General features: G+C 43.9%; 1 long non-coding RNA gene across 1 annotated transcript; it reads left to right on the plus strand.

Annotated features, from left to right (window-relative positions):
- Positions 1-19,632: 19,632 nt before the first annotated feature.
- Positions 19,633-22,070, plus strand: LOC122495605. Its single transcript, XR_006300510.1, has 3 exons — positions 19,633-19,917; positions 21,160-21,253; positions 21,525-22,070. It is a non-coding gene; the product is annotated as an uncharacterized LOC122495605 (long non-coding RNA).
- The last annotated feature ends 50,019 nt before the right edge of the window (positions 22,071-72,089 follow it).

A 72,089-nucleotide genomic window follows, 5' to 3' on the forward strand; every position in this document is an offset into this window, starting at 1 on the left:
CTCTGACGCAGCCCCAGGACCAAGCCAGCCCTTTCTGTACCTCTAGTCCTTGAGCATCTGGGTCACGGAGAACCAGAGGCGGGACCTCGAGAGGTAGTGGCTTTGGAACCCACAGGAAATTTCTTCCTTCTATTTTATTTATTTACTTATATGCCTCTTATTTATAAATGATCTCATCCGTCCAGAATCGGCACTTTCTCTAACAAAGAAAATGTTTTTTGTCCATAAATGGAAATAAAAATCGGCTAGGAATAGCCACCATTGCTGTGCCTGACATAACTGGAGTGAACGAGGGCCTTGGAGGACCGCCTAAAATTGGCGGTAGGGCTATAGCTCCTGGGGAGGGGAACCGCCACTCTTCCCTTATGAGGAGGCAGGGCTGAAGCTCCAAGAAAATGAGAACCAGCTCTGCCTGGTCTGACTCATCATTTTGTCCACTCCATTCCGGGCACAGTGCCCGGCGCGCAGTAGGTGCTGAATACTTTACCGTTCATTGGATGAACGAACAAATGAATGACTTAAAGCCATTGTGGCCTTGGAAGCAGGATAAGAAGACCTTGAGCCTCACGGATCTATATTTAAATTCTGGCTCCTAAATCCTGTCAGTGACAATGTACTGGGCAAGTTATTTGACCTCCTCTGGCCACTAGTTCTTCAACAATAGTGTGCCATATTCGTTGCTATATTCTCAGTGCCTGGAAAGTAATAGATGCTCAATAAATACTCTGTGTAAATGGGACATTTTGCATCAGCTTTCTTGTTTGTGAAAGAGGTACCAAGACATCTACCCAGGAGAATTAACTGTTAAGAAGATCAAATGTGATAATATATTTAAAGTTCCTGGCTCACAAAAAGCGTTGAACAAATATATGGTGACTATTATTTTTGTTGGCCAACATCCCCACTGCCCTCTGTTCCAGTAATCCAGGTAATTCTCAGATGTGAAGTTGGGACCCAACGCTATGGACTTCTCCCAGGAAGTAGCTGTCTGTGTTCTGCCTTCTCTCTCCTACTCACCTTCTAAGCATCTGAGCTTGCACTCAGAGTTATTCAAGCGATGTCCTGACTGGGGAGGTTGTGATCAGAGAACATTATCCACTTTAGCTCAGGCTGAAATTCCAGCTGACAACAGAAACAAAGGCAGTCTCAGTGCTCAGTCAGTAAGAAGGCAACTTGCTTCCTGGGAGTCAGGCCTGTTTCCAACCATAGCCCATACGAGGCCCACAAAAAGAACACGGCAGTCTAAGCTCATCCCTCTGAAAGATGCAACAGACCAAACTCCAGGTTTCAGAGGGCTTCCTGGTTTGAAAGATTCTCCCCGAAGCTAATCCTGGCATTGGCTTCCTTGAATTTTCCTTTGGGAAAGATACCAATGGGAATTTCCACCTCAGGATTGGACAATCGTGACTTCAGATCTACAGGGGAAGTTTCAAGGGAAATCAAAACTTCAGGACTATCTGGAAGCTTCCAAGAAGCAGACATCTGTAACTCTAGAGCTTTGTAAGATGAGCCAGGACAATTTTCTTTCCAGAGTGCTTAAAGGCAGCCTTGCCCGGAGAATTTCTAAAGAGTCATTCGATTTCATGTTTCAGTAAGATGATGACACAGAGAAAACCCAACAGCAACGCAATTACTTGAAGATCGTTCTTCTGTTTAGGGGGGATGGATTGCAAACATCTTTTAAGGAAGAGGTAGTGATGATAACACTGCATTTGTGTAGCGTTTTGACATTTCTTATCAATTTTGAATTTATATTGCCTGCTTTGATCTTTAAAACAATTCTGTAAATTAGGTAGACCAGGTACTTCTAGTCCCACAATACAGATGGGAAAACTGACATTTAGAAAGTCTAGTGGATTATCCAGACTTGCATTTAATTAGAGGCAGACCTGAAATATGCTTCTGCCTACAATGCTTTTCAATGGACCACCCAGCCTCCCAGCTGGGTTTGGACTAAGTGGAAGAAGAAAAAACCAGGATGATAGCAACTTCCCATAACAGGAACAAATAGATTATTGTAGTTCAAATCATCCTTATTAGGAAATGCTCCTTCCTAATGTTTTCCAAAAAACTCACAAATTATATCCCAGAGAGGTTAAACCTGAATCACTTTCCTTTCAACTTCCAATAATTAGTTTCAAATATGTGACCACTATTTCCCATGAATTTGTCTTCTGAAATACATAGGAAGGAATGCCACTTTAGGAGAACAGTTTTCTCTAAAAAACATATGAAAAGTTGTCTTCTATAATTTGAAACAGTTGGGCCCATGATTGACTCTTGGAGTGGTTGAGGGGCCCTTCCTTTCCAAAATATGTTTCCTAAATTCCATACATGTATACTTGGCTGTAAGCTTTCACACGTGTGGGATGAATTGAGCTTTAATTGACTTGATTACTTGAATGAATTATCAGCTGGGTAATTTGCAAAGTCAAGTTATAATCACATACTTTTACTCAGAAATAATAACTCTCACAAGGTCACCTTCCTCACTTTTGTTTCGCAAGAGACTTTTTAAAGAAGTTGACAATAGGAGAACTCCTGTTGGATTAATCGTGTTTGTATATATGGAAGGCTTATGGGCTTTGATGCTAAATGTCACTAGTTAGACCTAATTTTGATGGTAAATGTCACTAGTTCATTCATTCATTCATTCATCTAAAAAATCATTCTACCTATGCCAACTATTGCTATCGGGGCACACATGATGGTAAGTTAAACTTGCGGTTCCCGCCCTTGTGGAACTTACAGTCTCGTGGCTTTATTTGCTGTGTGTCCTTAGGCAAGTTACAGTACTTCTCTGAGCTCCACTTCAAACTGTAAATTACATGACAATGGATACTAAAATACTGAAATGAGTGAAGATATCTTCTTCACAAGACGGTGGTGAAAAATAATTTAAATAGCATAAAGCACCTGATTCTTGGCCAGTGGTCAAGGAAATACTGGTGTTTGCCCAATTTAATTAAATCAAGGCCAGCAGCAGAGGCAGTAGAATCCCTGATGACCTCTGTCTGGATAAAATGCCTGGAATGTGGGTTTTACCCTCAAAATTCTACTCACTGAAACAGCTCTCTCGGGGACCTCCCATAACTGGTGATCTCAGCTGGCCTTTTTCACGCAAAATCCTCTCCCAGCTCTTGGCAGGGCACTTATGTCAGTGGTCTTGACCTCCTGCAAGAGCCCCTCTGTCCTGGCTTTCCTGGTTCCGCCTGCTCTCTCTGAGTGTTCTTCCTGCATTCGAGCTTGGTGCCCACCTCGCCCTTCTCCTCTTCCTGCTCATGAGGACCATTTCAGTGCACATGTCACCCACATCCTCTTCACCGGCCGTGACCTTTCTTCTTGCTCCGGTCCCATGGGTCCGACATCCAGCTGGCCTGCAGCTGAACAATTTCCAGAATTGATTCTGTCATCTTCTCAGAGGGGACTCCTCACCTCACCTTTCTATTTCTCTTCATGATGCCTCTTACATTCCCAGCCATGCCAACTGGAAAACTGGGAATCCTTGTGGGCCTTCCCTGTCCCTCAGTTTTCACATTCAAGCAACGATCAAATGCTGTCGATTTGACCAAGTCTCCTGAATCTGTCGTCCTTGTCTTTCCCGTCACCCTTGTGCAGGCTCATACCTCTTACGCAGACTATAGCAACAGCCTCTACGTGGGCCCCTGCTCTGTCTCTCTCCACCCCTTCTCACTTCTTGCTACCAGGCCCACCTCGGTTCCTAAAACGCACCGCTGATCACTTTGCCTCCTTGCTCAAAACCCATCAGTCTCTCCCCAAAGCATACAAAGTAATGTCCTAATGCCTCAGTCTGGCACCTTGGCAACTCTTCAGAATCTGATTTCAGCTGACATTTGTCTTATTTCTTTGGGGACCTCTAACCTCCTCCCCACACTCCTGTAATTTACAGTCCAGTGAAGGAGGTCAACAGTACTCGATCGTCACAGGAGGGCACCTGTGAATCATGATGGGGGTTCTGAATGGCAAAAGAGGGTACCATCAGATCCTAAAACTGAGAGCCCGGTTTGGCACATTCAAGGAGCTGGTAAAAGGTTGGAGAGACTTGAACAGAGCAGGGAGTGCGCGGTACCTGACTGGGAGGAGGCAAAGCTGTCCCCTCGGGGCTTTAGGGAGGCCCTCGGGTCAGTTTTGTTCTTTATCCTAAGAGCAATGGAAAGCCATTGGATGGTTTTAAATGTGGGGAGGATCAAGCTTGTATTTTTAAAAGCCGATCTTGTGGCCTGTAAGCTCCTTGAGAAGGAGGACCTGGCCTTTAGCTCCTGGTAGCCCCTGGAGGGCCGGGAGCAGGGTCTTCTAAGACAAGCGCACCACAGGGAGCTGCTAACCGACTCCCTGGGAAGAGGAGGAAGGAAGGAGGGGACATGAAAGAAGAAGATATTGGGAGAGCCAGCTAAATTGACTGGAAAGAGGTGAAAGCCATTTGGTATTCAAGGTGCAGGTGTAAAATAGCGAGCTACTTTTGCGCAAACATTGTTAGTGTGGGCCGTCATTTCACTGCTGCACCACAACTTGGCAGAAACCTTGCTGGCATCTGGCCTTGGAATTGCCTTCAGAGGGGTTTATCCATTACATGTCACAAATCTCATTGCTTTATTGGTCAAACTTGGTACACACTCTATGTTTTCATGCCCCTCTCTCTTGCCTCTATGTTCTTTTTATCCTCCTCTTTATATAGTTTTCTTGGATTATAAATTATATGCCTCTTCATATTGTTTAACTTGGATTATAAACTTCTAGAAGACAGAGACCAGATCTTTGAAATAAACTCTAATAAGGAAGGCAGCTGTTCGGGAGCTGGATGCCCTACAGGGCTTCTCCCGTTAACTGCGAAGGTGAAGGGTGTGAGTGGGGAGGGCATGAGGGGTTGATGAGTTGAACGGGGGACCAGGCACAGGGCAGGGGAGCTTCCTTCAAAATATATACTAATGTGGGAGGGAGACACCTGGGTGGCTCAGTCGGTTAAGCATCTGACTTTGGCTCAGGTCATGATCTCACGGTTCGTGACTTCAAGCCCCACATCAGGCTCTCTGCTGTCTCGTGGAGCCCCCTTCAGATCATCTGTCTCCCTTTCTCTGCCCCTCCCCGCCTTGAGTGCCCATGCTCTCTCTCTCTACCTCAAAAATAAATAAACATTGGAGCGCCTGGGTGGCTCAGTCAGTTGAACGTCCGACTTCAGCTCGGTCATGATCTCGTGGTCCGTGAGTTTGAGCCCTATATCAGGCTCTGTGCTGACAGCTCAGAGCCTGGAGCTTGCTTCACATTCTGGGTCCCTCTCTCTCTCTCTCTCCCTGCCCCTCCCCCTCTCATGCTCTGTCTGTCTCCCTCTCTCAAAAATAAGTAAACATTAAAAAAATAATAAATAAATGAACATTTAGAAATATATATATATTAATGTGGAAAAATAGCTTTCATAAGTAGAATGTTGAGTAGTGGTTCTCGTGTGGACTCTGGAATCAGAATACCTGCATTTATTTATTTATTTATTTAAAAAATTTTTTCTTCAATGTTTTTTATTTATTTTGGGGACAGAGAGAGACAGAGCATGAACGAGGGAGGGGCAGAGAGAGAGGGAGACACAGAATCGGAACAGGCTCCAGGCTCCGAGCCATCAGCCCAGAGCCTGACACGGGGCTTGAACTCACGGACCGCGAGATTGTGACCTGGCTGAAGTCGGACGCTTAACTGACTGCGCCACCCAGGCACCCCCAGAATGCCTGCATTTAAATGCAGACGCTATTACTTACTAGCTGAGGGGCCTTGGGCAAGTGATTTAAACTCTGTGCCTTGGTTTTTTCATCTGTAAAATGGGCTGATAATACTACCTATCTCATAGGCACTTAAATATTAGATAATACTTAAAGATGAAGTATGGAAGGTGCCCAGAACAGGCCTGGCCCAAGGGGAACATTCAGCTGGTTTTTCTATTACTGTTGATAAGCAAGAAGGTGCCCGTGTTTGTGCTTCATGCAATTTTAAGATCCTTTTCTGAAAGATGTGAAATTGCAGTTATGAAGTTTGATGCACATTTTTCATTTATTCTTCTACAGACTTTATTTTGATGGTCCACAGAAACGTAATTAGCATTGTGCAAATATTTTGGTTAGGACTAAAAGCTGCCTGCAACATTTAGCACAAAGAACAAAACCTGAGTCATCACATTTTGAGAGCTGAATGTGAGAGCTCTGTGGTAACTCCTCTAACAAATGAGAGATTTTGAATAAACAGTAATTATGCAGCAAAAAATTAAGTAACAGCTGTGGGGAGTATGGAAGCAGACAGAGGCTGGAGGTTTGTGTAAGTGAAGGATGTAACCTGGTGAAATAATTTACTATCTGGAACAACTGGAATACCAACTCTACACGTATCACTTGAGTGGGAAATTTAAGGGACGAAAATACTTCCATTTCATCTTGGAACATTTATTGCCACAATGTTTACTTTTCAAAAGTAGGTGTGATGTTAGCCAGCTGTGGTTTACTGGTATAATGCACAGTGATGGTAAAACACATGTATATTTATTTGATATGGTCAGAATTTCCAGTCATTTCCTAGCCTGAGTATGGCAGCAAGTTTCCATTTCTTCATTGTTTTTATTTAACAGCAATTTTTGAAAGGATTTCAGCACTTCAAGTAAATGAGGAAAGAACAAAGAGCTCAAGAGAGGGGGAGAGAGAAGAGAGACAAAGAGAGTAGGCAAATGGTAAGAGATGAGAAAACAGAGTTGAGGCCAAGAAGTGTAAAAATTAAGCAAAAATCTTGCGTCTATCTCTCTACAGTGAGTTTTGGCTGAAATCTCTCTGTATTAAAAACTTGCCCAGCAAGGCATCAAGATGGCCTCTGGCCGGAGACTGAATCATCTTTGCATGACATCTACATGCCCTACTTGTGCGAGTCCTCAGGGAACAGAGCAGAACCTCCATTCCAGATCCAAGAGGATGGTGTGGCAACCTTTCCCATCCATGTGCCCAAGGATCCTGACGTGGAAAGAGATGATACCACCTTCCCCCGCACAGCTCATTCTAGTTATTCATACTCCTAGAACTGGGAAGCTCATAATCTACTCCTGTCTAACTGCTGTTTGTAGAAACACATTTGTCAGAGCCTACCAGAGCCATAGACAGTGTGAAGAACAAAGAGGGTGTCCAGTGGGGGAGAGTCATAGAAATATCCCCCAAATGAGGAAATTGTAAGTAGGTTTGTTTCATGACTCTTTTTCTACAGGAACCTGCCCCAGGTATGCACCCCTAGTATTTGACAACGCCAAAGAAAATGTCCCCTCACCCCTCACTCATCTACCAAGAATTCAAACAGGAAATGATGGAAGATCCTTCCACACTGTCCCAGTTCGTACTCAACGATTGTCTTTTTATTATCTGGCTTGACAAATTAAAAAAAAAAATGTTTACAGATAAATAAATGAATGAATAAGTAGTTTTCATTTCCCCTCCAGCTTAAGTTGCAGTAGAATCGAATGGCGAGATGTATGTCTGTGGAGTGTAGGGCTGTGACACTGCATTTCTTCTGAGATAAGCAGTATGATAGTGTTTTGGTTTTTTGCACCATTTTGGAGATGGATAAAAACAGTGCTAAAATTTCCAGAAGAGTTAGAAACAGAATGTCCATGCTCAGCCCTTTGCTCTCTTTTATAAATCAACCCCAGGGTTGAAATTTTGACTGAAATTGCCTTATTCACAGAGAAGACTCTCCATGCCTATTTGGCATAAGAGATAAAGAAGAAGAAAAAAGAACTACATTATTCTCTATCTTGGTTCAATTTTCCCAGTTCAAAGCCAGAGACTGGTAGCTCAGGTAGAAGGGGTGTGTGGGGCCAAACTTGTACCCCCTGAACACTCAACACATTAACTGAAGGGTGTTTGTACTGAGCTGTCATTAGGTCAAGCAGGAACCGTTACCACAGACCAGGCTGGGAGGAAGGGTGGGTTTGATTTATTTGCTGTTTACAGAGCAAAAACAAGCTGAGCAAAACTAAGGCAGACTTATGGGTTCTTGGCCAGCCAGGATCATGTGCCTGTCATATTTACTCAGCTCATATTCCTGGGATTGCACTAAAGTTTACACAGTACAGAGTGTTTTAAATGTTTTCCCTGAAGTAATAAGCTGTAGACATTCTTAGCTACCAGTGTATTTAGATAGCAGACTTCAAATGTAAGTACAAGAGAAACATCAGGCAATTGGTTTTTCAATGAGAAGAAAACTGTGGTTAGCAACAGATAAAATCGTGCCTGTTGTTCTTTAAAAAATTTCTTTCTTTGGTATTCTGCAGTTTCACTACAATGTGCGAGGGTGGGTTTAATGTTATTTATAGTGTTTGCAAATGGTTGTGTTTCTTGAATCTACAGATTTGTATCTTTCATCAATTTTGTAAAATTCTCTACCATTATCTATTCAAATATTCCCTTTCCTCCATTTTCTCAATGTTTTCTTTCTGTGACTCCGATTAGATTTGTGTGGGACATCTCCTTTTGTCCTTCATGTCTTTTAATGTTTTTGTATTTGTCATCCCTTCATCTTTCTGGACTGACTTAGGATGATTTCCTCAGATCAGTCTCCTAGTTCACTAATTCTCTTTTTGTCAGCGACTTATCTATTTTTCACATGCCCATTCGGTTTTTAAAAATATATGTATTCCACAGTTTTTAATTTTTGAAAAAAGTTTTGTTTTTAAATATAGAATCATAATAAATTGCAAAAATAGTACAGAGAGTTCATGTATACCCACTTTTGCCTTGCCCCAATGGTGACCTAATTACAGTGCATTATTGAAGCCAAAAAATTGATTTGTACAATATTTTCAACTACACTGCGATTATAGAAGTCTTTGTCTTTATTCTATGACTTTTATCACCAGTGTAGATTCATACAACCAGTGCCGCAATTAACGTGCCGAACTCTTCCATCAACACAGTAGAACACTCTCCCGCTGCCTTTTTACCGTCACGCTGCTTACACCTCGTCTTAACTCTGGATAACCACTGATCTGTTCTCCCTCTCTATACTTTTGTCATTTTGAGAGTTTTCTCCAATTTGTAACCCTTTGAGATTGGCTTTTTTTCATTCAGTGTAATGCCTTTAAGATCCATCCAAATTGTGTGTCTCAATTGCTTATTTAGAGAGTTCTTCGTGTATTACAGATATAAGTCCCTTATTAGATATGTGATATGCACATATTTTCACCCCCAATAAGTTTTAGCTTTTATTGCCATATTTTTCATTTCTAAAAGTTCTATTTGGCTTCAGTTTTCAAGGTCTGCCTGATCTTCTTTCAGTGACACTTGTACTTTTTCCATGTAAGACCTTCTTTTATAACTTTAATCCTTTAAATTCCTTTTAAAAATCATTTCTGTTCAAGAATTATAGTATGTAAAGTTCTAATTCTACCTTTTGTACTATACACATAACTTTTGGTGACTCTTTTTCATAGTATTGTTTCCTCATATGTTTTACAGTTTTAGATTATGAACTTGCCTTCACTGGAATTTAATCTCTGGGAATCCCTACAGAGACCTTGCTAACGGGATGTTCTTCAAGAAAGGTTTTGCATTTGCTTTTGTAAGTTACTCCAAAAGCACCACAGCTAAGCACTACTTTTTATGCTATTATCTGAACTTAGAGCTTCCTACATCTTGCCCATGACATGAATTTGAACATCAGATAGTGACGTGGCTATAAGTCCTCAGAGATATCTATCTATCTTTCCATTTTAAAAATCCCTATTTTTAAATCCTTCATCTTGGCATCCTGTTGTGGCTTCGGCTCCAACTTCCTGTCTCTAGGGCTTACGGCTTTATCTCCTGTTCCTACACAGGGATTCGGATCCAAACCCCTTCCCGGCAGCCGCTAAACTTTCAGGTCTCCTGTTGACCTCACTGAGTTTCATTTCCCTCATTACTTTTGATTTCTCAAAATCTGGTGATTTCTCTTACTTTATTGTGAGCTCACTTCTTCACTAGAAATGGATTTCACTTAAAAATAGCATATTTAAAAATATTTATTATATTTTATCCAGGGTTTCTCATGTGTAACAGTGGAAGAGTTTTCCAACTATCTAGAGGAGTATTTTCCCCATTAGCTGCTCATAACAAATTTTACAAAACCATCTACTGGCTCTTTTAGTAAAACAATGCTAGTATTTACGATGGAGACATGCCTCTGCGTGACCTTGGAAATAAACATTGCTTGAGAGTGCAATTATGAGGTTCTAGCTCTCAACATAAATGTCACATCTGCAGAGAAGACTTCCTTAATCAACTCCCAGCCCAAATCACATCTACTTCTTGCTGTCGTTCAGCTTCTTCAAAGCACTCACATTATCTAATTTTTTTTCGGTTCTTAAGATATATTTATTATAAATCTATTCCGGCTGGAATATAAGTTCATGAGGTTGACCATCAGGTCAGTACACAGGGATAGAAAATAAGTTCACGCGTGTAAGCAGTCACCAAGATATTGGTGATGTGGACACACGGAGTGTGGCATAGGTGGCCAGAGACACACAAATGGAATGTAATTTCAAGGAAGAAAATGGAAATTTAGTAAAATAGTATCCCGTTTGAAAGGAGAATAAACATAAAAAAAACAAAACAAGAGAATGATTGCCTTCATAGGCTCTAGAAAAAATGTGTGAGAGCGAGAATTTGGCAGTGTTTCTCCAGCTCTGGTCAAGGTTGAGGAGATCTAGTCTGGAGCATAGAAGAGTTATTTCCCGCACTTCCTGTGGCCTGCATGAAAATGCAATTGGGAGCATCTCTTTGATCTGATTTCACAGACCAATAGCAAGCGAACATCTGATTAAAAGTGTCCAGGTGTCATGCAGGTGTTCTGCATGGCAGACGTGGGCATTTTGACCTCCAAGAAGGATTACCCTCCTTGTAACTAATGAGCAGGCATTTTAGTTTATCCATAAGTTTCCTGTGAGGTTTGTAAGCAGATCAGTCCCAATCAGCCCAGTGCAACATCAAGTTCAATGTCATTCAAGCTGAAGATCAGGGCAACAAACCAGCCTCCAAGACCTGTTCTTCCCCAGAGCTCATACCTGGGCTGGCAACATCAGATGGCCCAAGGAGCTTTTAAAAATATTGATTCCTGGTCACCACCCCAGACTTTCTTGATTCAGAATGGGTATGAGGTAGGGAGAAGGAGAAAAGAATCTGTGTTTTCAACAAGCTCTTATGATTCTTACGCAGCAGACTTGGGAAACACTGCCCTAGATCATTTTCTTTTTCATCCCTTTTTAACTAGAATATACATCTTTTTTTTTTTCATCCCTGCCCCAGAATAATGACTCTGATTGCAGAGGACTTAATTGAGTTTAACGCAATCTCCAGTACTGTAGTCTTAATCATCCCACAGGTAATTGCAATTCGAAATAAGATCTTCTCGGTGCAAACAAATCTCTGGAGCATTAGGGTCTCCTCGTTCTTTGGAGCAAGGAGGAAGATCAAGTTCAGCTCTAATGCTCTTTCACCCACCCTTCTGCAACCCTCTCCTATGTCTGGTGTTTCCTGCTCACCCAAGCCACAAAAATGTATGTTCCAAGGTGCTGTCTACAGCTGTGGGTCACCAGCTGTCTCCGTGCATCTGTGCATGATTTCGGTGGCCCTTGAGGATTCCCTAGGAGACAGATACAGTGTTTCACTCAGGATCCTGTGCCTCTTTTGGTTGCTCTTTCTGCAGGAAGCACCCACTTCTCCCCGTGGGCCTTAGAGTGCTATGATTCAGGATTCCTGTTATTTGAGTGGGGGTCGGGGGAGAAGGGATTTTGATATCTTAACTTTTGCTATTATTCAAGTAGGAAAAGAGAAAGGAACTAACGGGATGGAGGGACTGAACAAGAAATCAAATACGGCTTTCATGCAAGAAACAGTTAATACGTTTCTTAGAATGGCTGCTTTGGAGAACACTTTTCTCCAAATTAACTTCCTTCCTGGAATTCACCTACTGATAGGCTTTAATTCTATCTTGAAATAAGCGAAGTGGAAAGACAATGAGAAGCATAGGTTATGGACAACCCAGAGGACCCGAGTGTTTGCCATAAAATCTCTTACCCCAAGATCAGGGTTAGGATTAGAAAGTATAATTCTCAGCATTAAATTTCATTATCATTTAAACATGAGGTTTGTAGCAACTGCTTCCTGGGCTACAAAGAATCAATTCCATTCTTCAGTTTTATTCAACAGGTATTCGTTGGCTGTCTAATTTGTGCAAAGTAGTTTTGATGATAAAGCCTGCAGATTTCACAAGAGCTAGGACTACCTTGAGAGTGTTATCTATACACTGTGACAGTGAAGTCTAGGAACTTACATGACAGCTCATATCAGCTCAAGTCACATGTACTTGATGACCAAGTTGATGTGTCTGGCATTCTGCAGGGCTTCACAATGGCATTCTCTGGGCTTGTGATGGGTCACCACTAAATACTTTCTCTTAGTGCCTCTGATAAAAGTTATAGAAGGCCACGGTGCAGTAAATTGTGAAAGGACTGTATGATTCCTTCACAGAGAAGCTTGCACTGCCATTTAAAGAGGAGTCATGTTCATTCGACAGGCTTTCACCTGCCAGGTATTTGCAACTGAGCACTTTCATATATAGAAGGGCCATCTTGCATAAAGTTAGCAACAGATTTTTCAAATATTCTCTGTTGAACTGGCACCTTTCTTTTTTTTATTTTTTAAATGTTTATTCTTATTTTTGAGAGAGAGACAGAGAGACAGACAGACAGACAGACAGCACGAGTGGGGCAGGGACAGAAAGAGAGGGAGACACAGAATCCGAAACAGGCTCCAGGCTCTGAGCTGTCAGCACAGAGCCCCATGTGGGGCTCGAACTCACAAACCGCAAGATCATGACCTGATCGAAGTCAGACACTCAACCGACTGAGCCATCTATAAGCCCCATGAACTGGCACCTTTCAAGGTATACCGAATATCTTCCCTTAAATGTATTCTTTTTTTTTTTAAGTTTATTTATTTATTTTGAGAGAGAGGAAGAAAGAGAGAGAGAGAGAGAAAATCCCAAGCAGGCTCTGCACCAGCAGCACAGAGCCCCACACGGACCTGGAACTCACGTACCATGAGATCATGACCTGAGCTGAAACCAAGAGTCAGAAGTTTAATCAACTGAGCCACTCAGGCAGTGGCACCACTGGCATCAAGTGTTTTCTATTTTCAGAAAAAAATTCAGCGTTTAAACATCCCATTAGAGAGAGTGTGGGGGGTAGTTGGAAATGAAGAGTCGAAGCTACTATTTCTCTTTTCCTCTTAGTTCCAAAAGCATCATGAGCAAACGCATAATGATCCATCACTCGGCACTGCATTGGACATATTACAAATATGCATATCTATGTATCTGTTGACACAAATTGAACACAATTTCAGAATCTCTAAAGGCAAGAAAGAGATTTTATTCAAGCCCAAGTTAGGACAGCCACCCGGGATATACAGTCTTCACGAAGAAGAGAGCGCTCCTGTAAACGAACATCTGGTCATCTACAGCTTTTACATAATTTATATAAAAGTTACCAAGAGCATAGAACATTTGACAAAGACATTTCAGAAAGTTGCAGACCTTATCTTAAATTCGGAGTATATGCAAGGCTGTATGACTTTAATCTCATGGGAACCAGGGAAGTTTCTTACTTTTTCTTACCTTTTGTGTTCAGACTGCTCCTTTTGGTAATTCCTTTTGGTAATTTTCTTCAACGAAGCAGATGTACAATGTGTGCTCAGGGCAGAAACAGAGCCCACACTTTGAGATTTTGCCAAGGCATTTTGACCTTGGTAAATGTTAAAGTATAGCTTCCCCGGGAGCTCAGGAGCAGGGGCCAGGAACATAAAAAGTTGAAAATGTCCTTTATCAGTTCTATATCTATTCAGAAAAAGCCTCTGAACTCTAACATATCTCAACCTGGCTGATATATGAAAGAAGAGGACCTACAAAGATTTTACAAATGAAAAGGACTACGTGGCAATATATGTAAAGGCGATATTCAAAAGTGTTGCACCCATGTGACCAGGAGACCTGTCAGACCAATCACATACTGGTGGATGCAGGCTTAGCTGTAATCCTGGATTATATGGGCACCAGATGGAGAAATGTGTGGAGATCAAGTTGGGAAGGTGAAATGTTCTGGGTGCATCAAAGTAGACTCTTGGAAAGAACAGGCCTTGAATTGGGTGGTGCATAATGAGAATATGTCTTGGCAAAGTGTTGAACAGAGGCTGTTTCATGAAGAAGTGAGTGCAAGGGAAGATGAGGGGGTGGGTGACCAGGGTGTTAAACAAGGTATTATTGGAATATAAAGAACTGGAGAAAACTGTATTCATTGGATCTCCTCTCAGGGAAAGAACTATGTATGTTTGGAAGAAATATTATGATAAGCTTCTTGGGGTAGGGAGGAGAGATTGTATGCATGTTTATGTTCAAGTAACGATGTAATGATTATCTTCATGTTCTGTTAAACTTCCTATTTAGCTGCAGGGCCTTTATTTTGCTAATTGGGCATGGCCCTCTTTGTTCTTCATACCCATCCAACCCCATTCCGGAGCTCAGCCACCCTAAATAAATGTTGAACAAACATCTAGAGGATATTGGTGTGAATATGAGAACCTGTCCGGAATGCCACGGCCAAGGTCAGGGAGCTCTGCCCAAGGTCAGGGAGCTCAGATGGTATGTGGGCAAGCAGGAGGGTTGTCTGTGAAAAAGAGAACTAAACACAATGAAGAGAGAGAGACGTGGGCATCATGGCTTGCTAGAGAGAGCACAATACTTGCAATCAAAATACCTGGGCTCCAGTAGAACTTTGTCACTAACTACCCATATAATCGTAAGCAATTGGTTGACTTTTTATTCATCTTAATGTCATTGGGGATTAGAATAGTGCTACAGGGCCTGGAGACACAGAAATATTTATTGACTATATGAGCAAATGAATGAGCAAATGAATGACAGCTTCAACTTCCAGTTTCTTCAACTGCAAGATAGAAATAAATAAATAAAACTTCTTACATTAGGGTCCCTTCTTTCTTCCTTAGACTGAAGGAGAGAATGCATATATAAATGCTTTGGAAACCATAAAGGACCCTCTAAACTCCAATGATTTTATAGTCAGACTAGTTATAATGGTAGGTCAAGAGGTATAAAATCTGCCTATTATTAATGTTGAATGCGTATCTAAGTTGATAGATAGGGATTCTAGAGTTCTGGATCCTCTGCTTTGAAATAAGAGGACACATGCCCTGCATCCCCAAAGTTGGGGACCACTGAATCGGTGTCCTGGAGAGTTCTACAGTTCAGGCTACCTCCTGTCTTTCTCCTTTACTCCTTACTTCCTACACTTCATTTCTGACACTTCTGATCACCAAATGGGTGGGATTTTTTTCCCACACCAAGCAATTCTCCAGGACAGTAACCGGATGTCCTACAATTTAACTCAATTGTGACGCTACATACCTGGAGATACTGTCCGATCCTGCAGCTTAAGGGCTCAGTCCCCCAAGATTGCCTTCACCCCAGTTCAGATGCCAACCTCAAGTCCAGATAGTCACCTGTGCTTCTGACTGATTGGCTATAAATTAGAGGTTCCCATGACCCCCCCTCCTTGGGTTCAATCAATTCGCTGGAGCAGCTCACAGAACTCAGAGAAACACTTATGTTTACTAGTTGATTAAGGGATATGATAAAGGATACAGATGAACAGCCAGATGGAGAGATACATACAGCAATGTCTGGGGGAGTCCTGAGCACAAAAACTTCTGTCCCTGTAGAGTTGGGGTGTGCCACTCTTCCAGTATGTGGTTCACCAACCTGGAAGCTCTCCAAACTCGAGATTATTTGAATGTTTATGGAGGTTTCATGGCATAGGCATGATCAATCATTATCTCCATTTTCAGCCCCTCTTCCCTCTCAAGACAATGCGGAGCCGAACATTCCAGACTTCTAATCATGGCTTGGTCTTTCTGGTGACCAGCCTCCATTCAGGAGGCCAGCCAGAGTCACCTCAGAACAAAAGAAGCCCTATGTCAGGAACCAAAGGCAGAGACCAAATATTAGAACAAGAGATGCTCCTAGTGTTTTTATCACTGAGGATATTACAAGGGCTCAGGAGCTCTGTGCCAGTAACTGGGGACAGAGACCAATATATATTATCTCACACTCTGAAACCATGACCAATATTTTGCTAATTTGTGGCAAAATGAGGGAAAATAAGGATGCTGTAATCTATTTTTAATAAAGCTACTTACATGAAAACGTGAGGAACATCCTCTTTTTTTTCTGAAATTATGTTCTTCCTTATTTTGGTATCAAATAGTCTTTTAAAAATGAGATTAAGGCAGTAGTAGATATTTATGTGGACTGTCCTTATCTAGCAAATCATAAGACGGCAATTCTATGTCACTGCCTCAATATCTCATTCATTTTACTCCCTGAAATTTTGTTCATGCATAAGAACCTTAAGTTCAGCGACTACTCCCCCAAGAGAGTTCTGGAAGGACACACAGGAATTTGGGGTTCTTGCATCAGTGCCATTTTCTGGTCCTTCAACCCACTAAAATTTAGCAGTTATAGATTTAAAAATTCTATAGGTAAAAATAAACCAGGAGAAGCTTTTTTGGAATGTTGTTCTAATGAAACAGTGAGATACAAAAAAAAACCCTTGTTTTTGGAGTCTTTGTTGAGGCTTATTAACAAAATAAATGACTAAAAATTTACACTTAAGCCAAATGGAAGCAGTAGCTGAAATATGAATAGATAAAATTATTTATGACCATTTCAGCATTGGCTTAATTGCCAGGGAAATGAGATGCCTGTTTTAACTTGACTGTTTTGGCATTTTCCACCTCTCTGCTTTTTTCCAAGATAACCTTTTAAAGACTGGTGTTGACCAGATTGGTGTAGGTTTTGACCAGATTGGGATCAAATTACATTTTGACTTTGATATCTGAGTCAATCCACAAATCAAGATTGAAGCATAAAAGAGGCCATTAAGAATTTGCAGATGGAGTTACCTTTTATTGTTCGTAACAGTTTTCAATTAAATTTAGTACATGGAGAGAAGTTCTAGAAGTGTTTGCATCGTCCTCAAACACTTGTCCTCAAATTGTCCTCAAATCATTTTTAGAGCATTCTGTTATTTCCAACTCTTACGCCTCCTAATTCTCCTTTATGGTAGTTTGTCTTTTCATGTGGTTTGCAATCCTTGATTATGAACTCATCCCTAGAAAGGTTGTGTGTTTTGTTTTCCTCTCCTGAGAGACCCTCTGACCTGGGGGTTGTGAATCGTCTCTGTAGAGCAATTTGACATTTGCATCTTCTAAAGCCCTAGGGTTTTCAGTGTTCTATACCACTTCTTCATTTAATTTCTCAGTTTGGGATTCTGGTGCCACACACGTAGTATAGATGGGTTATGATGTGCGTGTGCATGCTGACCTCAATTTTCAATTTTCCTTAATTGACTTTTGCCAATTTGAAACTCCAGATAACAAGCTCAAAGCTTTCTTAGGATGCCTTGTGAATTTCCACCCGTTATTATTTTTTTAATGTTTATTTATTATTGAGAGAGAGAGAGAGAGAGAGAGAGCGAGCAGGGGAGGGGCAGAGAGAGAGGGAGACACAGAATCCGAAGCGGGCTCCAGGCTCTGAGCTGTCAGCACAGAGTCTCACATGGGGCTTGAACAACCCATGAACCATGAGATCATGACCTGAGCCAAAGTCAGACGCTTAGCCCCTTCACTTGTTATTTTTATATAATCTTTTGTCACCATTGAGCTAGCATTTATTGAGTGCTTACTCTGTGCTAGAGCTTCTGCAGACACTATTCTATAAGGACCTCTCTACTCTCTCCACTGGGCAAATATCAGTAAGTTCCATCCATTTCTTGTGTTTCTCCTTATCAGTACCTGAAGGGCGTATTTACTTTAGGCAATTATAAGCATAACAAAAAGGATTTCCTGAGAATGGCTGAACCTGCATTTTGGAATTATATATGCACCCTAACAGTCTTCTTGTATGGTATATAATATCACTCTGACGCTAATATCCACTTATTTCCCACCAGGATTTAGGGGAAACCAGGAGTCACTGGAACCAGGTGTCATACTATTTGAGTTCAGGTCGTCCTTTTTGTTGTAGTTGTTCCTAGTCTATCTGGGACCCTATTTCCATGACCCGTGCTGTTTCATCTAGATTCGCTTCGGACCGATCATTTTAGCATTGGAGTGTATGTATGTAATTTGCAGAGCGTTTTTAGTTTTTCTCACTGCAATTGCTCAAAATTCAGTACTAAAGTACATCATATGACTTGCCATTTCCCCAAACTTACCGTTCCTCTCCTCAAGGAATTCCTCTGACCAGAATTCCTCTGCCTGGAACCCCACTTTAACCCTTCTGTCTGAGAAACTCCTATGTGCCTTTCTCCAGACCCAGTTCAAACGCCTCCTCAATTGTGATGCCCACCCTTAGCCTCCCAGCTAATCCATTCTTCTTCTGTGCCCCCAAATCACCTTCTGCATAATCATGAATAATTATTTGTACATATGTTTATTTCTCCCATCAAATATGAGCCCCCTTGAAACGAGGGGGAGCGTTTATTATTATTATTATTATCATTATTATTATTATTATTTTGTCTTTAGCAAACAAGAGTTCCTGGCACATAACAGGTGATGAAGAAATGATTGGGAAGTAAATGAATAAAGGTTAAAGGCTTTTTATTTATTTATTTAATATAATTTATTGGCAAATTGGTTAACATACAGTGTGTAAAGTGTGCTCTTGGTTTTTGGGGTAGATTCCCATGGTTCATCGCTTACATACAACACCCAGTGCTCATCCCAACAGGTGCCCTCCTCACTGCCCATCACCCATTTCCCCTCTTCCCACCTCCCCCCATCCACCCTCCGTTTGTTCTCTGTATTTAAAAGTCTCTTATGGTTTGAAAGGCTTTTTATTTAATCAACTGTATTTTTATTCTTGGGTAATTTACATCTTTTTTTTTTTTTTTGAGAGAGAGAAAGAGAGAGCACATGTGCAAGTGAAGGAGAGGGGCAGAGGAGAGAGAAAGAGAATCTTAAGCAGGATCCACACTCAGCTCAGAGCCCGACTCCGGGCTCAATCCCATGACCCTGGGATCATGACCTAAGCCTCAGTTGCTCAACTAACTGAGCCACCCAAGTGCCCCTCCGTCCTTTTTTTGCTGTTATGCAAATACGTGTAATGTAGGAAATACCAAGGACGCGTCTGTTCTACCACGTCACTGCTAATGACTTTTGCAAAATGTCTATGAATGCCTTCTACAAAACTACCTTCTGAAACTGTGGTGGAGAAAGTTTTATACAATTTATCCATCTGGATGAAGGTCCCAGTGTGGCTGTTTTATAGTCTCATGTTCATGACCTGTGGGTAAACTCCTAAGAACTTACGTGATCCCAGCCAAAGCCAGGAGCAGCCACATTAGAACCTCTGGGTTATACGCATCTTCCCTGGAAACACTGGACTCTGGCTGCACTTCCAGTTGTAAATACCTAATCACGTCAAAAATGTGTAAAGTTCCAAGTCCAAGGCACTGCACACAGCTCTTTCCAGTACATGGGTCACAGCTGCAAAGCTGTCAAAATAGCAGAACAGTGGCCTGGAACTCTGCCCTCCAGAGGTCCAGGGCATGTGGGCAGACTCACAGAAACAGATGGCTAGACATGGAAGAAAAGCTAGATTTTGATTTTTTGCTTTATAAATTCAGCAAATTGGGCACAGCAGCAATAGTCAGATTCTATCTGGTTCACTCCCAGCAAACCAGACTCTTGTGGATCTGCACGGCTTCATGTGGCTCCATTTCTTTTCCAAGATGATCTCATCTTGCAAATGGGCTTTCATCCTGATCAGGTAGAGAGAAAAGCTGGTGACTTGGCAGGATAATTCTTGCCTGTAAGAATCAGGCCCTGATTCTGAATGAATCAGGGCTCCACATTTTCCGGGCATTTATCTTTGTTTTGGATCATTTGAGGCTGAATCCACACCTTGGCCACTCATCCCTCCACTGTTCTATCTTTCCTTGATAAGAAGAGAGTAAGAAGTAGACGGGCTATGAGTTATGTTGTTAGCACGAAGGGCCTTTCTACATTGTTTTTTCTCTTTTTACAGTTTATCTTACATTCCCAGTCATCCAGCAGAATTGTAAACTGGTAGTTTGAAGGGGCTGGTACAGCTCTTCTCTCAGATAGTCCTTATGCCTCTGACAGAATGCTTCCTGGCCATGGGACTGACCGTCGAGAAAGACAATACAGCCTGTGGGATGTGGCTGGTTTGGGAGGTTTTTGAGTCTTGACGCTGTGATTTGGTGTTATGTGTTCTTATCCTCTCTCAACCTAAGTTATTGAATTTGCGAAATGGGGCTAATAAAGCATTCGATTCAGGTTGACAGTAGGCTAGGAGAGCACTGCCACCGTGTCAGCAAGGACAAGGTGTAGCTGCCACACTGCCAAGACCCAGCACCCCCTAAAGTGACTCAGCTAAGAAGGCAGTCCCAGAAGGGCAGCCTAAATTGTGCCCAAAAGGCTAATGTTCCATCAAGCTGTTGGAGCAGCGGGTAGGGGGACCCCTCCCTCAGTGGCTACTTGGGAAGGAGGAGGAAGTAATGCGCAGGTGCTGAGATGATGGCTCCCATTTCGGACCTGACATTCAGGATTTCTGTGACTATCAGCAAGTTATTTCATGTTTTTAAGCTTCATTTTCTTCACCTGCAAATTGAAACAATATATCTATTTGGAGAGTTCCTGAGAAGCTTAAAGTAATGGAGTGAAAGCATGACAAGGGTTTAGCAATGGGCTTAATATGTAGCAAGTGCCTAAAAATGGTAGCTTAAGGCAAACAAGTAGCTGGAAGACAGCAGAGTTCGGGGAGATGGATCCATTCCTGTAGAATCCCTGCCCATAAGAGGACAGATGAGAGGGACAGGCTCTCTCTTTTCGATGGGTAGTAGTGAGAGCCAACAAGCCCAGCCTAGCCATTGGGGCACGGGCTCAGGCTCTGTTCTTAAGGTGGCCATGCTGTTGGACGGAATTAGGATGTGGATATCAGGCTTCATCTGGAAATTCTCAGAGACCTGTATCTTGTACTATGTGACAGGATGCCTGAGGCTTTGCAAGGGAGAGTATTACGCTGGTTGGCCTGTCGGAGTCTTCATGATGCATCCCCACCACCCACCCCTCCAGTCCTCAGGGTGAGTTTCCTGTTCAAGTGTTTAGGGGGGGACTGAATGCAACTTTCGAGAATTGACTTAGAGCTTGGGGGAACCAGGAGGCAGCTGACACTTCCCCTAGTCGCTCACAACTTGTGTTGACTGAAAAATACTGCCATATAAGGTTCCCCATGACCTGACTTCTCCCCATGGTTTTAGCCAGGCTCTTCTTCACAATTTAAGCTTTGATGATATCCCCACTTATACCATGCTGATTTATGCCTCCATATCGTTGTTCTTCCCAAACCTTCAGCCTGCAATGCTTTTCCTGCATTTCTTCATCTGGACAGCCTTCAACATCCCTCAAGGCTCAGCTGAGTAATCCCTTCCTCCAGGAGGCCCTCCCTGAGTCCATGGGATAAAAATAGCAACCAATCAATTAGCACTTAACTGAGTACCAGACAAGTGGAATAAGCATTCTATACTTTGCATCATGTAAAGTATAACTTCAACAACTCTGAGGAAACAGAACCCTCAGAAAGTTGAGTGGCCTGCTCATGGTCCACTTTAGCAGCTAAGATACGTTGGAGCCTGGATTTTAAGTCATATGTGCTAAACCCAAGACTGATGGTTTCTAATCACTATGATAGGTTGCCTCCCTGCACGTACCTCCTTCAAAATTCCCACAAACCCCTTTGCAATTTCTCTCTAATCATGTGAAATGGAAGTCATTCACCTCTGTTAACTCCTCCGAACAGAAGGAAATTCCCCCAGGACAAAAATTCTCCGGATCTAGCTCTTCATCTCATACCTGACATGGAGTGGTCATTCAGTAAAGGCTAAAGGCCATGTGAAATAAATCAAAGGGTACAAAACTTATTTTTTAAATGGTGGTGGAGAGAGAGACATGGGTTCGGGGGAGCTCCTCGTCTAGCAGGGGATAGGAAATGATCAACATGCAAGGTAATTCAATAGGAAAAAAGAAAATTGCTAAGACAGATTGGTGCTCAAAAGCTAGATAAGTGTATGGAAAAAAGCAAACCTTAACCCTTACCTCAAACTATATGCCAAAATTAATCCAACAGCGATCACAGATATCTCTGAACATAAAAGCTGAAAATATAAGGCTTCTAGAAGGAAACCTAAAAGAATATAGTTGCACTATGTGTTAGGCAAAGATTTCTCAAGACAAAAAAAAAAAAGCACTAAATTATAAAAGAAATTATATTGGACTTAAGAAAAAATAATCATGGGGTGTCTGGGTGGCTCAGTTGGTTAAGCATCTGACTCTTGGCTTCAGCTCAGGTCATGATCTCACAGTTTCGTGAGTTGGAGCCCCACATAGGGCTGACAGCGGGGAACTGCTTGGGATTCTCTTTCTCCCTCTCTCTCTCTCTGCCCCTCCCTCACTCACACACTCTCTCCCTCTCACTCTCTCCCTCAAAATAAATAAATAAACTTTAAAAAATTAAAAAATAAAAATAAATAAATAATTCCTATAATTAGGTAAGGAAAATATAAAGATAAACAACCCAATAAAAAAATGGACAACAAACTTGACCAGGCACTTCACAGAGGAAGATTTGGAAAAGACTAATAAGTACAGGAAATACGATCAAGTTCATTAAATTAATTCAAACTAAAATCACAATGATTTCACATCCATGAGAATGGCTAAAATGAAAAAACAAAACTGCTAATACTAAATGTTGACAAGAATGTGGAGCAAAGAACTAGACTCATACATTGCAGGCACAGCCATTTTGGAAAATTATTTGTCAGTTTCTTATAAATTTAGATACTTGCATTACGATCCAGAAATTCCACTCTTGGGTATTTACCCCAGACAAATGAAAACAAAACTCTATAAAACTACTTGTTTCTGGAAGCTTATTCATTATAGGCCCAAATTGAAAACAATTCAAATGTCCATCAGTAAGAGAATAGATAAACAAATTGTGGTGCATCCATTCAATGGAATACTACTCAGCAATAGAAAAGAAAGGACTGCTGTCACATATAACATGGATGAGTCTCAAAAACATTATTTTGACTGAAAGCAGCCAATCACAAGAGTACATTCTACATGATGCTATGTGTATGAAATTCTGATATAAGCAACACGAATCTATGATAATAAAAATCAGAGTAAGGGTTGCTATTGGTGGCAAGTTTGGGCTAAGAAAGGGTATGAGAAAACTTTCTGGAGTGATGGAAATGTTCTAGATCTCGATCAGGCTGACTACACAGGTATATTGATTTGTCAAAACTCAGAACTGCAGTCTTAAAAATCTATTTTTACAAACAGTTTTAGTTCAAAGGAAGAAATAGAACCACTGTGCTTTGTTCAGATCACACTTGAAATACTATGTTCAGTTTTGAACACATCTTAAAAACAATAAATCAAACTATGGGTTGCCAGGATGCAATGAGAAAGGTAAGGAATGGGGGAGGTGCAGGCCGAGAGAAGACAAAGAGGGAGTGTTGTCCTATTTAATCATCGGGAGGAGAGTTGTGTGGTCGAATGCCTACATTTATTCACCGGGTCTCTAAAGGGCATAACCAGAACCAGGGGGTAAAAATTACAAAGAGGAAACATTTTCTAGACACCAGGAAATGAGGCTGCAAAGCAAAGCAAAGCTTGGACAGTCATCAGAAGGTCACTGACAGAACCCGGACAAAAGGTGGAGCAGCCTGGACCGCACGTGCTGTAGGGGTGGAGAAGACTGGAAGGGAGAGTGGATGTGAGAAAAAGCAGGAAGTAGACTGGGACATATGACACATGTGTTATGTGTGTGTATGTGTGTGTATGTGTGTGTGTGTGTGTGTGTGTGTGATATACAAGGGAGAGCAGTGAATAGAAAATGACTCTGCCGTGTTTCCGAAGAAGACACCATTGATATTGGTATGCGTCATAGAATCTTATGAATCAGGAAATTGTGTTTAAAACATTAGACCTTAAAATTGTGCTATTGTGTCTGACTAAGCAATCAAAATGGATTTTAAAGAAAATGCGACCGAGTCACAGAGCTATTGGAGACAGGAACCAGAAGCCAAACCACCCACCTGCCTAACCTTTAAAGGCACCACGATAAGCTGTTGTCCTTCAACCCCATCCTATCACCCCATTTCAATTTCCTGTGCTTACCCCATCTGAAAGTTTTCTTATTTATTTATTCTAAACTTTATATTGTATGTCTCAGTCCACTGGAATATAAACCTCTGAAGAGCAAGGATGTTGTGGTCTTAGTCACGGCTAGTGGCCCAGCTTCTAGAGTCCTGTGGGTCACAAGAAGGTGCTCCATCACGAACTGAAGGTTGAGTGAAGTTCAAGCCAGAGCTGGTTTGGGGATGGCTTACTCGGCGATTATGAATGGGAACCGCAGAAACCCATGCCAGAATACTTCAGCCATTCGCAGAAGCTGTAGTGAGCATTTCAGATGTGTGTTTCTTTCAGTCCGACACTCATAATACCCCGAGGGCACGTATGCTTTGTGCCAAGGCGAGTCCTCTTAGGCTCACATCTGCTCCAGCTGCTGTTTGCCCAGACAGGTTCCAGACACGGTTCCCTGCAGACGGCTGCTGCAAGCGCACTTCTCTTTCCTGCCTGGGGCTTCGCTGATTCCAGCATGTGACACGCCCTCAGGAACCTTCTGGGCATCTCATGCATGGGCAGCTCAATAATGCGAGCACTACAGGAACACCCTTGATCAAAACGGGGTGGGGGAGTCAATGGACAAGCGCTTCCCCCTTTTGTAATCAGGACCAGTAGTTCTGAGACGATGCTTTGCACGAGGGTCCTCAGAAAGTGCAGCAGGTGAGATCAAGCAGCAGTCACCTGTAGCGGGAGCCAGCTTGATAATGCACCCTTATATTGGCACTCCTTCTGTCCTTGTTCCTCGGTCCACATTGCCCTTCTTCACTCCTCCCTAGGACCAAATAAACTAACTGCACCCATGCATTTGTCTCAGGCTCTGCTCTCTGGAACACCCAGGCAAAGACAACAACCTAATTTTCATTACCTTGACTCTGAAAGTGCTTTCTTGTTTTAGGAAAACCACCTGGATATGTAGGTCAGAAACTTCTGGCAACAAGAAGGACGCATTAAAATCCCCATATGCCCTTTAACTCTCGGGGTCCCTCGGCAGGTGCTGAGGCAAACCAGATAGCATGTGGCCCTGGTGTAAAGGCAGCATCCCCAGGGGCTTCGGCACCTGCCATCTGATGGGCAACGGCAAATCCTCCCTGAGAAGAGCAGCTGAGGGCAGAAGCCATCCTCAACCATGAAGGATGAGTGCCTGGCTGGGGGGGAGGGGGCAGGGCAGCTGCTGGAAGGCAGCAGATGGGCTGGATGAGCCTATGGGGTGGAGATTTCTCACACCCCCTGCCACTCAGGGACATCTTCGGTGAGGGGAGGCCCTTAGCAGAGAGACCCAGGGGCTGGAGAAAGGACAGTGAGTAAGTAGCAAAGGGTCTTCTTCTGTGATGGGGTCTGTATCTTGTTCCCTGGCCATTTTTTTCTTCTTAATGAAAGAGGTAAAATTTTCATAACATAAAGTTAATACTGTACAGTTCAGTGGCTTTTAGTAATTCACATGTTGTGCAACCATCAACCTTTATCTGGTTCCCAAACATTTTCATCTCCTCTCAAGGAAATCCTGCCCCCATTAAACAGTTACACCCTCTTCCCAGCCCCCGGCTACCGCGAATCTGCTTTCTGTCTCTATGGAGCTACCCATTCTGGATATTTCCTATAAAGAGAATCAAACATCCTGCGACCTTTTGTCTCTGGCTTCTTTCACTAAGCATAACGTCTTTGACGTTCATCCATGATGTAGCGTGTGTCAAACTTCACCCCTCTTTAAGGCTGTGTAGTGTACCATTATACGGATATATATGTACATAATCACATTGTGTTTATCCGTTCACTGATTGATGGGCATCGGGGTGTTTCCGCCTTTCATCTGTTGGGTGAGTGCTGCTGTGATCGTTCGCGTACAAGCACGTGTCTGAGCCCCTGTATTCAATTCTTTCGCAAGTATGTCTGGAAATGGAATTACTGCTCATCCATCGCCACGTGTGATTCTTTTTCCGATGCTCCCGTTTGAGCCCCCCTGACTCTCTCTGCCAATTGGTTGGCTGAAGGAGAAAACCAATCACCAGTTTTAACTAAAGATCTACGGAAGGATTTAGGACACCCACCTGCACACATGGGGCTTGGTCAAAGCTAAAGAAGCTGGCGTCCAGGGAGATGGGAGGGGGCTGGCCTGAGTGTTCCCCTACGCCCCTCTTCTTTACAGTGAGGGTCTTAGCCTTACTGTGAACTCACCTAGATGGGTTAGGTGGATTTGGTTGTGGGCGAGACCTGTGTACCTATGTAAGTATAGCCCTGGGGCCTCATTTAGGTACATATACGAAACCATTTCACAGGCACAAGCCAGACCCTTATTTTCGTTTTCCCTGTGGGAAGTCTTTCAGCCGGGTGTCTATTTATTTATATTGGTTACCATGTAAGCATTATTTGGAACAAATCTTGAAAATTAGAAAAACAGAAAAAATAGGGTTCGGTACTAACCAAGCTGAGGGTCACGCCTCCGAATTAAAACATACCACCTGTACTGAGACAATCTGGGTTGGAGTCGAAGGCTTTCCGTTTGCCACCACGTGAACGCCGTGTAGGCTGAATTTGGGACCCTCTCACTGGGGCAGTTTTAAGACATTAAGTCACTGTTGGCTTTGAGCGGTACTCGTTCTAAGAAATGGATGGTTTTTTTAAACAACAAATGTCCCAGAGTTCTGTTTGGGTACTGTTTTAGTTTGGAAATTAAGCACGTACCTGCGTCTATATGTTAGTGGGGGAAGAATCGGTGGTCAAAACTGAGACAGGAAATATACATTTAAAGCGATGTGCACAGGGACATCCAGTGCATGAAAAAGATATCTGTGGGCGTCCAGGTCTTCTTCCCTCACGCCTGACCTTTTGACTCAATTGAAGAGCTGTTACTTCGATGGGCACAAAGGTGTCCAAGTGCCCCTGGGCGAGAGAGGCGTCTCACTTCCTGGGCGGTGGCGCCGCAGCTTCTGTGGACACTCACAGCGCCCCACCCCCTGCCCCCACCCTCACACCCACCGCTCCAACCCCCCCCCCCCCCAGCCGCCATCTGACTCACGTTTTCCACCGTGGAGGTCACTGACAATGGAGCAATTAAATAGGCAGACCTGCTGAGGTATTCAAGTTTCTGTCCATAAATCTGGTGGGAACCTTGCAAGGGGCCTGCTTTAATTACATTCTTTCAGAATCCCAAGGTCAACGCGAACAACCCTTTGGGAGCTGGCTTGCTATTTTGATTTTTAACTCTCCTCTTCATCAACCTGACAACGTGTTTTAGCTGGTGATGGCTCTCATAAGACAGCTGAATTTGCATCTTGGGGTTTCATGCATATTTTAGTAATGTATGCAGAAGGAAAACTGCAAGGAGGCATCTAGAACTTTAGCACCCAGAATTTACAAAAAAAAAAAAAAAAAGCAAATGTTCCAAGGAAAAGCAAGATTTATATTCTACTGTTCCAAACAAAGTTTCTCTTTCCCTCTCATCTCCGCAAAATAATCGCATTCTCATAGCACCTAATAGTTGACAAGCCTCCTTCATTCACCCAGCACCATGCGGTGGAATCCTCTCCCAAACCTTATGATTAGAGTTAATGCCCACTTTACAGATGGAAGAACTGAGGATCAGGAGGAAGTAGAGCAGGGTCAACAACATGGACTCAGAAGTGAGCAGAGGTAGGATCGAATCCTGGCTGCACCCCTGTCAGGTTACTTGATCTCTCTTTGCTCAGTTTTCCCATCTGTAAAATGGACCCAATGAAGCCTTGGTAACTAGATTTTATGGTTGCTGAGAAGGATTAAATGAGTTTGTCTATGTATTTAACTTAGCAAGGAGCATTCAAAAAGGGGTCCCTCGGCTACCTCTGCTATGACAGGTTTTAAATCCTTTGGCTTCTCAGATTAAGTTCCTTTCCATCAGTGTTCATTAAAGTGAGGCTACAAAATAGGGGGCCCTGGGTGGCTTGGTTGAGCATCTGACTCTTGCTTTCAGCTCAGGTCACGATCCTGGGTTGTGGGATTGAGCCCTATGTCAGACACCGTGCTGAGCATGGAACCTGCTTAGCTTAAGATTCTTTCTCTCTCTCTTTCTCTCTCATTCTCTCTCTCTCTCAAAAAAATTAAAATAACAACAACAACAACAACAACAAAAGTGAGGCTACAAAATGAAGTGCATCTGATCACCCACAGTATACGCCATTTCATTGGAAAATCTTTATAAAATTCAGGTTTCTCTTTGCTAAAATGATACTAACAGTAGTTCCAATCTCATAGGCATAGAGATGTCATGAAGACAAAGTGAGGCAACAATCACAGGGCCTGGCATGTGATATTTAGCGCATTTTGTTAAATACTACTATTATTACTAATTAACATGCTATTTAATGTCTATTATTATTTGTACTATTACGTAAGCCTTAAAATCTATACTAATTTTCTGACCGTTCAACCCTTATCAAGGAAAGGAAAAAAAAATCAGTCTTTACTTTTCATAAGAAGAGCTTATAAGCATAATTATTCTCCAACCATATCCATTTATTTTCCATTTTTAGACTTGACCATTGACTTACCTGTGCCATGTACATTGAAAGCCATGTACTAAGGACCAAAGTATCCTGGAATGGCATCAGGAGACCTATGTTCTAATCTGCAATCCAGCACTAATTTACTGTGTGACCTTGGGCAAGTCACTGGACCTTTTCTGTGCCTGTTTCTTCGTCGATTGAACAAGAGGATCAACCTAAGTCTCTTTTAGCATTAAGATGATATGTTTCAAATCTCTCCCTATGTGTATTAGCTTCCTTTGTAACTATTTTTATTATTTAAAACCACTTTGTAGTTAGCTCAGCTGAACCTTTATTTTTATTTTCCTATGAGATAATGCACAGAGTTCTGCAGGAGGTTAACAGCAGAGACAGAATTAGGAAGCACAGACCTTGGCCTTCTGTGGCCTTCTGCCTCTGGTTTAGCTCAGATATCATCCTTGCTTACCCATCTGAACCTAAAGAGTTCGCTGATCCTGAGGAAATGCTGGAAGATGGTGGGGTGAGGTGTAACTCCATCTTCTCAGTTCTCAAGGACTCACTTGTGACCCTTGTATCCCAATGTCTCTGTGTTACTTCCGACATTTTCCAAAAATAACTCACAATTTCTCTTAACCTTACACACATATGATGAAAATGAAAAGAATTGTCAAATTCTGCCTGGCCTATAACAGTATGAGATTTAACATTTTCAGTGCCTTTAAAATGCCTAAATTTGGAATCTGCAAAGTGTTTTTGCCCTGTGATTGAGAGTCTGGATTTCCCCTTATTACTTCATACTTAGATTTTCAGAAGCTTGCTGACTCTCTCATCTTTATGATATTAGCAAAGCCTGAAAAGCCTAACAAATGGCTCTTAAGATTTGAAGGAGTTAGGGTAAAAACAAAATTGTGTTTTGAGTAACAAATATGAATATGTACTTTTATTTTTTTAAGTGTATTTATTTTGAAAGGGAGAGAGCGCACAAGTACAGGAGGGGCAGAGAGAGAGTTTCCCAAGCAGGCTCTGCACTGTCAGCATGGAGCCCGATGTGGGGCTCAAACTCACAAACCATGAAATCATGGCCTGAGCTGAAACCAAGAATCATATGCTTAACCGACTGAGCCACCCAGGTGCCCCATGAATATGTATTTTCACAACTTCCTCCATAGGATTCTGTTTCATGGATTAATCTGAGAATCATTTCCTACTGACAACACAGAGAAATTGAAAGTCTCATGCTCCAGAGCACAAAGTCAGCACAAAATGAGTGCATATGGTAAAGTCTATCTCATTAAAGACAAATAAGTAAATGACGGGAAGACAGTGGCTAGAAGAGAAGAAGCCATCAGGCTAAGGCTGTGGCTTCCTCTTTGCTTTTTCTGGGACAGAAGATGTTTGAATCTGCACGACGTGAAGAGGAGGGTGGGGAGGAGAGGAAGGGAATAAATCTGGAGAAGGAAGGAGTGTGGAGCAGTGCACAGAGCAAAGAGCCTTGGATGAGTTGGGAGAATTACTTCACCTTTCTTGCCTGTTTTGCATCAGTTGAGTGGGGGCAGTGACCCCTATTTGAGTGGGCTGGTTTCAGCATTAGACTCTAGAGGAGGACGTAGGTAGCGTGTTCATGTTGTGCCAAACCTCTAGTAGGCGCAGATAAGCTGGAGCTGTTGCTGTTGACAATTGATGGACAAGGGTCATCCTCAGGAGGCTGAAGGGAATGTTCAGGGCTGGCAGAGGGGCTCTCCTGGGGCAGGGGCAGGAGTGGGGGGCAGTCAGTTTCCCATCGAGAAAGGCAAGAACAGGACAAGGACTGGTGCCAACACGAGGGAGGTAGTTGGACTTGAACAGAGCCCTCTCCGAGCCCCATTGCCCAGCTCGGCTGCTATCAGGTGACAGGTCATCGGCAGCCTGGTGCTGAAATGGAAAACCTTGTGGGCATTAGTCTCATTTTACTCTTGTCTGTTTCTTCCATATTGCTTCTGTTCTTCAGAAAAATTCAGAATAAAAGGTAAAAACACGCATTTGAGGGTTTCGCATAGTAGTTGCAAATCCAGGTTTGTACCACTGCTGACCACAGTCTAGTGTTGTGCTAAATTCTGGTTCATTCCTGTGGCTGTTTTAGAACTTTAGCTTATTCTCAGAACATCCTGCCAGGGAGCAGTGTGTTGTTCACCACCCAAAGCACCAAAAGCCGTTGACTCCTTGGTCAATAAGGTAGAGCACAGATAACATAGGGTGGCCAGGAGGGCATGGCTCAAACACTGGGGAATTTCTCAGAATGTCTTGGCTAATCAAGAGGACGTGTGCCCTCTGTCAAAGTGTTCCCTATTCTCTCTTGGTCTCTGAGCTCCCTACAGGCTGGGGAATGTGGTGGCCACTGAGTCTGTGAAGAGCGGATGAGTGATCTATGCCGTGTCTCTTACTTCCCGGGGGCAGACGTGCAGCTCTCTGAAAACGCCCAACGTGGTGGGCATGCTCCCAGCTGCCAACAGCCCAACCTGAAGTGCAACCATGTACACTCGGGCCCAAGAAAAGGGAGCTTCCAAGGTCACTGACAAATGACAAAGATGTCTAATGGTGATCAAGGCATTTACAGGCCCCTCTGGCTTCACCCATCACCTCTGGTAAAATGGTGTGTGCCCTGACCCCTTTCAGAAGAACAACTTGGCCTGTCATATCATTCCTTTGTCCCATTTCCTCTGTGTCCTATTTTAGAAAAGAGAATTGGATTCAGCCTTGATGACCCTCATATTTTTCCTTACGATGTCTGCTCTAGAGGTATTGTCCATTGTCAATTTAAGAGTTTAGGAGACTGTATTCAGATTTTTTTTTCGTTTTGAGGGAGGGGAAATAAATCTTAGCAAGAGGTAATGTGACAGTAATATAGTAACAGGGTCCAACTGATTTAATTACTCACGGAAGTTTCCCACTGGTACCAGGAAGGGATTTGTACCAAACTCAGGGTGGGATGTGAGTCACTGTGAATCATGAACCACATAACCTCATAGAATTCCTCAGATTGGAATCACATCACCTTATCAACAGGAAAGGTGTCTGCCTCAGTCTCTGTTTCTCTCTCGACAGAGATTATATCCAGCTGCCAATCATCCCAGGTGGAGACACACAGTCAGGCTGTAGATGGTCTAATGTGGCAAATAATTTTAAGATGTCTGTTCCCTTTGCCTTCAAATATTGAGTGCTTTTTTGGGAGGGGCTGAGACTATCCTGTCAAAGGGCATTCAGACAGAGGAAATCTCTACAGCAAATGCTCTAAAGGGAGGATTAATTTAGCATGTGTGAGAAATAGTGTCAGTGTGGCCTCAGCAGAATGGATGGGAAGAGAAGGTACAAGGTGAGGTTATAGAGGTAGACCAGGGGGCACTCCTGCCAGGGTAGGAGAGTGATTATGGCGGGGTGGGGTGCGAGTAAGAGCAGGGAGAAGAGTAAGGTGATGATGGCAGTTCCAAAACGAGATAAAGGGGTTTGGGTTAGGGTGGTAGGAGGGGAGATGGAGAGAGGGGGTGGATTTGGGGTAAGTTTTGAGATGCAGTTGACGGGACAGGCCATGGATTAAATGATGATGGCGGGAAGGGGTTGCAGAAAAAAAGAACAATCTAAGATACTCCTAAAGGCATGCCTAGGAAGCAGGCCTTTTTAGGGGAAGGGAGAGCACGACTGAAGAGTCTTGTTTTGGCCATATGAGTATGGAGTGACCACTAGGCATCTCTAAGTGGCGACGTCCTGTAGGAAGCTGGATATGTAAGTGTGGGATTTCTCAAGGAGGTCAAGGCTGGTGATAAATATTTGGGCATTATTGGCTTCCAGATGGCCTTAAAGCCTTAAGACTAGACAAGGAATCACCTGGAGAGAGGGGAAAGGGGAGAAGCAGGAGGATCAGACCAAGTCTGCTGAGGAGAAGCCAAGGAGGAGGAAGGAGGGGAAGGAATGTCAGGGACACTGAGAGAGAAGAACGTTTCAAGGAGGAGACAGAGACAGCTGTGTTGGGCATGGCACACGGGCCAAGGAAGATGGTCCTGGATGAGCGTCCCCTGGATTATGCTACATGAAGACCATTGGTGACCTAGACAAAGGCAGAGGCTGCCTGTAGCGAGTTTGGGGACAGAAAACTGGCTGAAGAGGAGTGACGACATAATGGGACCCAGAAGTTGACCCAGGACTGTAGAACATTATCCCATTTAACTGTCATAATCATGATGTGAAGGAGGCATTGTTTTCACCCCATTTAAAGATCCAAATATGGAGACTTGGGACCATGAGGTCACTAAGGGTTGGAGTAGCCTTTGACTCAGTTTGAGTTCTTAGCCTCTCTTCTTTTACTGCCTCGCACTCCACCCCACCCTCTAATCCCACAGCTCCCTGGAGCAAGGATTAGCCGCATAGGATCACCTAGAGGAAGAAAGAAAACAAGTGAAGGGAAATTTCTCTGTGGAAGGTGGTAAGCAGGGCTTACAGAGGGAGGGATGATGTCACCGCGCCAGCAGAGGTATAGGCTGTGCAATTGCTCTCGCAGTCTTGCCTCCAGCAACTCCACATCAGCCCATTTGTCATCCCCCTATCTTAAACAAACTGCCCCGCAGTCTAGAAAGAAAGACAGCTACATTCCAGAGGATCCAATTTTGCCTTGTAGAGTATAGACATCCATGGCACAGGCCTTGAAATAGCCCAGCAAGGGGAATGGTTGAAACTCCAGGGGCTGTGCCTTTATAGATAGCCTTGAAACAGTAACGTTAAATCTTACTAATGCCACACTTCCCACCTAACCTATCCCATAAGAAAGGAAAGAAATCTGATCGGAGTGAGGTCCTCAACAGGGACAAGAAATAGGCGAGGGATCAGCACTTTATTCCAGAAGGAATCACAGCCGAGAAAACTGTTGCACAGGAGACATGAGGCTCATTCTTCTTCTGTAAAGGTGAGCTCAAAAACCCTGTCAGAGAAGTCTCATCTTCTTGGACTGTGTTTTCTTTTCTTTTCTTTTCTTTTCTTTTCTTTTCTTTTCTTTCTTTTCTCTTTTCTCCTCTTCTCTCCTCTCCTTTCCTTTCCTTTTTATAAGTTTATTTATTTCTTTTGAGAGAGAGAGAGAGAGAGAGCACACAAGAGAGACAGTGAACATGAGTAAGAGGGGAGCAGAGATGCAGGAGAGAGAATCCCAAGTAAGCTCCACCTTGTCAACCCAGTCTAACCCAGGGCTCAATCTTACGACCGTGAGATCATGACTTGAGCCAAAATCAAGAGTCGGATGCTTAACCAACTGAGCTACCCAGGTGTCCCTGGAGTGAGTTTTCTTAAATATAAAATGAGGAGCAAAGACTCAATATCTGGTTTTGGATATTTGTTTACCCCTAAGCACAGGCTCTGTTTCTGAAACTGAAATTTACATGGTGCTCCAGTAAATTTATGTCAGTGTGAAGGGCATGTGCCGCTGGCACCAAACCAAGGAGGGTCTTTGGTTTAAGTTCAGAGTCCAGCACCATTCCTCCTGAAATGAAGGACCATTTACAGTGAGTGTGGCTTCACATACAAGGTAAGCAGCTGCAGGTGGAACAGGAAAGACAAACACTTCTGCGTATTGTAATTGTAGGGTCTCGTGTACCCCAAGTAGCAAAGCCCACGGCCAAGCTTAGAGGGGAAAGGCTGTTCTACAAAGCATAGGGTCTGCTAAGAGGAACAATAACCTCCTTTGATCTGAAGCTGTCTGGTTAACTAGTGTTCTCCTTGGCAAGGTCATTCCCCAACTCCCCTCCCCCAGAATGGCTCTTTCTTTTTTTTTTTTTTTTTTTCCAACGTTTATTTATTTTTGGGACAGAGAGAGACAGAGCATGAACAGGGGAGGAGCAGAGAGAGAGGGAGACACAGAATCGGAAACAGGCTCCAGACTCTGAGCCATCAGCCCAGAGCCCGATGCGGGGCTCAAACTCCCGGACCGCGAGATCGTGACCTGGCTAAAGTCGGACGCTTAACCGACTGCGCCACCCAGGCGCCCGGGGAATGGCTCTTTCTAATAGGAGGCTGATCTGGAGGAGGGGTCCTAGTTCACCTCCCAGCCTCCACCTGCAAAGCTCAGAGAACCTTAGAGGGCCCATGGACAATTTGAGGGCAAATTACCAGAACCCAAGATCGGAGCCTCATCCTCCTCATTTATTTTTGTAAATTAAGTGGGACAGCAAGCCCAGAGTAAGGACTTGAAGGAGTAAAGGAAGGAGCGGTCCTCTTCTGGAGAGAAAGTGAGGTTGGGAGGGAGGTGACACCCAGGGCGTCTCTCTCTTTGCAGAGGGATGGAACTGGAAGGACCGTCTTTGGCAAAGTAAAGAACATCTGAGCTCGAGAGAGGGTCGTCTTTATCCTGTCTCCGCCCTGATACCTACCTGGCCTTTTAGTAAAGAATCCCTGCACCGTGGTCTTGCCAGTTTGGTCTGGAGGAGGCCTGTAAGGCAGGCTGCCCAGAGAAGGTACGGGTTTTGTACCAGTTCTCTGGGAGGGGGTCAAAAGGAGCTAGTGCTGCATGGGCACCGCTCCCTCTGCCCGCCCCATCATACGGAATCACAAGCAGACTCTCCACTCATTCGTAGTAGCAAAGAGGGAAGTACATACTTGGAGATGAAGAGGAGGGTCTTGCCACTCTGGAGTGAACTCTGGTTGAACCATAGATGGGGAAGCCTTGCACCTTGCTTGGGTGGCCAAGAGGACTCTAGAAGGCTTACCGGCAGCAACCCGGAGGCCTACGGGAGGCCGGGCTGTCAGGAGCAGAAACAGCACCGTGGCGGAGCGTGGACTTTGGAGCCCGGATGCCAGAATGCAAGTCTTGGCTCAGTCACTTAGGACTCTGACCTAAGACAATTTCCCTGGCCTCTCTAGGCTTCTTTGCTCACTAATGAGAGAGAGATAAAACTACATCACGGGGGTGGGGGTTGGGATTGAATGAGTGTATCTATAAATGAGTTCAAATGTAAAGTGCTTACAAAAGCGCATGGCAGGAGTGAGCGGGCATTAAATTGTCTTTTATTGTCTTGAGGCTGCATGGCAAGTGCATCGCTAATGCGATTTTATGTCTAGAGAGGTCAAAGGTCCTCTCAAGCTGTTACGTGGTTTCCCCATGGTTCTTGCCTCCCATCTGGTCTCCTATGGGACCCCTCAAAGATCCTTTGTGAATCCTTTGTGATGATCTTTAGTGTCCCTTTCAGGTGTAAGGGCCCATGTGTGGTCAAGAATACTTCCAGAAAGTAGCTTAGTCCACGCCACCTACTTTGAAGGTAAAGTGTGCCCTTTGGGTCCCTCATCAAAAAAGGCACATCCAGCACTAGGCCTAAGCCACATGGTGTTTTCCAAACTTCCCTGAGTCCCTGTTGAGTCCCCTTCTGACTTGTCCTGAAGCACCCTGGCCATCCCCATGCCTCAGTTGTCCTGAGCACCCACCTGGGCCTCCCCAGACCCTCCCAGTTTCGTTTCTGCTGGTGCTGGGCATCCTGTTCCCCCTCTCCCAGCTTGTAGCCACAGGGGTGGGGCCGGTTCAAACCTTGGATTAATCTCCCACCAACAGGCACCCTCACATCTAGCGTCCCTCAAATGTCTCCTTCCCAAGGAGGCCATACAGTCTACTCTGATTAAAGTGTCAACCTCCACTCCCACCTCCAAAGGAGGGTATAGCCAGGTCAAGACCACATGGACTTTTCTCCTTCAACGTGGTGGCTTCCCTGACCTTGAAAGAGCATGGTGATCCTCTTTGCTTTTGTGAATATTAAAATGCCACCACACCCCTCCAGCATTAACGCAAGCGGATTTAGAGCCTCTATTTCAAAACCCATTTAGTAGGGGAAGAAACACAAAAAAAGAAACCATTCCCGAGGTTGTTAGGGTCTGCTCTGAGGCCCACAAGCCCCTCCCAATGCTATGGCGTCTGCTTCATGATCAAAGTCCCGCAATTAGGGTGCATGTGGGAATCACCTGCAGAGTGTTGAAAAACCACTGATTCCTGGCCGTAAGTCTGAGGTTGGGGGAAGCCTGGGCACCAGGGTTTTTTAAACTCCCCAAGTAATCAAATGTGCAGCCAAGATTAAGAACCACAGACCTACTGATTAAAAAGTGCTGATGTGACTCTTAGAAATCATTGGCTCTTCTGAGGTAGGCCTGTGCATTTTTTCAAAGCACGCCAGGGGTTTCTAGTGTGTGGCCACAGTGGGGAGAATCATCGTTTTGACCAGTGGTTCTCAAAGTGCGGTCCCCAGTCCCGCAGCGTCAGCACCACCACCCGGAAACTTGTTAAAAATGCAAATTCTCCGGCCCCACCCCAGGCAGACTGGCTCAAACTTCCATCGGTGGTGGAAAACATGTTTAGCGGGGGAGGCACACCGTATGTATTTACAAACTGCCACACACGTTGTCTATGCTTTCCTATAAATAGAAATACGGGGGACTCCATCTAGATTCCGCCTTCCTCTTTTGCACTGAAGAGACGTGCTTCATCATTGACGACAGGTGAAGGGAGGTTTGGCAGGAGGCAGATTTGTTGCCCACCCACAGACAAGTGAAGGGCTGGGGGGAAGGCAAGAGGAGAATTGAGGGAAAGTGTAAGTGCAGAGGTCTGTGCGTTTGGGGTGGGTTTCCTGCTTGTATCGTTTTCCAGTTCTGGAACGTTTCATCTGCCAAGCCCGTCTAAACATTTAAGCGCACCTGGCGTTTTTAAGTTTTTAGTGTCAAACTGATTTTCTCGGAGCTCAAGCCAGACTTTCCTGGTAACCAGGCAACCTTTCTAAACCATGGGTAACAAGAGATTCCAGCCAATGTGTCAAAGCCTGGTTTGGGTCTATCTTTTGCATTAGTACCTTTTGAGACACTTTGGTAAAAGCTGAAGGAGGAACATGAGAGAAGAAGCTACAGAGAATACCCGTGGGGAAAAGCCAGGTACCGCTATAAAAGCCAAGCTGACCTGGGGCCCACCTCCGTGAGAGCCCCATGTAAGGAGGAGGTTGGGGTGGGGGGAAGGAGCCAGAAACTCTGCACAGGACCCTGGTCTCTCCCTTCCTCTATATGATACATATGCGAAGGGGACAAGTCAACAAGAGTGACTTCCAGGATAAAATGGACTAAATTGTGTTAAGATACATCCCAAATCTCATGTTTCACAAAATCACAGTTAAGGAAAAAATGGTGTTGATGCCCCTTTAGGGATATCAACCCCGCACTGCCCCCCGCCTCCCCCCCCCCCGGCCGCCTTGAAGGACTGCTCAAAGACATTTTACAAAGCAAAGCCCATTAAAAGGGATTTTGACACGAGGAGCTTGAGCTTTGATGATTGTGCCTGAAAACAGTTCTTGAGCCACATTGGTGCATGGGGCTCCCTGATCATCAGTGAGAAGGCTGAGCCGAGACCACAGAGCCTTCTGTTGTCAGAGACACAGCTGTCTTCACAGAGAAGTTCCTGCCTTTCCGTGGGTGGGGGAACACGGTCACCTGAGAAATTCCTTCAAATGCAGGTTCTTGGGTCCCTGCCTCAAAGATACTGGTTCAGGAGGCATAGGTTAAGACTTCAGCCTCCACATTTAAAGAAATTTCCCACTGATATTGATGCTGATGGTTTGAAGACCTCCTTTTGAGAAGCACTGCTTTATGTGAGTTCTACAGAATTGGCCCCAAACAGAGGATTACCTAATTTATTGCTATTTTGTTGGTGGCCTCCAAGCCATGCCAGTGGGGGATAAAATAGGAGAATCAACATGGGACCATCATCATCTTCGTCACCATCAGGGTCTCTGGTTCTAGCATTTATTTCCCTCTGTGCTGGAGCCTTCCTCGAGCTCCCAGGAGTCCTGGAGAGGGTCTCCTCATCTACCTGAGATGATCCATCTGATGTACCTGAGGTCTGCACGTCCTTGTTCCTATTCTGCTCCCTGCAGGGACACAACCCTGGGAGACACCTAAAGGCCATCACAGGCACGGTGTCAAGGTATGGGTGGCCATCTGTCTCCAACATTGACACTGAAGCACGGTTTATGTTGGAGAATCTCTAAATCTTCCAGTTTTCATTGGTGACCCTGCTGTGCCCAAGGCCAGAGGTGCTACTGCTGACCCCTAGCATGAAGAATGCCAGCCCTGGAGCTGGCAAGGCCCAGGAAAGCCTCCAGCAGCTCTGCAGAAGGGGCTGGAAATCCTTCACCCACCTTGGTGACTCTGACCCAGGATAGGAGCGCAAAGATCCACAAGGTAGAGCAGAGGCAGAAAGAGCTACAGGCTTGATCTTATGCCGGTTACCCAAGCGGATGGGGCAGATCCATTCTAAGGAGACTTTGCTTTGTCAAAGAGAATATATGAAGGCCAGACCTTCCTGTTCCTGTTGCTTCAAAGAGAGGCTAATCTGCTCCGCCTTATAAAGTAAAAGGAGTAGAGGGAGATTGAGGCCAGCAACACTGTTTGCTTTGTGCCGGGTGATTACCCCCGCGATTTCACTGAGTTCTCCCAACATGCCTATGACAGAGCACCTGTTTTTCCATATACTTGCCAACAGCTGGTATTTTGAGACTTATGTTTGCCAGTCTGATAGGTATGAAATGGAGGTGGTGGTTGGTACTTCTCCAATTGCTAATAAGGTGAGCTCTTTTTGGAGTTTGATTGTTGTTATTGTTTTTTAGTATTTCCTTCTCTGGGAAGAATATTATGTTTTTACTTCTAGCTTCTCCTGTACTTGGTGATCACTGACTTTTGGTTTTCCCCAGCCAGTCCAGGAGGAGAGGGAAGGGGGCAAGGTGGGGATATTTCTAGACTTTAGGGAGAGAGAAAATTGGCAATGGACCCCTGTTCTGAGAGAACAGGCTGGAACATCATGGTGATGGGCTAGGGCCAGAGGAAGGTCTCTGTCAGGAAACTGTCTTGGGCAGATTTGACCTAGGGCTTTAGGGAAAATGATGCCTCAGGTCCAACCATGTTCTTTACTTAATAATGTAATTCCATTATTACCAAAGACTTCAGATAGTTTTATGAACATGTTTGGAAGAAATGGTATGGCATGGAGAGGCTGTGGGCCCGCTGGAGGTGGTGTAGAGAAAAACCAGAGCACAATTTTGGTATAAGTGGTGAGAGGCACCCCCCCACCAGGATGTGTTAATGGCCCTAACCCCTGGGACTGCCAGCACTATTAGGTAGTATACAGGACATCCCACTGACAAGGCAGAGTCGGTGCATGATGCCCAAAGGAAGGCCACCCATCCAGTAGGTCACCAGGACAAAGAAACACATGGTTATATGGGTGAAAGGTAGAGTTCACAAACAGATGTAACCTTTGAATCACCCTTCCCCTGACTTACCAGACAAAGTTTGCCTTCTGTCTCTGCCTGTAGGAGCAGATCCTTTTCCAAGTGGGGCCTCAGTCCCTCAAGCAGGCCAGGTCAGAGTCTCCAGACAGGCCTGGACATGTCTGAATCCCAGCAGTGAAACAGCTTCAGCAAAAGTAGGATGTTCACTATAGGTTTTGCTTTTAGTATATGTCCTTTTTAAGAAAAAAAAAAAAAAGTGAGGCAGAATTCACAGAATATAAAATCAGCCGTTTTAAAGAATGTGATTCAGTAGCATTTAGTACCTTCACAGCATTGTGCAACTATCACTACTGTCTAGTTCTAAGACATTTTATTCATTTCAAATAGACTTTATATCCAAGAGTAGTTTTTTTAAGGTTTATTTCCTTATTTTGAGAGAGAGAGAGAGCATGCGCATGGGTGAATATGAGCAGAGGAAGGGCAGAGAGAGAAGGAGAGAGAGAATCCCAAGCAGGGTCCATGCTCAGCACACAGCCCGACAGGGGGCTCGATCCCACAAACCGTGAGATCATGACCTGAGCCAAAATCAAGAGTCAGATGCTCAAGTAAGCCACCCAGGCACCCCTCTCGATCAATTTTAAGTTTGCATCAAAATTGAGCAGAAACCGCAGAATTCCCATATACCCCCTGCCCCCACACATGCACAACCTCCCCAACTACCATCATCCCTTGCCAGAGTGGTACATTTGCTTCAACCCATGAACCTACGTGGACACATCGTTATCACCCAGAGTCCATGGTTTGCATTAGGGTTCGCTCTTGGCAAATTGCAAAGTAATCAGGAGCCAGGGGACAGACTTACACAGAGAAGGTGTAAAACAAAGAAAGGAAAGTATTTGATTGGCTATGGCTTAAAGCTGTAGCTGGCTATTTGTGATTGGTTGTCCTTAAGCTTTGATTTCATAAACTTAAGACATTTACAGGCTTAGATTTTGTTTTGCTTACTTAGGCCATCGTGGCATTACAGCCACCTCAGTCTAATGGCTCCTCGTTTAATTAACACCCCTAACTCCCAACAACCACTGATTTTTTTAATGTTTATTTATTTATTTGGGGGAAGGGGTGGGAGTGACAGAGAGAAGGAGAGAGAATCCTAAGCAATCTTGGTGCTGTCAGCACAGAACCTGACATAGGCCTTGAACTCATGAACCATGAGATCGTGGCCTGAGCTGAAATCAAGAGTCAGATGCTTAACCAACTGAGCTACCCAGGCGCCCCATGATTTTTTACTACCTCCATAGATTTGCCCTTTTCAGAATGTCATCCAGTTGACATCTTACAGTATGTGGCCTTCTCAGACTGGTTGTTTTCACTGAGTAATATGCACGTGAGTTTCCTCCATGTCTTTTCATAGCTTGACAGCTCATTTCTTTTTAGTGCTGAATAACATCCCATTATTTAGATGTACCAGTTAATCCATTGAGAGGCTGACTACAAATGGGAAATATATAAAAACAGACCAGACCATATATAAAAAAAGAATTTTGGCCCACAATCTACTGTAACCTACCCAAGAAGCCAACCTCTATATCTACAATAAATAACCTAGGAAGCCAGCCTGCTATGATAGACTTGGGGAAGCTATCTTCAAAGACCATCTACAGAGTGAAACCATAACTTCTGTAACAATCTTCCCAAAGTGGCTAGGACTTACAATGACAGTTTCCCTAATTTTTGTCCCTGCTTCCAATTTAGGACAGAAAATGCCAAATATGCACCCATCACCAATCACACAGGTTGGTTTTCTTTTATTTACACACTTTTCACTTACTGAAGGACATCTTGGTTGCTTCCAAGTTGTGGCAATTAAGAATAAAGCTATTATAAATATCTATGTGCAGATTTTTGTGTAGACATAAATGTTCGGCTCCTTTGGGCAAATACCAAGGAGGATGATTGTTTGATTGTATGGTAAGAGTATGTTTAGTTCTTTTAAGAAACCATCAAACTGTCTTCCAAAGTGGCTGTACCATTTTGCATTCCCACGGATGATGAATGAGCGTTCCTGTTGCTCCACATCCTCACCAGCATTTAGTGTTGTCGGTGTCCTGGATTTTGGCCATCCTAAAAGATGTTGTTGTTGTCATTGTTGGCTTTTTTTGTTTTGTTTTGAGAGACACTACTGACTTCTGTAGTGAGATATGTGTTCAAATCTTTTGCCCATTTTTAAGATCATGTTGGTTATTTTTTTACTGTTGAATTTTAAGTGTCCTTAGGATATTTTGAATAATAGTCCTGTATCAGTTATGTCTTTTGCAAATATTTTTTCCAAGTCTATGGCTTATCTTTTCATTTTCTTAACAGTGTTTCTCACTGAAGTTCAGCCTATCAGCTATTTCTTTCGTGCATGGTGCCTTCGGTGTTGTAGCTAAAAAATCATCACCATACCCAAGGTCATCTAGATTTTCTCCTTTAAAACATTATCAGGGGCGCCTGGGTGGCGCAGTCGGTTAAGCGTCCGACTTCAGCCAGGTCACGATCTCGCGGTCCGGGAGTTCGAGCCCCGCGTCAGGCTCTGGGCTGATGGCTCAGAGCCTGGAGCCTGTTTCCGATTCTGTGTCTCCCTCTCTCTCTGCCCCTCCCCCGTTCATGCTCTGTCTCTCTCTGTCCCAAAAATAAATAAACGTTGAAAAAAAAAAAAAAAATTTTAAAACATTATCATCCGCAAAGGGCTATGTGTTCTGTACATGTTTACATACCATTTTCATACATACATATTTGAGCAGCAACATTCAGATTCCAGATTCTTTTCTCCCAAAGGGTCAAATTTTAGTTTGGGGAGGTAATGTACTTCCATGCTTTGTCTTATGTGTTTTTTGCCTTGTTTTGTTTTGTTTTACAAGCATGTAAAAGACAATGCTCATTGCTTCTCAGTTTCTGCCTGGGGAAATCTCAAAAAGGAATGGAGAGTTTTTTACCAAGTATGAGTAGAGCAATTGTGTTCCAGACATTACCTGGTTTTTTTTTTTTTTTTTTTTTTTTATTTGACATTTGGACCTTTTCCCATGGGACCCAAGATGTGACATAGCATTATGAAAATGCTCTTCCTCCTCAGGGGCTTAATTTTTTTAATCCAGAAGGGGGAGCAAAAGTGAAGTGAGCAGGAGAAATCCATCGTAGTGTAATATCATGCCAAGTGTGTTTATTCTTTCTTCAGTAGTGAAGAATCTGCTTAAAGCATTTTGTTTCTTTATGCTTCTGTTCTTGTTTTATCTATTTGTTATTAAAGTCTAGATCTTGATATTCCTATGATATGTGGCATCCTTTAGTGGAAAGCAAGTTAAAATTTAGCAAATGGGCTTTATGGCAGAGGTTCATGCTGGGGATAGGGATAACAGGAGGGTTGAGAGAGGAGGTTCAGTAACCTGTCTTGTCATTTCTATAAAGGAGAGGGAACATCCGTTCTATCCCCCAGAGGAAAGAGTTCTGGAATAATGTTTCTGGTTTCCTCTCCTAACCTGTCAATGCTCCTCCTGTGGGCAGAGTGATTCATCTGGTTGCTGAGATGACTAGAGTTTGACATCCACTGGTCCCTGGATGTTCATGTTCTATTTTGGTGAAGGTTAATGAGTTAGAGGCCTCTCTCTCTCTGCTCCTATCTCTCAAGCTCGTAAACTCACAAGCTGTGAGGCCAGGCCTGGTCCTCCATGCTGCTCTCCCATGCCCCCCACCCCAGATTTAACCACTAATTTGTCCAAGGGTCCAAATCATCTCTCCAATCACCTTAGCCATCAATAAGTGGATACCTTGCTCCCTACACAACTCCTACTTCTTAATCTGTTCAGAATCTGGAGAGCAGAAGAAAGAAGGCTGTGATTAATTCACACCTCAGAAATCCCATTCAACAGACGAGGATGATCCTGTGTCAGCCACCTCCGGCCACCTCAAGGCCCTCTCCGTGGTTAGTGGCAAACTTGTGGGCAACTTTAATTTTCAGCCAGTCCTCCCTACTTCGTCTCTTCTTATTTCTTTTCCATTCTACCCCACCCCTGCTGTAGGCAATCATAGGGCTTCAGTTTGCTTTTTATCAGGAAATTCTTGGAGATTCTTGATTTGATATAAATAAATATTGCTGAAGTTGAAAAAGAACACCTTTTGGTACCTCATTCCCATCATACGTAAGCCACGTCTTATGGGGTTGTTGGGAAGATTTCAATCAGATGATGCATATAAGCTGGCTCGCACAATATGCCCACTTCGCATAGTGCCAGTAGCAGATGCTCGGTGAATTGAAGAATAGCTGCTATGAATGCTGTGGCTGCTGTTATTGTTGTTATTATTATTACTCAGCCCCCTATCTGTCACTTCTCCCCATAGGTAGCAGTGCCAAAAAAATGAGGTTTTGATAATTGTCTGTGGAGACTTGGACTGCTGGATTTAGACGCCATTTTTGTTGAAGTCATTCTTCGTGACCTATTTGATTCACTAAGCCCAGCTGGAAGAATCTGTGCATTTGAGTTTACCAATGACTAAAGAAGAGGTTTTCCTAGAGGTTTCGAAAACTGGGTGACAGAAACTGGTAAATTCCAGAAGAACGTGTCCCCCAGAACTCTATAAACTTCTAAGAAAATTGGAGATCTAGGTTCAAAAGATGGAGGAGATAGGGGCGCCTGGGTGGCTTAGTTGGTTGAGCGTCTGACTTCAGCTTAGGTCATGATCTCATGGCTCCTGAGTTTGAGCCCCACGTCGGGCTCTATGCTGACAGCTCGGAGCCTGGAGCCCGCTTCGGATTCTGTGTCTCCCTCTCTTTGCCCCTTCCCTGCTCATGCTCTGTCTCTCTCTGTCTCTCAAGAATGAATAAAGCTTAAAAAAAAAATAAAGATGGAGGAGATAGCCCCCACATTTCCTCCCAAATGGATATCAGGTATTCAAACTACTAGGAAAGATTTCTCATTTCCCCCATTTCCCAGAGGTGAAAACACTTTACCCTGGATGTGCATTTGCAAACTGGAGCCTATTTTGGAGTAAAAATTTCCACTTCTTACCCACAGATTGTGAACAGTCCAACTATTGATTAAGATATTTGAAGCTCTAAAGGAAATTAATCAAGTTGACATCTTCTACCAAAAAGGAAATAGATAAATTAAAGTACAGAAGAAATGGTTGGATATGATGTAAAACCACATGTGAGGGGCTATTTCTATTTGTGAGACCAGGGGTGTTTTAGGATTTTAGAGGTAGAGCCCTGTGCTATTCCACCCAAAGTTTTTCAATCTGGAACTCAGAGAGTAATTGAACTCCCTGAAATTGTCTGTGAAGTTTTCTTGGCTATCTGTGTGTACGTTTTTCTGAGGACAAAAGTTGTCTTAAGTAGTGTTCCTTTGAAGCAGAGCCTAAAACAGGGATTCAAGAGCATGAGAGAATTACCTCAGGGAAAAAGGATTAAGGAAAGTAGGGTAGAGCACAGGAAAAAACCAAGAGAAGATGTAGTCTCAGCTGATGTCCAGCTTTGATCTGACCTTGCGGGACACTCTGGCAGATAACTGCATCATAGAGTAGGTCTTTGTTTTGTACCCCTGTGTCAGTCAGGGCTACAGAGGGTGAGAGGAATGCCAAACCTCTGGAAAAAGGGGCAGCCGTGCGCCATTAGCAGCCCACATTCACTGTAGCTGGAGGCCTATAACTGGCCTGGTAAAAGGGATCTGAGAGGGACATCACTTACAGAAGCATCGTTTCCACAAGACTCTCAGTATCTGTGACTCCTGCTTGCAAAAGATGAAGAAACACTGATAGACTTCTTTTTACATTTTATTTATTTATTTCGAGACAGAGAGAAAGAGAGCGCATGTGTGCACGCGCTGAAACCAGTGTGTGTGTGGGGGGGGGGGGCGGGTTGGGAGGAAGAGAAGGGGAGAGAATCCCAAGCAGGCTCTGTATTGTCAGCACAGAGCCCAACACAGGGCTTGAACCCACGAACCATGAGATCATGACCTGAACCGAAATTAAGAGTCAGACACTTAACCGACTGAGCCGCCCAGGTGCCCTGATACACTTTGTAAAATGCTGTCTCTACAGGCGAGGAATGCTATGGGTCTAAAGTTATTTATTGCAGCACTCTTTATAACAACAAAAGACCAGGAACAACCTAAATATCCACCAATAGGGCATTTCTTAAGTAAATTACGGCATATGCATGGGATGGAATACTGCGGGAATGAAAAGGGAATGAGGAGGCTCTCGTGTATTCACATTACAGTGATTATCAGAATACAGTGTCAGATGGAATACTAGAATGAAGAACAATGCATCTGCTTTGTTACCATTTGAATTAAAAAAGGTAAGGGGCACCTGGGTGGCTCAGGTGGTGAAGCATCCGACTTCAGCTCAGGTCATGATCTCATGGTTCAGTTCGTGGGTTCTGTTAGTGAGTTTGAGCCCTGCATAGGGCTCTGTGTTGAGAGCTCAGAGTCTGAAGCCTGCTTGGGATTCTGTGTCTCATTCTCTCTCCACCCCTCCCCCACCTGCACTCTGTCTCTCTCTCAAAAATAAATAAAGATTAAAAAAAAAAAAAGGTAAAAGCTTTCGCTTGATTATGTAGAGAATGTCACCAAAAAGATTCATGAGAAATCGGTTCACTCTCACCCCCATGTTTACAGAAGCACTATCAACAATAGCCAAAGTATGGGAAGAGCCCAAATGTCCATCGACGGATGAATGGATAAAGAAGATATGGTACATATATACAATAGAGTATTGCTTGGCAATCAAAAAGAATGAAATCTTGCCATTTGCAATTATGTGCATGGAACTGGAGGGTATTATGCTAAGTGAAATTAGTCAGTAAAAGACAAAAATCATGGGGCACCTGGGTGGCACAGTCGGTTAAGCGTCCGACTTCAGCCAGGTCACGATCTCGCGGTCCGTGAGTTCGAGCCCCGCGTCAGGCTCTGGGCTGATGGCTCAGAGCCTGGAGCCTGTTTCCGATTCTGTGTCTCCCTCTCTCTCTGCCCCTCCCCCATTCATGCTCTGTCTCTCTCTGTCCCAAAAATAAATAAAAAACGTTGAAAAAAAAAATTAAAAAAAAAAAGACAAAAATCATATGACTTCACTCATATGAGGACTTTAAGAGACAAAACAGATGAACATAAGGGAAGGGAAACAAAAATAATATAAAAACAGGGAGGGGGACAAAACAGAAGAGACTCATAAATATGGAGAACAAACTGAGGGTTACTGGAGGGGTTGGGGGGGGGTGGGGCACTAAGGAATCTACTCCTGAAATCACTGTTGCACTATATGCTAACTAACTTGGATGTAAATTTTAAAAATAAAAAATGAAATTAAAAGAAAAAAAGAAATTGGTTCACTCTGGTTGCTTCTAGGGAGAGGAATTGGTGGCTGGAGAATAGAATCCAAGGGAGTAACACAGTACTCGCTTTTGCTATCCTGTTTGGGTAGTATTTCATTTTGCAATGCCTCACTCAGATTCTAGAATACTTTATTGCTACAGTCTCCGGAATGATATCTGTGTTGCTGAGGGTAATGAAGACAAGTGTTCTACTTGTCCAAGAATTGGGCCTACTTTTCTCCTTGCCTCCTTGAGTATTTCCTTACCACCAAGATCACTATAAAACAACCCACAATAATAAACAAGTCTGCTTATTTTTACCACATCCTTTGTTTTTCTCTCAAGAGCTTCTTATCTAATCTCTTGTCAGCCTATTTCAATCGATTAATTCATTCCCTAAGCCCATGTGAAGTATTCGACGTTTAGCTCTTAGTGTTTCTTTTTCTTGTTGTTCATGGGCAGTGATTTGGGGAGGAGTTTCTAAGAACTTGTCAGGGATAGTCATGCTGTGTTTAGTGCACTGAGAGCAAGGATAGGTCAGAGAAGGACTGAATGACATATTGGTAGTACATGATCAAACGCTAGTTAAAGGGAATGGCTGTAATATACTCATTAATAATAACACATCTTTGGACTACTTGATGCCAGACAACAAGCCAAGCATTTTCCGTATTTATCTTATTTAATCCTCCCAACATTATGGGGAAAGGGAGAGGGTTCATTATTATCCCATTTTGAATGAAAGGAATGGAAAGAAAACGGTTAATAAATATATCCAAGTTTACATAGCCAGTACATAGAGGAGTTAAAATTCTTATCTGGTCTGTCTAACTCCCCACACTCAAGCCCTTTACCACTCTGCTGTCACTGGTCACTTGATTGGCTAATAAGAAGCCATTTTTCGATTCCCTTTTGGTGCTGGCTTCAGAGCCTTGCCCTAGGCCCGTCTGTTGGGTGATCAGGAACCCAGAGACCATTTGCGAGCTTGGTCCCAGTGCTCGCACGTATCAACAGCTCTCCTTCTCCAGTTGTTAGGAGATACCCAAATGGCAAATTTCTGCCTGGTGGCCCCTAAAAACATGGTAGCACCAATGTCTAGGTCCTGTCTGTGATGACAAGCTGTGGAGGAGCCAGGGTGTAGGAGAAGACCAGGAGTGGGAGTGCTAATACTGATAATAATAATCATGAATCGACCTATTGTCCTATTAAGATCCCTTCCTCATTAGAGCGAAGACAAGTGATCTATTTACCCAAAGCAGCCCCATTAGCGTCAACCTGGTTTTAGCCACCACTGAGCACCATTGCCTCCATGACAGGGAGAAAACATTCACAAGAAAATACTTCCCTGCGCCCTTTCTCTGTGTGACTCTGACTTGTGTTTGGCAGGTGTTTGGCCCCTGCAGGGCAACCTGAAAGGCACTCTTTCTTGGGCAAACTGAGATGATTTTCATCAACAGAAACTAGATCCGTCCACCCTATAAGCTGTATGGCAGAAAACCAGCCAGGACATATCAGGGTAAGAAGAGCCAGGCGCTGATCTAGACCCAAGGCTGGCTCTCTTGTTAGAGGAAACAAAGCAAAGCAAAACAAGCAAGCTCCTGGTGGAACCTGAGCAGCAAAGAGCAAGCAGAACTGAGCTATTACTTAGGGAGGAGAAAGGCAAAGGGTCTGGGGTTTGTTAGCTCCCTCCTTCCTGCCGAACCCTTACAAGCCACAAGTGTCTGAATAGACAGCAAACTGGAAGAGAGGTGAGTCTCCATTTTTGAAAGGTTGAAGATCATTAAAAAGATTTTGACCAAAAGGAGAATACACTCTTTTAGAAATGCAAATGCAATACACAGATGTCTGTTACATTTATTAATTTAATTATGCAGACACATTTATTATAAAAGTTCTAGTAATTCAGAAACGCTGCTTTTAAACATTCCCAATCTCACATTCAGGAAACAATCTTTCATAAACTCTTCGTGTTCCCACTGACATCAAGGTCTTTATCCCAAGTACAGTCACCGTTGAGCCATCTAAGACTTTTCCAAAGCGCATGGATCCGATTTCCAGCTATATTGCTTTGAGATACATTGCTTTTTAATCCATACAGTATGCCATTAATGAAAGTTTACTCTAAGCTCCAAATATCCATTTCCATAAGATTTAGTACAGTTGAGGGGCACCTGGGTGGCTCCGCTGATTATGCATCTGACTCTTGATTTCAGTTCAAGTCATGATCTCACAGTTCATGAGTCTGAGCCCCGCATTGGGCTCTGTGCTGACAGTGTGGAGCCTGCTTGGGGTTCTCTCTCCCTCTCTGTGCCCCTCCCCAACTTGTGCACATGTGCTCTCTCGCTCTCTCTCAATCAAAATACATAAATAAACTTAAAAAAAATATTTAGTACAGTTGTTTTTTTCACCTATCCTCTAAATGTGTATTTGTGATATCTATAAACTAACCCCATCACTATTGCTTTCTAAAATGATCCTTTAAAAAAAATCCGTTTTCAATGATATCTAGTACTTGCTACTGTGAAGTCATATCCCTAGATTTATGACTAAATCTGTATTATCCCTAGATGACTGTATTATCCCCTTACGACTGAATCTGTATTAAATTTGCCTCCTTCGAAAAATCCATCGTGCAAGTCAACCTCTGTAACCACCCCAACCTGCACTGACTATATGTTGTCTCAGAACAATTTGTCTTCCTCAAACAGCACTGTATCAAAACAAAAGAAAAGAAAGAATTTCTTGGTGTCTCCGTCAGGGTTCTGCAGAAGGCGGAGCCTGAGGCAAAGCCATATGGGCTACCACTTTATCAGAGAATAAAATGGCAGGGAATAAGGGTGAGGGGACCAAGGACAGAGGCGGGGAAGAAGGCAAAGCCCGCACGAGGAGCATTGCTGAGCCGCCCGCCTATGGGTATCAATGCAATCAAGTGTTCCACTGCGAAGGACCACCTTCCGGGAGCCTTTATGAATACTGGAGGTGGGTGGAAGCTTGTGCCTTGAAATACATATCATGAAGGTTAAGCCTTCCCCTCACCTTCGAATGTCTAGTTCCCCTGCCCAGAACATTTAAGCCAGTAAGTATTTAAGACCATACATGTTCCTGTATATGCATGAGTAGAAAGATAAGTAGATCTGTCCTCTTTTTTTATGCTGATTGAAGCTACGAACACTGTTCTGTCTCTTCTCTTTTCTCCTGACAACATACCTTAGAGATCACTGCTCATTAGCACATTCTTTTTAATGGCTGCCTGACACTCCATGGTATGGGGAGATCATCATTTATCTAAGTGGCCTGATAACAATGGACATTTAAGTTGTGTGCAGTCTTTCATTACGGTCAACTGTGCTGCAGTTTACATCCTTGTACGTGTGTCATGCCCTGGCTGGTGAAAGCATGACACAACGGATCTTTGTCCCTGACGTGCCTACACGTGGAGCCTGGCTGGAAGCCAAGCTGCCCCTATGAAGGATCAATGTCCCATCCTTGGTCCCCTTCTAAGGGGGTCTTCCTCTCTGCAGAGCTCTTTCCCGGCCAAGGAAGCCTAGTTCTTAGATTATGCAAATAATGGAAACAAATAATGTGACCTTTTTTTGTTTTTTGTTTTTGGAGTCCATATATGTCGGGACACAGATCTGGATCTCCTGCCAGAACTGAGATACATTTTTCTTCTGTGCCTGAGGAATACTAAGGGGCAAAAAAAACCCCAAAAAACAAACAAACAAACAAGAACTTAGACATATATCTGTCTAATTTTGTTTTAATGTTTATTTACTTTTTAAGAGAGAGAGAGAGTGTGTGTGTGTGTGCAAGTGTGGGAGGGGCAGAGAGAGAGGGAGACACAGAATCCAAAGCAGGCTCCAGGCTCTGAGCTGTCGGCACAGAGCCCCACGTGGGGCTCCCACGAGCTGTGAGATTGTGACCTGAGCCGAAGTCAGACACTTAACCGACAGAGCCACCCAGGCACCCCAGACAGAAATCTAAACTGGGTCAGGACATGATCTTTATCTGTGAATGGCTGGGTGGGGTTTTCCTTTGCGTTTAATGCCATCATTGAGGAACTGAATGAAAGGCCCTGACATGCTTCAAAGGCATGGAGCCAGGACACGGAACCCATATGCTCCTCTCAGGAGACAAGGCCGAAACCTGAACCAGTGGGGAGAAGTGCAGAGACCTGAGTGTTCTCTTAAGCCAGCTGCTCGGTGCACCTTCTGTCCTCCACACAGACCTAGGAGGGAGCTGGGGTGCAATGCAGGCATTAGGTTTTCACAAGCGTTACCTCCAGGCCCTGGGAGGAGGAAGAACTCCCTGCGGGAGGGAGAAGGCCATCAGGGCTCATCCGTTGGTGAGAATTCTTAGCTGCGTGTGTGGCTTGCTCTTCCGTACCTAACTCATTCCCAGACTCAGAGCAGGCGCGCAACAAATGTTTGTGGAATGACTTTGGCCTTGACCTGACTCTACTCTGTTCAGTCCTGGTTTGTGAGGTGCATCATGAGAGAGATGCCAAGTTCAATTTGATTCTTGGAGTTGTAAGTGGACTCAACATATACTTATGAAGCATTGTGTTATGATCTGGGCTTCGAGACAAGTCAGCATGAGCACAGTGTCCGGCTTCAAGCAAATAAGGCGAATGTCGAGTGCTGTGAAGGAGGATTGCTGGGGCAGATACAGGAACGCAGAAGAGGGGCATAGAGCCCTGGAGGTTCAGAACTAGACGAGGATCCAACAGACTTCCCAGAGGACCTGACGTCTAAGCGGAGTCCTGGAGAGAAGTGATGGCTGGTGGAGGAAAGGGTTCAGGTGGTCAGAGGAAGGTTTTGATGGTTTTCGGCTAGGTACCCAGGAACACACAATTTGTAAAAGAAAGCGAGGGGGGTGTGGCTGGCGAGCGGCTGACTCTTGATTTTGCCCCAGGTCATGATCCTAGGATCGTAGGATGGAGCCCCATGTCGGGCTCCACGCTGAGCAAGGAGCCTGCTTAACATTCTCTCTCCCTCTGCCCCTCTCCCCTGCTCATGCGTGCTCTCTCCCTCTCTCTCTCTAAAATAATAACTTAAAAAATACTACCTATCATAAGCCAGGCTCGTGTCTGTGACACTCTGTGATTGTCAAAATGTGGTTGCTGGCCCAGTGGCATGGGCGTCACCTGGGAACGTAATAGAAATGCAGATTCTAAGGTCCTGCTCCAGACCTATTGAACCAGATACTCCGGCTCGGGCCCAGCAGCGCGTGTTTTAACAGGCCCTCTAGTGATCTTGATGCGGTGAAATTTGGAGAAGCATCACTCTGTGCAAAATGACCACGAAAAGGATCGGAGAAAGTGGCCACCACCTGGGTCCTGAGGGGCAGCCCCTCAGTTTCCTCCTAAGTGCAAATCCAGCTCTCAGATATTCATCACCCTCCCGCTGGCTGCACAGGAGAGAAGCACCCCACATGGCCCCTGGAGGATGAGATGAGGAGAGATCTCGAAGCTCCCCCCTGAGCTGGCCAAGACCTCAGCAGTCTCCCCACTGAGAAGGGAAGATGAGCAGGCCTGCCCTGAATCTGTTTACCGCTTCAGCAACACACAGAATAGAGAGCCGCTAATTCCCAGCACCCTTGTCCCTGGTGAACGGTGAACATGACCCAGTCAGTTGGTGTCTTAAGAGCTGCACAACCAGATTAGCCACTCCCAGGGAGCAAGGGAGGAAGGGAGTGAATGGAAGGGCTTCCCCTATGGGGAAAGAGTTGAGCAAAGACCTCTTTCCTCCTCAGGGAACTAGGGCTCTGCTGGTTTCTCCTCCTCTCAATTTACTGTGGGAAATAAAGCTCCTTTGTTGTTTTTCATTAATTAATTTATTTTCGGTAGGGTGTGTGTGTGTGTGTGTGTGTGTGTGTGTTGGTGAGGGGGTGATGGTGTGTGCTGGGAATCGTTAAGCAATAGATGTAAAAATTTTCCCATGTCAAAAGTTTGGGCGTATTTCCAAGAGCGGAACTTTCCACGGCAAAACGTCATCCGTTTTCAAATGGCGCTAGGGGTCGCAGGAAATCAGTGAAAAAGTGCAGGGGCACCAACACGGGATACACACTGATATCACAGGTCGGGGCTGGCCCCTCTCCCAGGCTTTCACCCCGGAAGCGTCGGCCAGTGTGCATCTGTGCCAGCCAGGCGAGCGGGTTTTCAAAAAACCACTAGTAAGGACACTGCATTATGTTCTTGGTTTTATTTTTCGCTAGAGTATGAAGCTAGAACTCTATTCCCTCCCCAGTCCTCTGTTGTTTGTTTGTTTGTTTTGTTTTTTTCTTTCACAAATCAGTAATATTCAAAGTTCGGGATATTTAATAGTTGGGGTCCTCAGTCTGAGCCCTGGGTTTCAGCAATGAAAAATATTTTCGGCATATGAGGAGAAAAGTCATAAACGTCATATTAGAAAGCTTCTGAATTTTATTATTATCCTGCTTTTTCTTTTTTTCTTTTTTTTTTTTTTTTGCAAAATGATGCCTTTTAGAATTCAGTCGGCATTAGTCACAGGCCATGTGCAGCAGGTCACTGGTTTCCATAGCGCTGTCGGCCGGAGAACCGCAGGGTAATTATTTCTCCCATTTTGTCACAGGAAGTGCTCGTTCCAACACGACATCCTCTCAAACCCCGCAGCAGCCTAAGTGTTTCAAAATAGCTACATTTGGAGGGAACTTTACGTAAATCTGCTCTCTTCTAAATGATGCCCGATCTTCCTGCCCGATTTTACATCTACTCATTCGCGACGGGGGGGGGGGGGGCTGAGACGCAGAGGATGTGCCAGGGGAGGGAGGGGAGGGTGAAGCGATGTCCATTTTCTGTTTCTGAAAATGATTCAAAAGCACCAAACCCCAAACCAGCCTCCACTGAGGTGAAGTCGTCCGTTCGCGGGGGTACCCAGCAGCCTAGCAGGCTGGGGGCTGCGGTGGGGGCCTGGGGCAAAGGCCGGAGAGCAGGTCCCAGCTAACAGAGGCCTGGGGCCTGAACCTTCCTCCTTAGGCAGTTGTGTGCGTCGGGGTCTGCAGACAACGCCCAAATGATCCTGGCCGTCCCTGCGGTAGGGAGCGCACACTGGGCCTGCAGGCTTGCACGCTGAAACCTCCAGCCACGGTCACACCACCAAACGGGGGGTGGGGGATGGAGTCTGAGGGGCCTTCTATGTTCTGGAAGGGAGCTCCCCCACCCCCCCACGTGGGAGGAGACGTCACCAGGGTGGGACCCGCTCTGAACTTCTCTTCTCCCGGTTTGTTGGGAGCTCCGGAGGCTTTTGGGCCGAGGGCATCCTCTGTGCTCCCATGTGGACTCAGGTGTGTGGGGTGCCCGCTCTGACTCACACTGAAGGGACCTGGGGAGTCACCCAGTCCAGACTTAACATTTCACAGATGAAGAAGCAAGCCCAGGGAGGAGGTGAACCTGCTGATAGTGGACTCAGCTCACCGTTAGTGGGAAGGGGCTTGCATTTCAGATGCCTCCCCTGCCGCGTTCCTCCCCCCAGAAGACCATCTGAGTGGTCCCAAACTGTCTCCCTCTGACAGACAAAATGCTGCCCCTACCCAGGCCCGTGACCAGAGACAGGACCAAAATCCTGAGCTCTCGCTCACTGGTCAGATGGGAATACACCCCTTTTTCCAGAATTTCTCTCAGTGAGGCTAAGGAACCCTAACGAGCTAGGGGATGTTCTGGAGTCATTGTAAATACTTTCCAGAAAAAAAAGAATGACAGAGTAGGCACAAACTCCTGGTGGCTGAGCCCCACTCTCTTCTAGGTCCTGGGGACATCGAGGTCAGACAGGCTCTGTTCTTTAGAGCTAAGAGTCCAGGGTGGGAAGCAGGAAAGGAGACTGGGACAGCATATGCAGCACTTGGGGCCTGAAGTGAGAGAGTCACTTTTCCCATTCCCCAGGGGTATCAGGTGCTCCAGACTCAGGCAAGACCTTCCAAGGGGGCCTGTGTGAGCTGGACAGGCAGGAGCAAGGGAGAGAGATTCAGATCGATGGGGTTTTGGAATGGTGGGGGTTCAGAGCTGACGGCCAAGAAATAATTCTTGAAAACGTCTTTGGTGCAAAAAGGTGACTTTATCAGAGCATGGGGACAGGACCCGTGGGCAGGAAGAGCTGCACTGGGGTTGTGGAGAGTGACACTTGTATACTATGGAGTTGGGGGAAGTCAAGTCAAAAGGGAGGCCTCCAGGAGGACTTTGATGTGAAGAGATGTGATCCTAAGATACCTGAGGCCTTGCTGTTGTCCAGCTCAGGCTGTTTTCCCCTAGTGAGGCGTTAACATTAGGACTCTAGGGGGTTCCCGGAGGAACATTATACTCTGTATTTGCCTCAAGTATTTGCCAATGGGCTGCAGGTTATGAGGAAATTTAATTTCACCTGCCATTTCTTTCTCGCCTTTGTTCCCCACATCACTATGGAGGGGACGGTGATGCTGGGGTTCCAGGAAACTGAGTCTATAGGTTTCTAGAGATTAGGCTATTGATAAGATTGTCTTTTTTTTTTTTTTGGAATTTACTAAAATATTTGTAAACTGACGGATTCTCCTGTCCTGCAAGACTGTGATCGCTATCAGTTAACCACTTGTTTTCTTCCCTTTCCTTTGTTCTTGGCCAGCCAGGAGTGTCCAGAGAATATCACACACGTCCCACTTGGGTGAGGGGGCGTGGGTATGTGTACTTTGCCCTCAGCTTGCCTTACGCTCCCTTATCAAGACCAGTGGAGGCGCCTGGGTGGCTCAGTCGGTCAAGCGTCTGACTCCAGCTCTGGTCATGATCTCATGGTTTGTCAGTTGGAGCCCCACATTGAGCTCTGTGCTGACAGCTCAGAGCCTGGAGCCTGTTTTGGATTCTGTGTCTCCCTCTCTTTCTCTGCCCTCCCTCCCTTGCTTGAGCTCTGTCTCTCTCTCTCAACAATAAATAAACATTAAAAAAAAAAAAGGAAGACCAATAGAGAGACACGAGCAGTTGGAATTCAGGATAATTTCCAGGATCATCAGAAATTAGAAAAATAGTAATAAACACAGTCTCAGATTGACCCAGATAGGAACTTTCTCGTATCTTCTGATACACGATGTGCAGCCTACAAACTTCTCTAAAGGGCAAACAGTCAACAACAGGCTGGAAGAACTCACTGCAGACTTCACTACGGCCTCTGCAGACTACTGTTTGGATTTTGTTTTTTATTTTTATTTTTTTAACATTTATTTATTTTTGAAAGACAAAGAAAGAGTGTGAGCGGGAGAGGAGCAGGGAGAGAGGGAGACCCAGAATCTGAGGAGACTCCAGGCTCTGAGCTGTCAGCATAGAGCCCCACACGGGGGCTCGAACCCTCACACCATGAAATCATGATCTGAGCTGAAGTCAGACGCTTAAACGATGGAGCCACCCAGGCGCCCCTGCAGACAGCCCCTGGTGTTTTGATGCCAGAAATGGGATTTGTCATGGGGACAGCATGACACATTTCATATGGCAGGACACATAGGAAAGAACTCACTATGTAATATTCATTGAATGGACAAATCGCTTCTCTTTCTCTTTTGTATATATGAGATGAATCACTGGGTTCTGATGAGGTTTTATGGGGTGACCGTGGGGTTCGTGGGGTCCGGAGCCAACGACCAAGAAAGAATTCTTGAAGACATCTTTGGTGCAAACAGGTGATTTTATTAAAGCACAGGAACAGGACCCATGGGCACGAAGAGCTATCCTGGGACCATGAGGAGAAACTGGTTATATACTATGGGGTTGGGGGGGAGGGGGGAGGTAAAGTCCAGGGAAAGTTTCCAGTGAGATTTTCATATGCTAAAGAACACTCACAGGATACTGGAGGCCTAACTATTGTCAAGCTCAGGTTGTTTTTCCCTCTGGCAAAGCATTAACATAAGACAGTAGGGAGTTCCTGGAGAAGCATTGTACTCTGCCAGCCTCAAGTATTTGCCAATGGGCTGCAGGTTATAAAGAAATTTAGTTCTATCTGCCATTTCCTTCTGCCTTTGTTTCCCATATCACTATGGAGGGAAGATGGAGACTTAGGTCCAGAAGGACTGTGATCTCTGTTTTTTCCCTTTCCATTTGTTTTTTCACCTTCTCTTTGTTTTTGGGCAGCCAGGAGTGCCTGGGGAATATCACACATCCCACCTTGGGGTGGGGGTGGGGGTGTTTGTGGCCTGTCAGCTCCCCTTATGTTCCCTCATTATGTTCTACTCCTGAAGCCAAGACTACACTATATGTTAACTAACTTGAATTTATTTAAAAATAAGTAAATTTAGTTAATTAAATTTAATTTAAAAACAAAAATAAAATAAAATGTCTAAACACTAAACACTAAATATATATACATATATATTTATATTTATTTAAATTTATTTAAAAACAAGTAAATTTATTTAATTATTTAAAATTTAATTTTAAACTTTAAATTAAATTAAATTTATTTGAATAATTTATTTAAAAATAAGTAAATTTAATTAATTAAATTTAATTTAAAAACAGAAAATAAAATGTCTAAACACTAAAACACTAAGTATATATATATATATTTAGTGTTTTATATATATATATTTATAGTAATATATATATATATAGTAAATAAATATATATATATAGTAAAAATTGCCTATAATGCCTGATGGGGTTTTGGGGTGATGGTGGGGTGGTCCGGAGCGGACAGCCAAGAAAGAATTCTTAAAGACATCTTTGGTGCAAAAAGGTGATTTTATTAGAACACGGGGACAGGACCCGTGGGCAGAAAGAGCTGCACTAGGGTTGTGGCGGGTAACTGATTATATACCCTCAGTAAGTCTCTAAGGAATTTTGGAAGCAAGGTTTCCAGGACCTGGAAAGGCTAGCTGCTATTAGGAAAAGGTCATTTATTACCGTTTAGTAAAACCTCAGACACGAGACCCTTCAGATGTATATCAAGGGGCCATAAACTTGGAGTATGATTGCCAGCATATACCCTGGGGGAGTTGAGATAAAGGAAGTTTCCAAAGGTATTTTTATATGTTAAAGTAGACTTACAGGATCCTGGGGTCAGGATAAAGTTAAGCCACAATTCCCTTTTTCGCCTAGTAAAGTGTCATCATCGAGGCACCTGAGCTCCTAGAGGATCACTCTGCCTGTTTCAAGGGGTTGTCAATGGGCCGTAGGCAGTAAGGGAATTTAATTTTTCATTTGCCTTTAGTTTTTCGTTTGTTTCCCACATCACCGTGGCAAGCACCATTCCTTTTTTCTTGGGTAGCCAGGAGTATCTGGGGATTACCACATATATCCCACCTTGGGGTGGGGTGCTGTTAGCCTGTGCTTTGCCCTCAGCTGGCCCCAAGTTCCCTCATCGATCCCAATACCCAGACATACCCACTGTTAACTATTGGTGTTTTCTATTTGGGGTCATACAATTTGACTTCTGCTTTACTTATGTAGCAACAAGCTCTGAGTATTTTCAAGATAATCGCAAATGCATCATGAAAATCATTTTAATGTCTGCATAATATCCTATAACCTATATAGCATTCCTTTGTCGTTATACTTTTGGTTCTTTCTAACACTTTACCATTATAAATATCACTGGCATAAGATATTGAGGATGAAGTGTCAGGATATTGGCAACTTACTTTCAAACAGGACAAAATGCTGTCACTAGTTGAATCCAGGTAGATAGTATGTGAGAGGTCATTGTACTTTTCTTTCAACTTTTCTGGGTTTGAAATTTTCATAAAAAACATTGTAAATAATAGTGCCATGACGAACACTTTCGTACGTGATATTTTTGTCCATTTCTCTGATCTAACCCTTCAATTTTGTGTTTATACCAAATTCTTAAAAAGGAGGCACTGGGTCAAAAGTCATGAATATCTTTAAAGATTTTGTTAGGGAATAACCTGTTATATGGTGGCCGGCAGGACTGATAAGGGAATTTCAGTCCCTGCCTGAAAACTTCCCTTCCAGGTTCTTGTTCCCACCCTACTTGCCTCAGGTGCCAAATTACTACTAATGAGGAATACGGAAGTAACAGCCTATAAATTGTCCCCTCCGTAGATGCTCTGGGCTCACATCTCTGGAGAATGATCTCCTCTGGGCCCACCGGTGTAAAATAAACCTCCTTCCTTCCAAAACCTCCTTCCTCCCAAGGTCTCTGAGTACCGCTTGGTTCTTCTTTCTGGTGATCCAAACCAATTTCCATAACAATTTCACTACACATTCTCAACGTGCTGTCTTGAGGGTTATACCAACAACGTATGGAACTGTTGTCCTATTAGAGGCCATCCATGCCTTTATGTGAATTTTTTATTATATCTGCTATTTTCATAGAAAAATAGTATGTTGCTGAGTTTCTCCGGTTACTGATATGTTTGAACACTTTTCCTTATTTTCATTAGTTTTTTGTATTTCTTTCCTGACTCAACCTTGATCCATTTTTCCATTGAAAGCTTGGTGTTGACTCATTTCCTTGAATGATTTTTTTTAATTTAATGTTTATTATTTGGGGGTGGGGTGTAATGTATGAACATAACATAGTTAATTGTAATATGAACAGATAGTTCCTGCCCTACCCCTACCCATCACCAGAGAATGCCTCTTAAGAGCTTTCTTTAAAGAGCTGTTTTTGGGGCGCCTGGGTGGCGCAGTCGGTTAAGCGTCCGACTTCAGCCAGGTCACGATCTCGCGGTCCGTGAGTTCGAGCCCCGCGTCGGGCTCTGGGCTGATGGCTCGGAGCCTGGAGCCTGTTTCCGATTCTGTGTCTCCCTCTCTCTCTGCCCCTCCCCCGTTCATGCTCTGTCTCTCTCTGTCCCAAAAATAAATAAACGTTGAAAAAAAAATTTAAAGAGCTGTTTTTTCTAGCGCTTTCTCTAAGTAACGAGATTTTTTTTTTCTGGCCTTTTCAAGTAAATAAAGCTCTAATTTATGCACAATAAAATGTACATATTTTACCTGTGCTGTTAAATTTTAACTGTCAATGAGGGGTTTTAATTGATTTTAAAAAAAAGAAAAACAACATAAAATTCATCCACTTAACTGTTTTTAAGTACAGTTCAGTGGTGTTAACTATACTTACGTTGCTGTGCAACGGATATGTAAGAACTTTTTCACCTTGCAAAACTAAAGCTTTATACCCGTTGAACAACTCTCCATTTCTGCCCTGCTGCCCCCGTGCCCTGACAGCCCCCTGGCAACCATAATTCTACTTCTTTCTATGACTTTGACCAGATATCTCATATAAGTAGAATCATACAATATTTGTCTTTTTGTAACTGGTTTATTTCACTTAGCATAAAGTCCTCCAGGCTTATTCATATTGATGTAAATGCCAGAATTTCCTTCTTTTGTTAAGGCTACCTATTATTCCATTGTATGTATAGACTACAGTTTCTTTATCCATTCATTCATTGATGGGCATTTGGTTTGTTTCCATTTCTTGGTTATTGTGAATAATACTGCAGTGAATATAGGTGTGCAAATATCTTTTTGAGATCCATTCAATTCTTTTGAGATTATACCCAAAAGTAGAGTTGCTGGATCATATGTTCATTCTATTTTTAATTTTTTGAGGAAAATTCATGCTAAGTAATATGCTTTTACAAATATTTCTTACTTTTTTTTTTTCCTTTCAATTTTATGGACATTATCTACTGACTTTACACACTCTGGGAAAAAAAAAGCTTTATTCTCTCCCATCTCGATTTCCCCTTCTTACTATCTTCTAAGTATATTTATATCCCAAGTTTTGGTTAAATTACTACTGTGTGTTTATATGTTTTTTACTCTGCAAGCATTGTTTATTTAATTTGCTTTCCTATAGATCTTGTTTTTCCTGGAGTTCAGGCTTGTGCTATTTTTTATTCCCTTAGGGTTTTTTTTTAAGTACTTACCATTAATTTATAGCCAGATTCACTTACAACACTGTAAAATTCCCCTCAATATGGTCAAGCTCATCTTGACCTGTTAATTACACTTTTCCCTGGGAGACGATCCTCTGTGCTTTTGCTCTATCTCCCCTGGTTTCGTTCTCGGCCTGGTGTAGAACAGCAGAACTAATTTCCACCATCATACTGGTTATTCTCTTCATCTCTTTTCTGTGTTGGGGTCCCTGTTTCCTGGAGCCCATGACTTAGCTCTCTTCAAACTGATGATCCTTGGCTGCCTATTTATATTTAAGAGTGGAAGCCAAATGTTTACAAAGGGATTGACAGTGAAAAGACTGATCGGGTATTATATCCCAGGCACTACTGAGCCCTTGGGGCTTGAAAGAGAAATAAGACTCCAAAGGAATAAATACAAACACACAATTATAAATCTAGAACTGCTGATGTGACTGCGGAATATATACAAGGGTTAGTAGTGACAGGTAGGAAGGAGTAATCAGCTGCTCTCACACAGCCTTCCCTTCTAGACTATACTAACGATGATAACAGTAGTGGCAGTGACGATATCTAACATTTGGTAAATCCCTACCCTGTACAAGTACTATTTAATATCCATTTAAGGCCAAAACTTCTTTTGGTTTTAAAGTGACGACTTTTCTAAATTTTCCGAACAGAATTTTATTACCTTGAAAAGAATGTGTCATATATCAATAATATGTGAAGGATCAACACAGGTTGACAAGTGGTATTCTGAATGTCTGTTTTTTCTTCAATCTGTATTCATCTTTTTTTTTTTTTAATTTTTTTTTTAACATTTATTTATTTTTGAGACAGAGAGAGACAGAGCATGAACGGGGGGAGGGCCAGAGAGAGAGGGAGACACAGAATCTGAAGCAGGCTCCAGGCTCTGAGCCATCAGCCCAGAGCCTGATGCGGGGCTCGAACTCACGGACCGTGAGATCGTGACCTGAGCGAAGTCGGACGCTCAACCGACTGAGCCACCCAGGCGCCCCTGTATTCATCTTTTAAAATGAAACAAAGTTGGGGCACCTGGGTGGCTCAGTCGGTTGAGCGTCTAACTCTTGACCTCATCTCAGGTCATGACCTCGGGGTTGTGGGATTGAGCCCTGTGTCAGGCTCTGTGCTGAACCTGGAACCTGCTTGGGTTTCGTTCTCTCTCTCTCTCCTCTCTCTCTCTCCCTCTGCCCCTCTCCCCCATTTGCATGCTCGCTCTCTCTCAAATAAAATAAAGAAAATGAAACAAAGTTATACCTTGTGCAGGGCAATATGTATATCATTTGCGTAGAAAGGGATGTATTAATACATATTTTTGCACAAATTGCATGTTTAGCAAATACTTTTTCAGAAGAACACACAATACACCGTGGACACCCCCAAGGAGGGATGGGATATGCACTTACATGTAAGTTGGAGGAGAGTTTTTTAAATAACTTTTCTGTGCATCTAATCACTGTGAACTTTTAAACCATGGACATTTCTATTGCTTTTATAATTGAAAACTAATTTTTTTAATTAAAAAAATTTTTAAGTTTATTTATTTATTTTGAGAGACAGATACACAGAGACAGAGAGAGAGAGAGCATACAAGTGAGTGCAGGGCAGGCAGAAAGAGGGAAAGAATCCCAAGCAAGCTCGGTGCTGTGTAGACCCCAACACAGGGCTCAATCCAGGAACTGTGAGATCATGACCTGAGACGAAATCAAGAGTCAGATGCTTAACCAACTGAGGCCACCTAGGTACCCCTTTTTAAAAATTTTTTTAAATGTATTTATTATAGGGGTGCCTGGGTGGCTCAGTCGGTTGAGCGTCCGACTTTGGCTCAGGTCATGATCTCGCGGTCCATGAGTTCGAGCCCCGCGTCGGGCTCTGTGCTGACAGCTCAGAGCCTGGAGCCTGCTTCCGATTCTGTATCCCCCTCTCTCTCCACCCCACCCCTGCTTGTGCTCTTTCTCTGTCTTTCAAAAATGAATAAACATAAAAAAAATTTTTTAATAAAAAAATTATTTATTACAAACTAATTTGAAATGAAATAATTGCATCATGTAAACATGCAATCATAACATGGTAATAGAAGAGTGATTATAGTGGAAAATCCTCCACCAACATAATTCCCCTCAGTGCTGCTTTCAGGACCACAGGGCTCAGGCCATCCACCAAGAGCAGTGACAGAACACTGCCAGGTCAGGGAGGGGAGTGAGAGAAGACATGAGGGCAGCGTTTTGGAAAGTCTCCGAGTCCTGTCTGCCTGTCAGCTCCCCCGCCCCTCACTGACTGCAGCCCATGGTGGAGGCAGCTGCAGGTCAGAGCTTGAGTCTGTCCAGTTCTGCTTGGCCATTCCCTCTCCCTCCCTTCCTTCCAGAGCAGTGGTCACAATCTGGACTCAAGCCAGCGCCAGTTCAGTTGAGTTTTGGGGCTGGGGATGGGCTCAGGGGCAGAAGAGAAAAAATCATAGACTGACCAGGCCAAAATGAACCAATGTAACAGCAAATCCAGTTGGTCAAAGCAGGGAGTCGGGAGCAGTTAAAGCCAAGGTCCTGCTACGTCTGTGAATGCAGAAATCCAAGCAAGGTCAACACCAAGGAGAAGAGCAGCATGAACACCTAAGAAGGTGTTACTCAATCGTCCCAACAACTCTATGACATTGACACCACTCTAACCCCCATTTTATAGATGCAGAAACTAGGCGTCCAGAGACGCGGTGATTTGCCCATGTCACAAAACTGGTAGGTGTTGGAGGTAGGATGCAAATCCTAGTAGTTCAGCTCTGGAGCCAGGAACTGTGTTAATGATAGGAATAAAACACTACATTAACTACTTAGTTACCACTAATAAACATGTGATCACAAACTGTGGCTTGAAGAGAAGAAATGCAGCCCAAAACTATGATACTTGACCTATACCTCAGAGTTAGCTAAGGCTTTCCTGGTGAAGAAAAACTGGAACTGAGATCTAAATAGGGGCGCCTGGGTGGCTCCATCGGTTAGGCGTCCGACTTCGGCTCAGGCCATGATCTCGGTTCAGGGGTTTGAGCCCCACGTCAGGTTCTGTGCTGATAGCTCAGAGCCTGGGGCCTGCTTTGGATTCTGTGTCTCCCTCTCTCTCTGCCCCTCCCCTGATCACACTCTTGTCTGTCTGTCTGTCTCTCTCAAAAATGAATAAACATTAAACAAATTTAAATATTGAGTTACTTAGATAAAAAAGTTGGAAGGTCAGAAGAGAGTTCCAGATCATGAGAATAGCATGTGCAAAGGTCCTGTGGCAAAAGAGAGAATGCCAAGTCTGAGGAAAGCGGACATAGCAAGTGCTGACTGACGCTGGGGACAGCATGAGGCAATGAAGTTTGTGCAGATTGGTTAAAACCTGGTCATTGCCTTCACATCTAGGATCTGGGGTAGAGAAGTGCTCTGCTATGAAGAACCTGGGCTTTTTTGTGGGACTTCACTGCAATCGTGTGTATCAGCATCATGCACTAACCTTGCCCATGTGCTGACATATGCTAGTTTTGTTCCTCCTCTCCCAGGCCCCCATTCTTCCCTTCTGCTCCATTCCTGACTCTGTGACTCAGATAGAAGCGTGCAACAATGCCCAGCTTGCACAAAGAACTGGGATGTCTTGACCCCAGTTCCTCTGCACTCTTTGTAAAGAATCCTTCTCTCCTCCCCCTCCCATCCCACCCCACCTCAGTCTAGAATGACTCACCATAACGGAGAGACAGACAGCTGAAGTGCATTTGGCAAAGACCAGTAGCACATTGTGTCACAGACTTTGTTGGCTTTCCCTAGCCTGAGCTTTCAAAAGCAATTCAAATAAGAGATGAACCAGGTGCCAGGGTCCATTGATCTGTGTCTGTTAGAATTGAGGTGGATGTCAGCCGTGTCCCCATTTGGCACTTTCCTTCCAGACTGTGCCAGGAAGGCGCTAGAGAATGCCTACTGGATATATATATGATGGAAAGCTGGCTGTCTGGCTTGCACTCACTTTGTTTATCTGGGTCTCTGCACGGTGGCATGGCCTCCATCCACCGTAGAAAATTGCCGTGCTCAGACTGTTTGACTTTGGCATTTTAACTTGTTTTTCATTTCTGTGAAATGAAAAGAAGATTATTCACTTAATAATCAGAGGACAATTGGCTATTCAAGAACATCCTGTAAGCATTACAGGGATCGGTCCTTGACCCTGAGAAAGAAAGGAAACAGACATTCCTTGGAATGGTGAAGATCCAGCTTAGGAACGGCAGTGAAAAGAAGGATGACAGCAGCATTTTTGGAGGGTCCGTCCAAAACTCCCCGGAAACTGGACCGGCTTTGCAGAGCTCAGGGTTGTTACAGCAGAGCTGTTTCTATACCTGTATGGAATCCTAAACACTGAAAAATATATGTGAGCGATACTTACTAATCACCTAACATGAGCCCGGCCCTGTTCTCGGTCCTGGGATCCCAGAAGGAGGGGTTCCCAATGGAGTGGGGACCGACATTGGCTGTCGGTGACCTCAGGGGTACCTCCAAAGACTCTAATGGAGGACTGCACAAAATATAATAAGAACAGAGCAAAAGCCAGCCATATTTGCCTGGAAAGATCTGAGACCATCTCAGAAGGCTGTCTGGTCCACATACCCCTCTCTGGGAGGGCCTTGTATCAGTCTCCCACTTCAAAGAGAATTTGTTTACAACACTTAATGGTTTAGAGTCCGCTTCTCTACTCCTGTAGCTGTCATCACTGCTACATGTCCTTGCCGAAGAGGCTTCTGATTGGGCTCCTGGCTTAGCAGTAAGTGTCAACATGTATTGAGTTCTTACTGGGAACCAACCTGCAGCCAATGAGCCCTATCTCATTAAACCTTAGAACAATCCCACGAGTCAGCTTTTATTCCCATTGTAACGCCCGAGGTCGTGAAACCCCCCACAAGAGACCACCAGAGTCGTAAGTCAAAGCCAAGCAACAAGGGTCGTTTATTGCAGGTTCGAACCTGGACCTCCGCGCACTCGTTGCCAGTGACGCTAAGAGGCCCCGATCAGGGTTGGTACAGCGTTTTTATAGACAGAGACAAATAGCATAGGGGAGGTTTCAGATTATGGGGGGCCTGATTAGTTGATTTTAAAGTAAGGACATTTGTTGTTCTCTCATTGGGCGTCCTTTGTCTGTCCTTTGGCGGGAAGGCTTTGTCCGTTACTTGTGGCGGGAGAAAAAAGGGGAAGGGGGAAGGGGGAAGGGGAGGAAAGTGTTAAGCAAGCAAGATTACAGAAGCGAGAAAATGCTGGTTAGTAAGTATTTTCATAATCTTAGGGTATAGCAAACTAAGTCTAGAAAAATTTAACGGTGCTCACATCGAACAATAGGCAAGACATACAAAATTTTAAATTCATTTTCTACACCATCCCCACTTATAGATATGAAATCCAAGACTTGGGGGGGGGGGGGTTAAGCAGAATGCCCACCGTCCCACAGTTAGAGGCAGAGGGCTATAAAATGAGCATTCTGATGGCAAAGACCTTGCTCTAAGCTAGGAACCAGCAAACTCTGACTGGTTAGCCAGATCTGGCATGCTGCTTATTTTTGTAAATAAACTTTTTTTTTTTTTTTAAGTAGACTTCACCCCCCAATGGAGAGCCCAATTCAGGTCTTGAACTCACGGCCCCCTGAAATCAAGACCTGAGCTGAGATCAAGAGTCGGTCGCTCAACCAACTGAGCCACCCAGGTACCCCTGTAAATAAATATTATTTGAGCATAGCCACACCCGTTTTTTTTTTTTTTTAACTATGGTCTATGGCTCTTCTCATGCTACAAAAGCAGGGCTGAGTAGTTGTGACAGACCCTATGGCCCACAAAGCCTAAAATGTTTACTTTCTGACTCTTTTCAGAAAAAGGTTGCCGAACGCTGCTCTCAATCATACACGAAACAACCTACCTTCCAATCAAATCAAAGTCTCCCAGAGGGCACAGACTGCCTTATTCATCCTTGCTATCCCCTCGGCCTCCAACCTGGGAGATTTCATTATTGATGCAGTGGACCTTAAAATGCTTGCTGAATTAAATGGATTTAACCTGTATTGAAGCAATCCTAGACCTCCTTCTAAAAATGTAAAAATTGAGGCGAAAATCACATGTGCCGCAACCTTCATTAGGTGAGACAAATCCTGGAGGTGAAGATCGATTGCTCTAACAGCAGAACAAGGACAAGCCTAAACTGAAGCAGATGCTACATGTGCAGCAATCTCTTTTTAAGATGTGTTCTTCGGTGAGTAGCTCGGCAATCAGCTGCCCGGTTTAAAAAAAAAAAAAAAAAAAGACAATATATCTTTCAGCACTTTAGAAACTGGAAAGTACGCATAAGCAAAACCTCAAGGAGACAAGAATAAATAAAACCTATCTTAAGTCTCTGGCGTCTTGCAGGCAGCCCAGGGAAAAGAAGCCAAGGATGAGGGACCAAGGGAGCATTCCTTTCCGGCAGGGGGGAGGGGCTGTGGTCAGTCAGACCTGGAAAGCGTCGTCCATTTTGGAGTGGTGCCTCTGAACCCGGTGAGACCACACGCCACAGGAGTAGGAAGTAGGCGTAGGAAGGTGACAATGGTAATGACGATAGTGATGTCAAATCAGCTTTTTTTGCGCCTCCTTGGCTGCAAAAATTGTTTGGCAGGTCACATGTGTATAAGGAATTAAGGATGGAATGAATGCAAAAGTGTTTTTTTCCTCTCGCATAAGTACTTACCTTTCTTATAGCACTAATTTTGCTGCATGACGATGGTCGGTTTCCAGTTGCTTCCTCAGCACAGGAACTGGAAAATAGTAGGTGCTTAATAAATGTGTGCTAGGTTGATAGGTTTTGCAATACATAGCAGCCTAATCACAAAAAATGACACTCTACAGATATAATTTTCCATTTTCAATGTAGGGAACATTCCAGTAATGCTGTAAAGAATCTTCATAAGCAGAAAGCAAGTGGCTTACAAATTGCATATTTTATGCCAATGTATACATTTATTAATATTCTCCCGTACTTGCCAATTTCTGGGGGTTTTCCCATCTACAGAGTCAGCATTTTAGATTGCTGTGTCTTCCAGGTATTGGTTCCTATGTTTCCTGAGGCAGAAAATAATTTTTATTATTTTTTTTCCAGGATTCTTCCATTGTCAATATCATTTGAATTATTTCACCTTTGTCACAAATATTTCCAAATTTGGTTAACTTCATAAATTAGCGCACTGGTCTTCCGGGTCATAAATAAAGGGGTTTCCCTCACCGGCACCTACTAAGCACGTCAAGTTGGTTACTACCCATCCCCGTCACCTCTTCCCCTCCAAATGGTCACCAGGTCCCGTAACATTTTTAGCTGAACCCGTTTTATGAGTGAACATTCCAGGAATCTGTATGGAACAAGATACATCTAACTTATAGCATTTGTGAATTTTGCTAAAACAAACAAACAAAACAAAAAACCAAAAACCATTAAGGTCCTCCCACCGACAGTAAAAGGCATACATTAAAAGGAATAAGACTAGGGGTGCCTGGGTCGCTCAGTCGGCCGGGCGTCTGACTTTAGCTCAGTTTATCATCTCACAGTTCGTGGGTTTGAGCCGCACGTCGGGCTCTGTGCTAATGGCTCAGAGCCTGGAGCCTGCTTCAGATTTTTTGTCTCCCTCACTCTCCGCCCCTTCCCCACTCAGGCTCTGTCTCTCTGTCTCTCAAAAGTAAATAAATGTTAAAAATATTTTTTAAAAAATAAAGGAATAAGACTATACCAGCCCTGTAGAAAATGACAGGCTCAGGCATGGATCAGCTCAGAGTCAAGGAGACCATGACAGAGATTCCTGCCTCACTGTTGGTAAATCAGTCGATTTGTAGATGGCTATCAGTCCAACCAGACCAAAGTTCTGAATCTTTTGTTTTTTTCATTGTGACATGAAATAGCATGCGGGTCCTGTTGCCATCTTGGCAGCCCCATTCTTTCCCCACTCCTGAAAGCATTGACTCTACAAGTGGGTCAGAATAGTCATTCTAGTGGGAGAACCTGGGGACCACTCTAATTTGCAAGTTAGCCATTGGCAATATTAGCATATACTAGGAACAAGTTGATAGTAATTAATTCCTTACCATCCATCCTGCACTCCACGGCAACCCACTCAGGTGTCATATCTCTGTAAGAATCTTCAAGAAATGTTGAGGTAATTGAATAGAATAGATAGGCACCTGGAGTGCTCAGCCTGCTGCCAGTCCATTTCACCTGCCTGGAGGGTGGATATTTATCTCCCCTAGTGAACTTGTCTGCCTGTTTTAACTCAGAGTATAGGTTAAATTAATGGTTGTAAAAATCCATCTGCCTTGTATTTTGTTATGCAGTCCAACCACGCTAATGGACTTAGTTTGCATACTTTTAGCTGCGTTCTTAGGATTGGCATGCAAGATATTATAACAAGTGGAATGAAGTCATGAATTTAACCTACTCTAAAATTTGAGTTTGCACCAAAAAAAAAAAAATTTAAATTGTATCAGTTAGCTCTTCTTATGCAACAGACCACCCCAAAATTTAGATTCAAAGAGCAAATATTTATTGTTTCTTGAATATTTATTACTGGTTGAATGGTTCTTCTCATCTGGGCTGGATCCCTTGGAGTTATATGGTCTAAGATAGCTTTTCTCATGTCTGGGATCTCAGCTGGGAAGGGTAGGGTTGCAGGACAGCGTGGGCCCATCAGAGAGAAACAAAGCCAGACATTGGTTAAAAGCAGTAAAACATTTTTTTTTTTTAATAACTACTGCAGTAGGGAAAAGAGCAGAGCTTTCAATTCTGGTTTGCATATAAAAGGGAAAATGAGGAAACTGGGAGGGGAAGCGAGCAGGGACTAAGGTAGAGTCAGGGAAGTAAAAAATTACCAAAATTGGGTAGGAAGGGTGGTTCGTGCAAAGGCGGTTAGGTCCTGTGTCTGCTAACTGGGTTTAGCAAAGTTAGCCTCCCACCCTCCACAGACTGGGAGACAGAGGTCTTATTCTTCTTGATAATTACATTTTAAAGGAATGACTTTTAGGGGCACCTGGGTGGCTGAGTTGGTAAAGCGTCTGACTTGATTTCGTCTCAGTTCATGACCTCACGGTTTGTGAGTTGGAGCCCCAGGTCGGGCTCTGGGCTGACAGCACCCAGCCTCCTTGGGACTCTCTCCCTCTCTCCTGACCTCTGCCCCTCCCCTACTTGCTCTCTATCTCTCTCTCTCAAAATAAACAACCCCCCCCAAAAAAATTTAGGGGCGCCTGGGTGGCTCAGTCAGTTAAGTGTCTGACTTCGGCTCAGGTCATGATCTCACGGTTTGTGGGTTCGAGCCCCAGGTCAGGCTGTGTGCTAACAGCTCAGATTCTGTGTCTCCCTTTCTCTCTGCCCCTCCCCTGCTCATGCTCTGTCTCTTTCCCTCTCAAAAATAAATAAACATTTAAAAAAGAAATGTTTTGGGGCGCCTGGGTGGCGCAGTCGGTTAAGCGTCCGACTTCAGCCAGGTCACGATCTTACGGCCCGTGAGTTCGAGCCCCGCGTCAGGCTCTGGGCTGATGGCTCAGAGCCTGGAGCCTGTTTCTGATTCTGTGTGTCTCTCTCTCTCTGCCCCTCCCCTGTTCATGCTCTGTCTCTCTCTGTCCCAAAAATAAATAAACGTTGAAAAAAAAAAATTTTTTTTTAAAAAATTAAAAAAAAAAAAATAAATAAAAAAGAAATGTTTTTAATGTAAAGGAATGACTTTTAGATCCTTGAGAAAGATACTCTAGAGTTGGCCAGATGTCTGTACATCTGCAAGGGACAGTGGAAGGATTCATAATCATCAGCTTTTTTATTTTTATTTTTTTATTTTATTTTTTTTTAATTTTTTTTTTCAACGTTTATTTATTTTTGGGACAGAGACAGAGCATGAACGGGGGAGGGGCAGAGACAGAGGGAGACACAGAATCGGAAACAGGCTCCAGGCTCCGAGCCATCAGCCCAGAGCCTGACGCGGGGCTCGAACTCACGGAGTGCGAGATCGTGACCTGGCTGAAGTCGGACGCTTAACCGACTGCGCCACCCAGGCGCCCCTCAGCTTTTTTAAATAAATGCTCTGAGAAAGGGAAGTCAGGGACCTATCTTTGGGTGTTGGCTGGAACAAAGCATCAATGCTTTTGGCAGCCTTGAGCTTTTCTAGATAGAAACTCAAGAGGAGCAGGATCCTGCTAGAAGCCATGCTAGTATTTGGTCGAGTCAACTCGGGCAGGGGTTTGGACTGAGTTAGTTGTGTGGAGAGTTTTTGCAGTTCTCAGCGGTCCCTGCACCTAGTATCTCATCCTCCAACAGGCTCATCTGGTTTGTTCACATGGTGTTCAAAGTCCACAGGTGAAAGAGAAGGTAAGCCCCAGTGCTCGAGTACATTTTGAGCTTCTGCTTGCTTCATGTTTGCTAACTTGGCCAAAGAAAGTCAGATGGCCAACCCCGGATTCAAGGGGTAGAAAATAGGCTCCTTCTCTAGAGGGGAGGAGAAGCTAAGTCACAAGGCAGAGGGGCCTCCATACAGGGGTGGAAGGAGTCCTTGCGGCCATCTTTGCAAACAATCTCCCAAAGATTTCAGTCTATCGCCAGCCTGGTTTTTCCCCAAGTTCCTATTCTTTAAGCAGGAGGAATAAAAATTTTAATCATAGGCCTATCTCAGCTTAAAGCTTAGTGCATTCTCATCATTTAAATAGTCCATTTAGGTATATTGAGTCTCTCTGGAATCATAATGCTCATAGATAGCCTCAACGCTCCCTAAT

Source organism: Prionailurus bengalensis, chromosome F2 (genome assembly GCF_016509475.1).
Source record: "Prionailurus bengalensis isolate Pbe53 chromosome F2, Fcat_Pben_1.1_paternal_pri, whole genome shotgun sequence".
Taxonomy (NCBI): Eukaryota; Metazoa; Chordata; class Mammalia; order Carnivora; family Felidae; genus Prionailurus; species Prionailurus bengalensis.